Raw genomic sequence first — 63,261 nt, 5'->3', positions numbered from 1 at the left:
AAGCACTCGCGTTTGTGTGGCGTTCATTAGGCTTTGAATAATATTGCCTTTGACTATCAGCTGACCATGAGTAAAAAAAAAAGAGTTAAAAAAAAATGACGCAAAAGTAAGAGCCTATGCGAGTGAGTCTATATAAGCAGTCTGTTCAGTTCTTAAAAGAAAAACTGATTCTGCAACATCTGTGATTTGTTTTTATACATTTACGTTTTATACACATGTAACCCCCACCCCCGCCAAAAAAAAGCCTACAAGTACTTTAGCAGTGGTTCTCTGGTAGTCCATAATTTCTAACCTTCTGCTCAAAGGCATGAAACCTAAACCGTTGATCATCATCTGTCACATACTTCCCTCTGATTCCTGATTAGATGTGTACACAGTTTGTGTAAAGCTGTAACACTGAGTGAAATACTGTATATACTGCTTTGTGTTTCTTTTATATATAAACAGCATTACGTAGGACGGTGGGGCCTAAGACTGCATTACTGTTTATTATCAAATAGTTTCTCTTTCTGTCACACACACACATGTAACTAAACATGAAAATCTCTTTAATAATATGATGTTTACAAGAGGAAAAAACCTTAAGTGTATATATATTTTTTTCAACCTTGGACTACATTAGATTTTTTTGGAATCATATTTGCATTAAAGCAAAAATAAATAAATCTACAGTACATGAGGTACTGTAGATTTAAGGTAATAGCAACTAGACTATTTTTTTTATTTGTAGTTGCATAAAATATAACCAGGAACACAAACGTATTATATTGGTTTGTAGCTAGTTGAGACAATATTAAAGTCTGCTTGGTGGTGGAGCATTTTTTTGCTGGAGAGGTATGAAATATGTTAATACATTGATAAAATGATCAGTCTGTTCTACATAAATAAGTGTAGCACAAAGCTGGCACAACATCCAGTCACCTCACTCTATATTTGTATTGTTAGCTATCTAGTTTGCCATACATTGTTCCAGTGCCATTCTTTTACTTATATATATTATGTACTCCTTTACCTTTTCTGTAAACCAGCCGATCAGTAAACCTACTGTATAATGTTATACTGTTTAATGTGCAAAAAATAACTGTATACAAGAGTGTATTTGTAAACATAAACACAATGTTTTTCAAAAACTCTAAGAGCAGCAGTCTAGAGGTGCAAAACAGCATGTAAACAGTATAATATGATTAAATATAAATATAAATTGGTGGTGGAATTAATTGAGATGAGTAATGTGTGTGTGTGTGTGTGTGTGTGTGTGTGTGTGTGTGTGTGTGTGTGTGTGTGTGTGTGTGTGTGTGCGTGTGTGTGCTTAAGGGAAAAAACTGTCGCACAGTCTGGATGTGAAGCCTGAATGCTTCAGAACCTCTTTCCTGATAGTAAGAGGGTGAAAAGTGTGTGTGAGGGGTGTGTGCGGTCGTCCACAATGCATTTGTCTTTGCTGATGCAGCATGTGGCGTAAATGTCTGTGATAGATGGGAGATAGACTCTGATGATCTTCTCCGCTGTCCTCACTATCCTCTGTAGGGTCTTGCAGTCCGAGATGGTGCAGTTCCCAAACCAGTCAGTGATGCAGCTGCTCAAGATGCTCATGTTTGTAGAACATGGTTAGGATGGGGGAGGGAGATGGGCTTTCCCCAGCCTTCTCATTAATTAGAGGTGCTGCTGGGCTTTCTTGGTGATGGAGCTGGTGTTGAGTGACCAGGTGAAGTTCTCTGCCAGATGTACACCAAGGAATTTGGTGCTTTTTACGATCTTCAGGAAGGATTCTTTGATGATCAGTGGAGAATGGCTGCTTTGTGCTTTTCTGAAGTCAACAACCATCTCTTTATTTTTGACAACGTTCAGAGACAGGTTGTTGGCTCTACACCAGGCTAACTGTTTCACCTCCTCTCAATATGCTAACTCTTCGTTCCTGCTGATGAGACCCACCATAGTCATGTCATCAGTGATCTTGATGACGTGATTCAAGCTGCGCATTGCTACACAGTCGTGAGTCAGCAGAGTTACCAGCAGTGAGCTGAGCACACAGCCCTGAGGGGCCCCAGTGCTCAGTGTGGTGGTGCTGGAGATGCTGTTCCTGATCCAGACTGACTGAGGTCTCCCAGTCAGGAAGTCCAGGATCCAGTTGCAGAGGGGAGTGTTCAGGCCCAGTAGCCCCAGCTTCTCAATGAGGTGCTGAGGGATGATTGTGTTGAATGCTGAACGGAAGTCTATGAACAGCATTCATACGTATGTATCCTTATTGTCTAGGTGGGTGTGGGCCAGATGGAGGGTCATAGAGATGGCATCGTCTGTGGAACGGTTTGGACAATACACAAACTGCATGGGTTCCAGTGAGGGTGGTAGCTGGGTCTTGATGTGCCTCATGTCGAGTCTCTTGAAGCCTCGACTTCATTACGAAGGGTGTGACTGCAATGGAACAATAGTCATTGAAGCAGAAGACTGTAGTCTTCTTTGGCAAAAGGATGATGGTTGTTGTCTTGAGGCAACTAGGAACAACGGAGCTGCTCAGCAAGATGTTAAAGATGTCAGTAAAGACATCTGCTAACTGTTCTAGCATACTGCCAGGAACATTGTCTGGTACGTAAGACTTCCATGGGTTGACTCTGCTAAAGTTTTCCTCAATTCAGCCATGGCACCTGATCACTAGGAAGAGGTTGGTCTTCCTTGCCTCTATGTTGTTCTGCATCTTGAACGGTGCGTAGAAGTCCTTTAGTGCATCTGGCAGAGGGGTGTAATGGTTACAAGCAGGTGAAGTTGTCTTATACTTTGTGACTGCCTGGATGCCCTGCCATATGCGCAGGGTGTCTCCGCTGTCCTGTAGGTGGCCTTGGATTCTCTTGGCGTATATGCACTTCGCTACTCTGATGGTTTAGGACAGTTGCTGTTCTTGAGGTCATCTTGTTCCCTGCTCTAAAGGCAAAGTCTCTAGATTTTAGCAGCACATGCAATTTTGCGGTCATCCACTGCTTGAGGTTGGTGCATGTAGTGATGGTTTGGTGACTGATGATGTGTACTCCTTCAAGTTGATGGAAGCGCCATTGGCTGCAGCCTCCCTGAACATGTCTCAGTCAGTGCACTCAAAACAGTCCTGAAGAGCAGAGGTGGCTCCTGCTGGCCAGGTTTTCACCTGTTTCAGAACCGGTTTAGAGCATCAGCCAAGCAGTATTAGCATAACAGAGATGTGGACTGAGTAGCCGAGGTGGGAGCAGGGCTATGCGCAGTACACGCCAGGGATGTTTGTGTAAACAAGATCTAGTATGTTCGCCCTTTCATTGCAAAGTCCACATGCTGATGGAATTTAGGGAGCACAGTCCTGAGATCCGCATGGTTAAAATCTCAGGCGATAATAAAGACTGTCAGAATGAGCATTCTGCAAGGTGCTAATAGAGCCCATAGAGTTTACACAGTAGAGTTCATCCCTTTTGTTGTACCCTTTTCTGAGTGCCATATTTTGAGTTTATTGTGGTTTCCCGAGTTTCTAAGTCCTTGTGTTGTATTTACCTGTGTACCCTGTTCTTGAGTTCCCTCCAGTTTATTTTGTCTCAGTTTTTGGAATTCAGTTTTGTTTCTTTGCTTTGAGATTGGTGCTTTCCCTGTGTTCTCTGTTTCGAGTTTTGTCCCCAGTGGCTCCTGCCCTGTTCCAGAGTTCTTCCCCTAGATGTTTACCCTCATTTTGAGTTGGTGTGTCTCGATCCTCCAGTCTTCCAGAGTTAACACTAGAGCAGGGAAAACTCTGGAAGAATGGAGGATCGAGACACACCAACTTTGAGAAAATTTGAGAACCAAAAATCAACATAGGCAAATTGGGTTATAATAATAATAATAATAATAATAATAATAATAATAATAATAATCATAATCATAATAGTAATAATAATAATAATAATAATAATAATTATTATTATTATTATTATAACCCAATTTGCCTATGTTGATTTTTGGTTCTCAATTTTCGAGTTTGTTTTTGCTTCCTTGGTGGACTTATACCTTCAACAAACAAAGCAATGGATTTGCATGTCTTGAGTGTGTCTCTGCATGTGGGTTCCAATGCTGGAGTGTCTGCTACTTGCTCGAGGTTCAAGACCCGCTCTCGAACCTTACACATACAGCTGGATGTATTTTACTTTTTATGTCAGGTTTGGGAGGTGAGGGCAAATATGTGTGCAAAAATTATTTATTTACTATGGTACAAGTCAAACGAATAGCATGACATTAAGGACAATGAAAATGAATAGAGCACCCAAAATAAAACATCCAAGTGGTTGTTAGGAGTAACACAGAACAGATGTAAGTGAACAGAGGGGCATGTGACATGGTTATGTGAGGTGTTAGGAATGATGGGTAATGTAGCTCAGCAGAGATTTTGGCATAAGCATGGCAACAAACAATCTTGTTATTTGACATAGTTCAATTTTATCTGTGGAAATCAGTAGAAATACTGGTGTTCTCATGCTAGTTTGATTATGAGAGTTATAAGAGTTGGTTTTGAAAATGTATGGTATGCATCCTTTTTTCATTTAAAGTGATTGTTTCTGCATGTTTTGGAATGAATAGAATATTCAGGAAAGCATGTAACGCAAGTGTGTTTACTGTGATCTTATAGGATTTCATGCACTGATTTGTTCTCATAAACACTAAAATGTAAAGTTTGGTTCTACACACTGAACAGTATTGTCTTTGTTTGTTTTCCAGATTTGAAAATCTGAGTCAGGTCTGAAAAATTGGTGTATGCCGTAAGCCTAAATGCTTATAACCATATTCAATCTGATGAGAATGTACAACAATGTGATCAATTGTTTTCTTTGATAGCTTTTATAGTATTTTAGACCATTGAGTTTTCTTAATAAATAATATTATTTATGAAATCTAGTGCTTTCCATGAACTTTGTTGATCAAAGAAGAATTAAAGCTTTAGGAATGCATTAAATTTAGAATGAATTAAAATCAAAATAATAAGGTAAAATGTTTATTAATCAACAGGTCAGTGTGATGCGGCCAAACATGAAGCAGAGATCCTGCATTTAATATAAAACTCTTCATTTTCAAGTCCCAATAGTTTTAGTCTACTTATCACACTGCAGTTTGTCAACAATTCATGCTTTTATTTATTAATTAACAACATCTGTGTTTTACCAGCCTCTTTTTTCTGCCTTGAAGTAATTAAGACAAAAGTCTACTGAGAAATGGGAAATCACATTTCTATTACTTGAAGAATAAGTTAAATAAAGTCTGTTCATTGTTGATTAAACTTTACCATGCAGTAAACAAAGAAAGTAGCAGGTTTTGGAATAACTTTCAATTATTAGCTTTAGATAATAATAATAATAATAATAATAATAATAATAATAATAATAATAATAATAATAATAATCTATAGATTATTAATTCTATAGCGCTTTTCACAACAGACATTGTCTCAAAGCAGCTTTACAGAAATCAACAGTCAAGGTGAATAGTGTGCATTAATTCCTGATGAGCAGCCGTGGCGACTGTGGCAAGGAAAAACTCCCTTGATGTTATGAGGAAGAAACCTTGAGAGGAACCAGACTCAAAAGGAGAACCCATCCTCATTTGGGTGATAATACATTAATGATGATTAGTAGTGTAAGGTGCTACCATAGTCTATTAATCATCACAAATAAGATCACAGCAAAGTAGGGCAAGGTCAGTGATTATAATTATTTGTATATCGTCTGTAAAGACCTTATTCAGATATAAATGTAACTTTCAGTGCAGGCTAAAATTTTTGTACTCACCTCTTACAATCAGAGCTATTTTTGTCAAAATATGATTCATGGCAAGTTGTATTAAGTAGTAATGTTGATGTTTAAAAGATGTTATAATGCAGAGTGTTTCAATGAAGCTGTGCTACTTTAGTTCATCTACTGGAATGTTTTGGGGAGGTGGAAGAACTGTATGTGGACCCAGCAGTGTTTCCAAACTCTGCAGGCATTGGAATTATGAATCAAACTTGGAATCGAACTTGAGGCAGCAATGCTGCCCCTCTGCGCCAGTGTGCCGCCTTTTAATGGAATATAATTGAAGAGAATTATGTTAAATTATACTTACTTTTAGCACAGAAAGTCAAGAACATTTATATACACTTCTGAATGGAACCATGCTTTCATCTCAGAGCATAATTTCAGAATCTATTGATTTTTGGTTCTCAATTTTCGAGTTTGTTTTTGCTTCCTTGGTGGACTTATACCTTCAACAAACAAAGCAATGGATTTGCATGTCTTGAGTGTGTCTCTGCATGTGGATTCCAATGCTGGAGTGTCTGCTACTTGCTAGAGGTTCAAGACCCGCTCTCGAACCTTACACATACTGCTGGATGTGTAAGGCATTGGAATTATGAATCAAACTTGGAATCAAACTTGAGGCAGCAATGCTGCCCCTCTGCGCCAGTGTGCCGCCTTTTAATGGGATATAATTGAAGAGAATTATGTTAAATTATACTTACTTTTAGCACAGGAAGTCAAGAACATTTATATACACTTCTGAAATGGAACCATGCTTTCATCTCAGAGCATAATTTCAGAATCTAGCATCAAACAAACAAACAGCATTTGGACTTGATTACAGTTCTTTACAAATCAGGATCAGTTAGCATTCATTATAGCTTTAAGCGATAGGGTTATGTTCAGTTTGGTCGTTCTTTGGCATCTATATCAATACCTCTGATAGCTTTTTGCCTCTTTTGCAGTAGAATAACAAATGATTAAAAGCCCCACATGTAGACTGATCACTTAATCTTCTAGTCTGAACTCAAATGGTCTCCAAATCATATACAGTACAAGCACGCATATGCAAAGGAGATGAAGGGGAAAGACAAACATTTCGCCAAGTAAATCAAACTGCAGAAGCCCAAGACAGATGTGATAGACATGTCTACAATATGGAACTTAGGGATTCCATTTTATTTATTTACCTTCGAAGAAAAAAAACCCATATCTGTACACACCGCATGCAAGGATCTGTTTTTAAATAAGACATAAATACATGACATATACCAATACAAACTATTCACACATACTTTTTATGTTATCGGCAGATACAATGAAAGTACAGTGTTGAAACGAGCATCAATCTGTTAGTTCAAATCAGTCCGTACGAGTACAAACTTGGCTGAATCAGTGGCTTTAATCCAGTATAAATTCTGAAGAAGATCCCTATAGCTGCAATGGAAAAATACTTAAAATGATTTTCTTACAAGTATTTAAAGACAAGTGTCATACAGATAATTATTTGGTTAGAACATTTATACTGAATGTCCGTAGTTCTTAGTGCATTAATATTACCCGGACACAATACAGACCCGAAAACCTTTACACAACTATGATCTTTTAATCAGAATCAGTCTTTTTCTTCTACACAATACAAATCTCAGATGTGCAGTCACATAGCTGCGTTGGTCTTTTTGACTCTCTGGTATTAACTGATACTTGGAAGCTCCACCTCTTCCTGTGTCACAATCATAGCAACTTGTCTCGAACATGCAGCATCGCTTTCAACGTTAATGGAGGATTTGATTTTATCAATGTGAAATAAGATCTATTAATGTATGCTGGACTTAGCTAACACTAACACTAGCATATAATTAACATCAATTAACAATACTTAGGAATGACAACGACAAATGTCCACTAAATAGTGTAAGTATTTTCAGTCAAAATAGTAGTGATAATGATACATGCCATGTTTTATGATAACCACAAAATGTTTAGCCGCTTATCTGTTTTACTTTAGATGTAGACCATAGAAAATGATATAGCGTATATATGATTTGTTAGCCGGCTACAAATGGATGCAGCCAATTTGAACTTAAGCTGAGCTCAAAATAAACATTTATAGCCTAGTCCTATCCTTGAAAACTGAATAAATGCCATTAATAGCTACAGTGTATAGCCAAAGGTTTGTGGACACATAACCATCAGATTATATGTGCCTTTTAACCAACCAGTTCCACATTTACTTCCCATTTACTGTTATAATAATCTAAACTCTTCTAAAAAAGAGTTTGAGTTAACAGTTTGAAGGTTTTTTTTTGTCCATATAGTGTATAATTTTTTTTGTTTATCAAAAGCTATGGATCTATATTCTGAAATGTTCCCTTTTCTGATGCTGGTCTCTGAATCCGGGTAGATTAGATCAAGAGCAATATTTCCAAAGCAAACAAGTTGTGTGTTTCCAGACTTCTGTTAGTACAAATTCATCACTAAACTGAGCTTTGTGGGGAAGAGTGGGGGATGCAAACCAAACAACTATGCAGACATTGGCACCGTCTTCACTTCTAAAACTAAAAAGAAATTTTAAAAGAAAGCTTTTTTGTATTACATGCATTTAAAATGCAGAGTTGTTACAGTGCCTTTGACACATAATATAATGCCTTGAACAAGAAAAATCAACAGTTAAAATGTGTTGGTGAAACTGCCTAATTTGTTACATCAGAAATATTAACATACAGATAGCATTTTTATTGTTTAAAACCTCCAAATTCTAAATAACTAAGTACCTTTGCACATCCTAGGGCCTCTAATGAAAGTTGACCACCCCAATATTATATATAACATTTGTGTGTTTCAAAAAGCATTTTGTTTCTGAGTGGAGCCACAGTAATAACTAAATAGCAGATCTTATTCTATACCAAAGTGCTGTTGAATCGTGGGCTCTCACATGATACATTTTCTCTTAGTAGGCTTATATTAATGTGCTCATATTGAAGACATGAATTTTTTTCTACCCACAGAGACTTGTATGGTGGCTTCTTCACATAAACCATGTGTAATTGTTAATATCAGTTAACATTTTTGTAAGAAGGTAATATTAGACATGTTTTAGGGAGTCTCCAGTGTTAGTGTTTTAAAACAGTCATTGTAAAGAATTCTTTTTTGCTTTGGGACAAAAAAGGGAGGTTAATAAAGGAAATGGCTCTATAGCAAATCTAATAATGAGAACTAACCTGTTTTGCAGACAATTCACAATGTGAAACACAACTGTAAATGTATATAATGCATGATGTGTCATTCTCTAATAAATACAGCATTGTTACTGTTGGACAATTGCGTGGTTTGACAGGAATTAAACACTACGAGACTACACAGCTCACATCCGCGCACTATACTATTGTTAAACCTGAAGTAACAGCCAAATAAATTAGCAAATTACAGGTTAAAAAAATCTGAGAAGTTAAAAGGTTAAAAAATACATGCAAGCACTTTTAAAATCTAGATGATCATAAAGGTTGTTTGGCTGTACACCAGTATTCTGAAGGTGCTGTTTATGATCACACCCAGATCTATTCAGTACATACAGTAGAAAACTACAGTAAACGTGTGTGTCTGTGGTTGTGTGCATGCACCCACAGAAAGTCTGTTTCTTCTTTTTCTTGTTGATACGGCAACTGTCGTCAAATTATAAAAAAATGACATCACAATAATACGTTAAGAAAACAAATGCAATCTAAAATGTGCTCCACAGTTCTGGAGAAGGTGAACAACCTCCACCTCCTAGTGTGAGATGGGTATAATAACCCTTGTCTCCTAGTCCATGAGTTCATCTCTCAGTGGGTGTGTTTGTTTGGGTGTGTATGTCACTCCACTGCGTGTGTGTCTCGTGGCATACGATTCCGTTCCCCGGCATTCTTACCGACTCTTGTTTTCCGTGCTACGTCTTGCGCTTGTCTGTATTTGTCCATCATGTTCTTGTGTTTCCGCCGCAGTTTCTCGTTGCACCAGACGCGCTCGCAGTATTGTTCTACTTGAGGAAGATTTGATGGACCAATCAGCTGCAAAACGTCTTTAAACCAACCCCTGGATGGCGTTCGGTTAGCAAAGCCTGTATTGGAAGGACACGGAGACCAAACCTTGTGTTTACTGTCTTGTGATAGTAAGTCAGCAAGGGTGTCAGCTTTCAACACATCCAACCACACACGCGAGAGCGTCTGAGAAAATCCATGCTCGCGAGAGCGGCACACGTAGACGCCTTCGTCGTGGCGTAACACTCGCCTGAAGAGCAAACCTTCATCTGTTTTTACCACTCGCTCGTCCAGCTCCACCTGCAGAAAAGCACATATTTGTTTGTTTGTTTATTTATTTGCATATTATTATTATTATTATTATTATTATTATTATTATTATTATTATTATTATTATTTTTATCTACAAAATATAGTAAAAATACAAATTAAATCACTTTTAGTATACACCAACAAGAGATTTATTACAACTTTATCTATTTCATAGCTCTTTGTTTTTTTTTTTTTATGTACAATGCAACCTCGATACTTGCGTGGGTTACGTTCTATGACTGGGGAATTGTAGATTACTTTACTGTAAACCTAACAAAAAATGTGAATTTCTTGTCATAAACGTTTTATTTACTACTTTCAATAAATAATACAATAATAAAATAAATTGTCAAACATTTTTATGTAATTTATTAGTACAAATTAAGGTTTTTCAGATTTTTTTCAGATCAGATTTTTTGTGATTTATTTATTTATTTATTTTTTAACAATGTACAAAGATTATTCCAGTATTGTAAACCTTACTATAGGGACAAAAGTTTGTGGACACATGACCATACGTATGTGATTTTTGAGCATCCACATTCCACATTGATTTCCCATTTGCCTTTAAAAATATCTTTCACACTTTTGGGAAGATGTCCTACTACTTCTTTGTGCTTCTAAAGATTTGTGCTCATTCAGCCACAAGCATCTGAAGTCAGGTACTGATGTGGGCTGAGGAATCCTGGGGTGCAGTCAGCATTCCAGTTCATTCCAAATGTATTCAATAGGGCTGAGGTCAACGATCTATAGAAGGCCACTTAATATCCTCCACTCCAAGCCATATTAACCATATCTTCATGGAGTTTGTTTTGTGCACAGGGGCATTGCCATGCTAGAACAGGATTGGGTCTCTTAAAGGGAAAATTTAATTCTACCACATCCTAAGATTTCCTAATGCGATTTAGGCTCCAACTTTGTGGTTTTCAGAAGAACCACATATAACTGAAAAAGTCAGGTGTCCCAATACTTGTCCATATAGAGTTCTAAACTACTACTACTACCATTATTAAAAAAATACTAAAAACTTTTATCTGATTTATTTTCCACATATCTTTCATTTTGTAAATATTTTCTTTTGTTTACATATAGATGTAATAAAATTTTCAAGTGAAAAGAAGAAAGACATTTTTTTTTATTTTATTGAAGACCACATTACATAGGACACTGAAAGAAAAATTATAAAAAAAAGTAGAAAAACTATGAAACCTTAAACTGTTAACTAAATAATGAAGTTAATCAGTTAACAGAGTTATTTTTTGTACAAATACGTTATTGTACTATGAAAATATAAAATTAACAGATTATTAATCAACATAATTAAACAGCTATTTTTCATCATTGCTTTACAAAGACCAACAATTATTGTCCTGAAGCTAACCCAATCCCTCCTGATATATTTGCCCTAAAAATACAAATGTCTAAAAAAAACTAGAGTAGTGTTTTTAAAAAGTGATGTACAGAGAGCTAGATGAAGCAGACCATTCTACCTCTATCCATCTTACAGTGACAGGATTGCTTCTGTGATGAATGAAATGGTCTGGGAGCTTCGGGGAGTTTTCCCTTATGTCTGGGATTTTGAATGTAAACAATAAACGGAAAGAGTCAAATGTTTATATAAAATTTTAAAACTGTTTTGTCCCATTTACCTCCTCCAGATGTTCGTCCCGCTGGATGTGCCAGGTGACGGTGGCTTGTGGGGATCGAGGGACACACTCCAGAAAGGTGCTGTTGTTCTCTGTGCCATACACAATGCGCACTTCAACCGTGTCCACATCTTCCACTGCAGACAAAACAAAATGCGTGCACACACAAAGACGCAGATGCTTATTTAAACTGTTATAGTCTAGAGGACAGTGTTTAGTTTTGCACCAAAGAGCCAACTGAAGGCAGATGACACTAGGTGTGTGTGTGTGTGGTTGTGAATGTATACACAGTCAAGCTTTAAAAAGTGACTAACTTACGATGTGGTTCATACAGAGGTCAAGTTACAGTGATGCAGATAGGTGTGTGTGTGTGTGTGTGTGTGTGTGTGTGTGTGTGTGTGTGTGTGTGTCTGCATGGATACAGAGTGAAAAAGTTCAGCTCGGTTCATTTAGCAGGTAAAGCTTTGGTTTCCAAATGCAGGTGTGTGTGTGCGTGTGTGTGCGTGTCTTATTTTTTCCCCTTCTGTCTTTTGTTTCATTTTTTGTAACTCTCTAAAGTGATGAGAGATGAGTCTGGAAGCGGTGATAAATTGAAAAGTTCATGAAGTTCAACAAATTCTGATGCTTTTCTAGCACATTCCATATCTATCAAGCTATATATGTGTCTGAGAGTGTAGTGTGTGAGTGCTAGTTGCTGTAAGTTTAATACACAGCTAGTGTTGTAATATAGATAATGCAGTGAAAATACTTTAATTTTCAGTTAATTATTTTATTTGAATTTTTGTTTTATCTTTTCGGAAAACCCAGCTTTTTTATGGGGGTTTTAAGGTTTTACACACAAATATTATACAATATTTTACAGATATATACGCATAAATATGCAAACCATATTATATGGGTTCAATCATTTTAAGCTCATAAATTCCTTCGAATGCAAACCTCCTTTCTGAGACAGACATGTGCATTAACCAATCAGCAACAAGCATGTCATTTACTAATGGCCAAGACCATTTTGTCTTTTTGTTTTTAAATTTGCTGTTATGCTTTTGGTTTCGTCGTGGTTTACTGAATTCAGTGTTTATTATCGGTTGTTTTTCGCTGTGGGGACAAAACTTTGGAGGAGACAAAAAAATAAACTAGAAAAAACATATATAAACATACAGAGAAAGTACAAAACTGTGCACAAATGAAAACTTCAAAAAGTACCAACGTGACCAAAAAAAAGACCAACGTGGCCATTTTTTTGTCAATTTTTATTGTTGTGTTTACCAATTTGTTGTTGTGTTCTAGTTTTTTACATCCCACCTTATAATAATCTTTTTTGCATTAAAAAGAATGTAAATCTGGTTGCTTGGACCGAACATCTCTACCACACTCCCCCGTTTCTTTCTTACCGCTCTGGTTCTGGTCTCTGCATTGCAGTGCAGGGTTTGCGTGTCTGATGTCCTGTCTGCGGTAGCGTCGTTTGGAACTGGGAACATAGCGTGTGCAGGTTTTTCCGTCCCAGGCGCAGTAGGGATCTCGTGCCAGGCAGCACTCAGCACACGCTTTACCGTACATGTTGCAGCGATGCAGAGGAACCTGTGCTACACCAGCACTCGAGCCTATAAACAGTGATTGCTATTGGGAAAGAAGGGAGGAACAGAACTTAAACAATAAAAAACTTAGGGTTCATATGCAGCATGTAAGTTTTTTTTAATTTCAGTTTCTTCCTTACCATTGTAACATATTTTGTATTGAATACCAAGATGAAAAGTATAAAAATAAAACATGATAATGATCTAAGTGATCCATTTTAACCTACGGAAAGACGATGTTTGGAAGTGAACCAAAGTTATTAAAATGAATGAGTCTTTTAATTCATCCCAGCTGTCCTGTGGCAGTCCTGTGGGATCCCAGTGAGTTCCTGATACTCACCTCTTCCTGACAAAATAAAGTTTATCAGGAAAGTAGCCAATCATAATTGGACCCAGACATTGTTTATTATAATTCACAGGTATCTGTGTTGAAATGTCTGTTTCTAAAGTGATTGTAAGTTTAGGGTGAGATCTGCACCTTTTATGTGCCCCTACCAAATTTCAACACACACCACCTGAGTGGCTGTACAAATGTTACATAACACATTTACCTTAAGTCTGGACAAAACAGAGTAGAGAATGCTGCATTTGTTGGATTCCATTTATATTCCAAAATATTCATTTTACAATCATTTGCTTTCTGTTCTCATAATAACCCGTTTTTGCTTGAGTATCACTTTCTAAAGTGTGTGTGTGTGTGTGTGCCAGTACTTTTATTTTTTCCATTTGTATTAGTATTTGGAAGAAATTACAATATACATCAACTCACCCGTTTCACTGAGATCTCCATAGAAGTGATGGGAGTGGAAACCTGTTAAAGAGAAATAACAAAAAATGAGAAGAAGAAGATTGAAAAAAATAAAAAATGTACATTTAAATATGACAACACATAAACTCACGTTGAAAACCTGCAGCTCCTCCAGTGTGATCTCCTCACTAGTGACTGAGCTGCCATTGCGCAGTGCGATGACTTTTAGGACGGTGCCAACATCTGAATGGGTCAAGGGTCAGTAATATTTAATTGTACCACACCAACCAGACCGGTGTGTTTAAGTATAGACTGCATAAGCAAACGCCACTGGACCTCACCTGTGCCAATGAACATGACGTCGTAAGGGCCGTCCTCGGCCAGTGTGCGGTCCACGGTGATGTGTGTGAGTCTGTAGGGTGTGGAGGTGCGTAAGAGCAGGGGCTGCCGATGAGTTGGGTACACGACACGCCACATGAGAGGGTGAGAGCGAGCAAACTGCAGCACAGTGTCTGGGAACTCCAGAGTGCTGCCAAACGTGTGGCCGGGCTGAGCAGTGATCTTACTGGGGCACTGAGATAAAAAAAAATTTTAAATAAGAAAGACAGAGACAGTGAAAGCATTAGCACTATTGAAAGAAACTAACTAATCATAATACTAATCATAATATTAATATAAAGAAAAAATTATTTAAAGTATTTAACTAAAGCATTGATTGTAAATACTAATCATTGTGACCGATCAGAATGGCTCATTCGAAAGCACACATCAGCCATTTTATTAGGACTGTACTCCTGAAATTATCCTGCAATTAATTACAACATGAAAATACAGATCAAGAGCCAATAGATTTAATATGACTGTAATATGGGTGCTGATGCCTGACATGCTGTTCTTTTCTTGAATTTCTATGCACGAATGTCTCTAGAGCATGTGTGGGCAGAACCACCTTGATCCTAAGAAAAGTCTGAGGAGATTTGCTTGACTGGCTATAGTAAGCCTATGGCAGCTCAAATAACCACTCTTTTGTGGTGTGATGAGTGGAAAAAGCTTTTTGGATATTTTGATTCTCACCACTCCAGGTCTGGGATATGGAACGCGTCCTTCGTAAGGTCCCCACTGAAAATCCGGTCTCTCCTTATGAGCAAAGGGCCCATTAAACACCTCACGGATATCAGCCATGCTATACACACATACAGCATAGCCCTGGAACACGTTGCTGCAGGACAACACACACATATGAATTAATGCGAAAAGAACTACAATAAGTAACCTGATTATGAAAAATATACATAAACCATAAAAGAATTTAAAACCTTCCACCTTTAAGGAGTATGATTCATTTATAATAAACTTGTTTATATCATGAAAGAAACTACTGTACTCAATACCGTGGAGGTACCTGATAGTGCTGAAGATTGCATAAACCTCTGGATTTTTTTCGTCCTTAGTCCTCAGAAGAAAAACGTCCTCTGTGAACACATATTTATACTCATATATACAGTATATTTAATAATTAATGCATATTTCCGTCTGTTGTGTGCATGTCTGTGTTTGTGCGTGTGTTTCTCACCCAGGTGGTCAAAATGTGTATTAATGCCGTGAGGCCCAGGAACAGAACACACCAATCGAGCTTTAATAAATGTACTCCATTTATTCACCAGTACTCTCTTTCCTCCAACATCATCCTGGAACACAAACATAGACACATACAATTATTGACACCTGACTTTTTCAGCCATATGTAGCTCCCCAAACTGTTATCACAAATTTGGATGCACACAACTGTATAAGATATCTTTGGCTGTGGTAGCATTTATCGTTCCCTTTACTTGAACTAGGAGACCCAAACCTGTTCCAGCATGACAACACCCCTGTGTACAATGCCAACTTTAGAAAGATATGGTTTACATGGCTGGGAGTGGAAGAACTTGAGTGGCCTGCTGTAGAGCCCTGACCTCAACCCTATCAAACATCTTTGTCATGAAGTTTGTGGACACGTGGCCATGATTTGTATGTGCCCTTTGAACATTTAGTTCCTGTTTGCTGTTATAATAAATTTCACTCTTCTGGGAAAATGGTTCACTTAATTTTGGAGTTTGGTTGTGGAGATTTGTGCTCATTTAGCCACAAGCTGTTAATAAAGTCAGGTATTGATGTACTGTAGGATGAGGAGGCCTGGGGTAAAGTCAGTGTTTCAATTAATCACCAAAGGGTAGGTTTCAGTAGGGTTGAGGTCAGAGCTCTATAGCAGGCCACTGAAGATCTTCTACTCCAAACCATGTAAACCATATCTTCATATAGCTCACACTGTGCACAGGAGCAATGTCATGCTGGAACAGGTTTGGGTCATCTAGTTGAATTGAAGGAAATAAAATGTATTCCACCACATCCAAAGACGTCCTATAAAATTGTGTGCCTCCGACTTTGTATTAGCAGTTTGTGGAAGAAGCACATCTGGCTAAAAAGTCAGGTGTCCCAATTCTTTTGTCCATATATTGTATCATTGTACGCATTCAGATAATATGTGTAATGCTGAAATAGTTGGATTTAGTTTGTGAAATAAATCTGTTCTGAGAGGATCGGAGGAATCTTGGCTACAGAAAGCTTTAATGGAATTTTACTATAATGCAGAAAGAGCAATGTATCAAGGCTGTGACTGATTGAAGCCAAATGTGTGTGTGTGTGTGTGTGTGTGTGTGTGTGTGTGTGTGTGTGTGTGTGTGTGTGTGTGTTCATAAGTCAGTTACGGCATGTATACTTATGTATAAAGTTTTCCCACTGTTCCTGTAAGAAAATACTCATTTTAATATTCCATAATAATTCCAAACACTAACACTAACAAAGAGTGTTAAACTATAAAGCATAATACCTCAGTAAATAAACTGACACACACTCACACTTGCACAGAAACACAAAAGTGTGTGTTGTAACACACTTGAGGGATGATCAATGGTGTGTGTATATAGAACATGTGCTGATAATCCAGTGTCTTTTTAACAATTTTGTGTGTCTGTAATTGATAATAACCATAATCAGGCTTAACTGGCCCTGAAGGACAATGTCGGGGTGAGCATGTGTGCATGTGTGTGTCTGTGTGTGTAGTTACACGTGTGTGTTTGAATCCTGGGGACAGTAAATTGTAGAGAAGTCTGTGGCGTGAGTCACCCTTAACCTTTTTCACCTTAACCTCTAGGTTATGGTCCGTGGAGAGACATTTACCTTCTTGCGAAAATCCATATGCATATGTGCTTGATGTGAGTGTGTGTGTGAACAAACATGTGCGGGGCTGAGTGTGTGGTGTGTGCTAGATTTAGAAGTATGCCAAACATTCTGCAGCTGTGTGTACAGGGAGGGAAAAAACATACCAATTGTTCTGGTATGTTTGTTTCTCTTCGAGTGTGTGTGTGTGTGTGCGAGAGCATGTGTGCATGTATGGGAAAGCTTACCGCACACACTCGACCAATGCGTGTGTGTATTGCTGCCTCTCCCTCACGGTCCCCAGTCTCACTTGCTCTTTCGGTGAAAAAAAAGTAGACTTTATCATCGTCCTTATCTGCGCTGTCTGGAATGAGGTGTGCGGCCACAAACCTGGGCTCTGATCACACACACACATACACACACATACAAAGAAAAAAGTTTGATAAAATAGAGACCCATGACAGTTGAATAAATTGTTATATGTGGCCAAGAAACCTTTCTTTAACTCTTAATAAATCATTGCTTTATCTGCCCACATCATCTGAACATTTTTAAGAAGATCAGAATCAAATTTGGGATGTGAATTAATACAGCTGGGGTCTGTGTGTGTGTATGTTTGAATTACCATGTAATATTTTCTGGTCCATTTCAGTCCTCATAGTAGATCGATGCCCAAAACTCCTCGAAATGACAGAGTCACGTCCCAGGAAATCAGCCGTCAGACCTGTGTACAGCTCCCCAGCTGTAAACGAAATAAGAAAAGAGTAAAAAGGTTTCATAACTGCTGCTGAAATCAAATCCGTTTTGACACATTTGGAGCACAATACAGTATGTATACACACACACACACACACACACACACACACACACACACACATACACACACACATTCACATTTGCTCATATTCCAAGTGATGACTTCTGTCTACAGCACATCATATACTAAACACAATCTGACAAGTTCAGATATACACCCTTAACTGAACGAGCCAACACACAAACACACAAAGTGCATACACTATCAGTTCCACTTCTGGCAAATAATCAGCACAAACCTGCATGATGTAAGTGATCACGTTTTGCTTGAGTGAATATTTGTGTGCTTTCTTCGCCTTATCCCGTGCAAAACGCACAACCTTAGTGAATCCCCGAGGAAATAGTTTACGCATGACTTTACATTAGAACATAATCCGCTAAATTACCCATGATCTCATAATATATATATAAAAAAACTGTATTGAAATGATAGTATCCTAAACCTAATCTGACTCGTTCGTTCCTCACTTGGAAAATGATGCAATATTTAATTGTCTTGTGCTACTAGCAGTGGTAACATTGGTTTCAAATGATGTTTGGGGGCTATGGACTGTGAAACTAATATTGTACTGTACTCAAAGAGAGTTTATACAACATAGCCAAGGGGTCTGCATTATTGAAATTTTCTTACAATGCTGAAAATCACAACATATCTTTATCAACCCCCACCCTCCCTTTTTTTCTAGTTCACTCCCATTAGTCAGCCTTCTCCCATCAGCTACTAGACAGGTACCAGCCAGGGAGAAGAAACCTAACACAAAACATGTAAAGCAAACCAACAGTATCTTTTTGAGTTGCTGATAACAAATGACCCTTGTCTACATTCTTCAGCTTAGCAATGGTTACATTTGGCTGCTGTCATAATGGTTGACACCAGTGAGTGAGTATAATGTCCCATAGATCCAGAAAGCATGAGCATAGCAATAAGCATACATAAAATCTGTGTTCCTCTCTCCCTCTGGCTCTCGATTCTTTGCTCTCTTTCTGTTGAGCTACACATGCTCCTGAGATAGCAGAGATCCTGTCTCCTTCTGCTCTTTAAACCTGCCCGATCATCCCGATGCCCTTATGTTAGTTCTTTTCATTTTGAAACCATATGCTGATGCTAAGGATGGCTCTATATTGGCAGCCAAAAAACTCTGAAATTGCAATGAAGAGCCTATAATAAATTGATATTCGAATATAATGCATGGATATTCCCAAATGAGGTTCTCATCTCAAAGATTTTTCCTCATATCATCTTATTTATTTATTTATTTATTTTTGCTAAAGTCAAATCTGGCTTGAATAAATTAAATGAATCTGTTGCATCATCTGGATTTTAATACAGTTTCAGGGATCCCAGTTTAATACACTATCTATGATAAATTGTCCTGCATGATGTGTGTGTGTGTGTGTGTGTGTGTGTGTGTGTGTGTGTGTGTGTACAGAGTGAACTAAGATGCATGTTGAATTCCAATCTTATGCCCAGTTTTCCTAGATTTATCTCCAGGTCCACTGCAACGCCAAACCAGGATAAAGATGAATAAATAAATGTATTTAAAACAAATTTTCAGTTTATTGAAAAAGTTTGCCATTGACTACTGAAAACCAAGTTATAGCAACATTAAAGGCAAGTAAATGCAAACATTCTGTTTAGTGCTCTTTAGTTCTTATTTTTATTATTGCATTTAATACTTTTTTTAAACACCCAGGACTACATGAGGAATACAACAATGTGCAACTTTTTGAAACATTTCCAAAGGCACAATATACCCATACACAGACCCTATGTATTACACCATACACACACACACACACACACACACACACACACACACACAGATTATCTCTAAGTGGAACTTACCAGTAAAGGTGCTGGCAAACGGGAGTCTGGGGTCATAAGGGCATCGTCCTCTCCCATTTTCAACACTGGAATGCTCCAGTGAGAACGCATGCTGTCATCCATAAAAAAATATAGAATTATTTTTTAGCAGGAGCGAACAATAAACCTCAAATTTACAGTTCATAAACCTTAAATCCCTAAACTGTGCTAAATGAATGACACAGTGGATAAATAGTAGAGTTGAGAGAAGTAAACCAATCCTTATATGCACTTTCATTCCTAGATTTATACACTTTTATTTCTAAAACGTCAGCCGTAACAGACAGATCTTACATATTACAAACATATTAAAGTTATAACATTTTTTATGAGTTATGCATGTCCAATAAACAGATTTATATGTCTAATAATATTTTATTACTGTTTATTTAATTGTAAATGATGTGTGTGAGTGCAATTTGCCAGAAAGATCTTTTTATTTTATGGACTGATATCTTCATTAATCCATTAATTGATAGATAATTTGTGTGTGTGTGTGTGTGTGTGTGTGTGTGTGTGTGTGTGTGTGTGTGTGTGTGTTCAGTATGTCTGCTAATTTAACAATGTGTTTTTGACAACACAGTGTGTGTGTATAGTTTGTGTCTGTGCGTAGCAAGTGTAAGTATGTGTACAGTAAATGCATGTGTACAATATGTGTGTGTATGTAGGTGTGTATAGTATGCAGTATGTATGTGTATACAGTTACTGTGTGTATGTGTGTGTACAGTAAGTGTATGTATATAATGTGTGTATACAGTGACTGTGTGTTTGTATGTATGTGTGTGTTGTGTGTGTGCAGTCAGTATGTCTTCTTCTTGAATAGTGTGTTTTGCATAATGTGTGTACAGTGTGTTTGTAGTTTGTGTCTGTGTGTACGGTAAGTGTATATGTGTGTACAGTAAGTGTATGAGTACAACAAGTGTGTGGTGGTTTGTAACAGTATGTGTGTATCCAGTAGCTTTGTGTGTACGTACCATGTGCAATAATTGTGTACATGTTGGGGTGTATGGTGTATAGTATGTGTGAATACACTAAGTGTGTGTGTTGTGTGTTTATGTGCAGCAAATGTATGTGTACAGTAACTGCAGTGTGTGTGTATTTCTGGTATGTACAGTGTTTCTGTGTATAGTTTGTGTATGTGTGTACAGTTCACAGGTTAGTCTTTGTGTACAGTGTCTTTGCGTGCGCATAACTTCACATATAGACAGACCTGCTCTTTCACACCTTTGTTAAACTCGCCAGATGTTAACTTCACACACACACACACACACACACACACACACACACACACACACACACACACACACACTATATCTACTATTTCCATTCCTAAAACACCAGAGGAAATATTAAAAGTTAAATCCCCTCTTGGTCTCCCAGGAACTTTCAACATCTCTTTTCCTTTATCTCTCCTGTTAAAATCGTTTCTCACATCCCTCCTTCCCTCTCGTCTTTCTCAAATTATTTGCCTCTCTGTCTCGCCCTGGGAGCTTTTCTCCGCCCTCCGTTCTTCCACTCTTGCTTTGTTTCTTTGCACTGTGCTCTTTTTTCATCATCCATTCTCACATTGCTCTGAAACGTTCCTGACGTTTTTATTTGGCAGTGTGTTCTGCTTTCCTCAGGACCTCATCCTCACCTCCACTTTCATCCTTTCTTCCACTCACTCTCACTTTGTCTGTCTCAATCTCCTGCATGCTACATCACACACATCCATCTCTCTTGCTCACACACACACACACACACACACACACACACACACACACACACACACACACACACACACAGTCTGGGCTGCTTATTTGCTCTATCTGATGCAGGGTGTTTTAAAGTGTTCTGCTTTTCACTCTGCTGTAGATTATATCATCCAGCTGTTCTGCACACAAAACATCTGCAGTTAAATCAATAAAAAAAGCGGCCATGTGCGGCCATGAGGTGAAAATAAACCTGAATTGGACTGGAAGGCAATCTGCCAAGTGTGTGTATGCGTTTGTGCATATGCATGTGTATGTGTTTATATAAATGTCACAACCAGACAGCAAGTTTGTATGATCAATCAGTGTGTTTGCTTTTTTCTCCTCTCACAATCAGGTCATGACCTTGAGGGTAACTTTGTGGGTGGGATGACCATTACCCTCACACAGTTTCAACTTTGATCTGTTAAACAAGCTTGGTCACTCAGAGCTGTGCAATCGGGCATTGTCTTTTGCAATGGCAGACTGTATCCTACTTGTCCTGGTTTCCTAGTTCCATTTGTGCAACATGAATATAACCCAATTTATAACACACTTACACAGTGGCATAAATGAACAAAGATTTCATTAAAATAGATGTGCATCTTTACCTCTCCACGGTGTCCTACATACACAAGAGCAGACACGGGTGAGAAAGCTCCAGTTCCACATGCCAGGAGGTGAGTCCGGTTATAGGGGTGTAGAAGACGCACGAAATTAGCGCATTCGGTCTGAAACAATAAACGCAGATAGATAGATAAATATCTGCACTTACAGTACATTTACCTTTACCATACAATTGTCTGAGAAGTTAAAGGTTGTGGCTTTGCTCAAAGACAGAAATAGCTTGGTGGTGCTGGGATTTAAACTCACAACCTATAAATAAGAAATACAACATTTTAACCACTGATCTTCCACTGTTAAACATATAAATGAAAATGCATATATTTACATTGCGCTCTAATAGATTTTTTTTTGCGAAAATATTTCAGTGGCATCTGTATCGAAAGCTTCAACCATTCCCTATTCACTTTTTCCACAGTGTCGTTACAACACAAATGATTTCTGCAATTGAAAATATGTACCAGAAAATAAGGTGAGGTTTGTTCTTTATAGCGTAATCTGCACTGCTGTCGGCTCATGAGGCTCTCACTAGCCAGGCAGAAACAAAGCAAGGTTTCAGTTTAACAAAAGGCCAAGGTCAAAGTCATTAGATTACAGCATATTCCCTGAACTCTCCACCCAATTAGTTCAGGAAACTGTCACAATGCCCTTATGCACACACACACACACACACACACACACACACGAAACACACACGTCCACCACTACTATGACTACAGCACTACCACTACTTTATGTATAGCAGAGTCCCAGTGTCTGAGATCACATAGAATATCTGGGGCATTTTTCTCATGTACAAAGGATTTTGAGATGTTCAAAAATATTTATATATATATATATATATATATATATATATATATATATATATATATATATGTGTGTAGTCTTAGCTGTATATTACATAGTATAGCTAAATGACCAGCCTTAAGTAACACATTCATTTACAGTCCCTTTAGGATATGAAAGCAACCAGTTTATAAGTCATTAAATACAAAATGCAACACAAAAACCATTTATGTACTTGGTTACCATTTATGCTAATTAAGATAGCGAATTATAGATTTTTATTCTCTGTATAAAGTGTTAAAAAATATTTGTAATGTAATTATGCTAAAAAAAAATTTTTATTTAAAAATTATGCTAAATGTAATTACAAAAAAATAGCCCTTTGGCTAGGGTGTGTGTCAAATTTCCCCACATCAAAACATTGTGTCAGGTAGAGCCACTGAACAGGACAAGCTAAACACTAACAGACGTAATGTGTATGACAAAATCGGCTTGGTTGATGATTTTTTTTGTTTCAAGAACGAAAAAGAGGAAAAAGCAGGATACATGAGAGTTAAGGCCTAAAGAGCAGTGGTGTCTTTGGGGCATTTTCGAAAAAGCCAGAGTAGCTCATTATACTTAATGAGGCCTGTGAGCTTCACTGAGTTCATGGAAATGTGAATAAGTTAAGTCAACATCGTGCACAGCTTCATTTCTTAATGTGAATGCAAATTTTGCATATCTGCACAAGGCATAAGGTGCAACCTACCCTATTGAATTCCAACTTGGGAAGTAAGAAATTTTTAACACTGTTTAATATAAGAATTAATTTAGAGCTTAATACTTTCTGGCCATGATTTAAACACTAAACTGTTTGGAAAATGTGTCCATTTGGAGCAGCACTCATCTGTATCAGGATCAAACATTCACCAAAGGAGAAAAGTTTACAGGCAATGGGCCAGGACTCGGGTCAAATTAGGAAATTAAATTAGGAAAACGAGACATAAACATCTTCCGCTCACCTCTGGGTCCTTTCCTTTTAGAATACAGTCCTCTCTGTTCCCAGGCAATGGCCAGTGGATCTGGAATAAAGAAATGGTATAATGAGATTTATGGATGGATACATGACTGAATGGGTGAATAGATAGATGGATGGATCTGATTTAGTGATCTTATTACAAATCCCATAAACTTTATGCAGAATACAATGTTTTTCCAACACACAAATAAAATCGCATTAGGAATTCTGGGAAAATGCTGCAATGACTAAACTGTATAAGTAATATAAGACAAAAATATTTAATCTATGTTTTACTCAATAGGTGGCCCTATCACAAAATAAATTGCTGTGGAATATGAAATGTGTTTTGGCTGTGATATTATACACCACTGGAAAAAGCTTTACTTTCTCAGATGTGCACTATATGAGCCACAGAATGCGAAAGCTTGACCATAACCCTGAATATATGGGCCTTCCCCTAAATTCACCACATTTGGAATCACATATGCCTAGAATGTCTTTCAATGCTTTACAATTTCCTTTCACTTCAGCTAAGGGACTAAGACCCATTGACCTAAGACCATGACAATGCCATTGTGCACACAGCGAGCTCCATAAAGACATGGTTTGCCAAATTTAGAGTGGAAGAACTCGATTGCCCTGCACAGTGCTATCATTTAGATCCCTAAAAAACTTTTTTTTTTACACAAGAACCGTGTACTGGTTGGTGCTAGACTGATCAACCTATTGCTCTATTTTTGGTGTCTCACTTTATTCACATACAGTATATGTGCTTTATGTGTAGGTCTGCATAGCCTTAGTTATTTCTTTGTGGTCTCTTAAGTTCTGAGTAGCACCTTGGTCCTGGAAGAACATTGTTTCACTGTACCATTTGAACTGTACCATCTGTATATGGTTGAAATGACAATAAAAGCCACTTGATTTGACTTGAAACCTTTAGGATGACCAGGGACACAGATTGCACCCCAGATTGGCTTCATGTTCTGAAATCTAGTTAAAAACCTTCTCAGGAGAATGGAGGCTAAATCTTTCATCAACAGCATTGCTCTAAGAACCCCTTATAGTGTATTTATTTCCAAGGGATTACATCAACAAATCTTTTAGTCATATGAACCCCACCTTTTTTTTGCGGATTAAGTAGTTTTCGTTTATATTTCCGAACAAAATCAGGTCACTTCTGTAACATATGGAACTGTATTTCTGTTACTAGATCATCGTGTAATTGGTCCAATATTAATGTTTCCATGAGCCTGCTGGAGTTTTAGGCCAAGTGGTGCTAATTCTGCAGCTGTGAGCATTACCGCAGGCTAGAGAGATCAGACTCTTTATAATAAAATCAAATCATTGATGTGCCATGTTCCTTTACCAAATTTTCTCACTTTAAATCTAAAACTACACAAATCAGCAAAACTGACATGATTTACTGAAGCTATTACAGTTAGCTTCTTTAGCATTGCATAGCCTTGAGTAATACCAACAGCACAAGCTAAAACTTCAGTCAGTGGCTGAAAGTTTTCACTCATTTTAGCATGTGTTTAGCATTCTTTATAAATCAGCACTAGTGATTTGAGGAGCCGTTTGGAAATTATCCAGCTATTGTGTAATTTCCCCTTAGATTTCTTTACGAATACAAAAGTTCACACACCAAAACTAGGAATATGACGGTGAACATCTGAAGTCCCACCCTTTATGTGGTTTAGTCATCACTGAGTCACTCCTGTTTATACACTCTTATATGCTGCTACATTGTCTAAGTCCGGATGCTGCAATCAACTACATTACCCAGCATCCTTCCTCAACCTAGACATTTCCTGTCTTCTTGATCAAGCTTTTTAAGTGTGTATCTAATCTAACTTAAGACCTGTTTACTGGGGTTAGTCTGTCATCATACCATGTCAGCTGTTTTTGACTTTGTGTCTCTTGAGGAAAAAATAGCATTGCCCCAAATATCTGAGGATGTGATGCATGGTTTACACAAAGAAGCACAGTGAGTCAGTGCTTTAGTTCCTGTGTAGCTGCCCAGCTGTTATTTAACAAAAACAATAATTTATGGAATGGGTTTCCTGTGGCATCCAGTTTTATAGTAACATAGCATGCTGCAGGATTAAATGTGACTATAAGTGGTAAAAATATAACCTGTAGATCATTAATTAATTTAAAATATTGCAGAAATTAGCACATTGCCTTGGTACAGGAAGAAGAATACACTTTGGGATGCTGTTATTGAAAATTAATAAATTGGTTTTAGGCGGCATGATACCACCCCATCGCTGACTATTTTCCTATAACAACAAACTTACTGTCGTTACTGCTTTATAGTTAACTGGCCATATGTATATATCTATGTTCATTTGACACTAGTAAATGTTTTTATTAGGATTATCAATTACTAATACAAGAGTCTTTTCTTCTTTAGGAGTTACAGGTTTGTCCTCGAAGTGTACCTGCCTTCGTTATTACTTTCCTTTACTGTCAGCATTTAATAGTTTAATTCTGTTTAATTTATATAGCATTTTAAACAATGGCATTTTTAACAGTAACATTACATATGAATTTATTGCTAGATTTACCCTTAGCCCTATAATTAATAAGTTTCAGTAACCCCATTCAACTGTAATCTTAGTCATTTTTTATCAAATCCAGATGTTTAAAACATTGAAGAAGTTAGCTGATACAGAGATACTAAAGAAAAATATTATTGTGCTGTTGTATAGCTTGGTGGTTTTAAGTCCACGAAATTAGAAGGTAAACTGGCGATGAAATAGCGGCTGCATCTGGGGTCAAATGTCATGACCTGGGGCGTGGCAGTAGCTCTTGCGTGTCCCTTATCACAACACTATTCTTTGCTTTTCCTATTAGGATCATCTGACCAGCCCACACACACTGACTTGGATTTAGGACACCATTAAAAAAACAATTACCATGAAATTATAAAATTTTCAAAAACCATTAAATTATTAGCTGTAATAACTCGAGTTACTCTATTCTATATTTTATTTAATTTTTTTTTTTTGCATTTTTGGTACTAAATCCATTGCTACACAACCTGAAGGATGGTGAGAAGCTGCATCCCAAAAATGTTGCTCTAATGAATGAATGATCCTCAGACCTATTACACACAGCCATAAAAATTAAAACCTTTCTATATAGTCTATGACATCGTGTTTATGACCAATGTGAACCACAGACACTACGCATAATCTCCTCTCGTAAACAAACCTCTTAAACCCCACTTTAATATAAAACCTGACATGTATTAATTAGTGGTGGGAATGTTAGTGTTTATAATTCTAAACACTCTAAATGTGTTTTCACAGATGTGTGGGTGTTTTTAAAAGTTATACATGTGTACAGGGTTCGTTTGTGTGTGTTGGATGTGTTTGTTGTGTTTTTGGCCCTGCCAGTCTTTTAATTAAGCCTCCTGAGAAGGCTGACATGGTACCCGAGAAAACAAACAATATGGTTAACGGTGTGTGAACATGTTTGTGTGTGTGTGTGTGTGTGTGTGTGTGTGTGTGTGTGTGTGAGAGAGAGAGAGAGAGAGAGAGAGAGAGAGAGAGAGAGAGAGAGAGTAGGGGAGCAAAATATATAAGATGTGAGACTTAGGTAAGATTTAAGTGAGAAAATTATGGTCCAGGGATTGCCTTTTTACCGGTGTGTGTGTGTGTGTGTGTGTGTATACAGTACAGTATATGTATATTAGTGTGTGTTAATCCTTTCTTTTACCATAGTCAAACACACACTGGCATGGACTTCTCGGCATCCTTATCACAGTTTAATACATAATCACATTATAATAACATTATAAAAGTTAGGTATGAGCGATGAGGCTGATGTACAGGATGTCTATCTCACAGAAAATCTTAAATGAATCTAAATTAATTATTATTACCACAAATAAAATTTTTACAGTTTATAATTTTATGTTCTAAACAAGCCATTTAAGATAGATAGATCTGGATTACATTTACATGAATGTAACACAAATTATTTGATCTCAGTATTATAAGAATCTATCTGGCATCAGAGACATGGCTACAGGACAGACACGGCAGGTCTAGAACCCTGAGGGTTAAATCAATATATCGTTAGGGCAGAACTCCCTCAAGCGTCCCAGGCAGAATTTGACAATTAGTTTAAAAGGCATTAATAGATTGATCAACACATCAACACTATTAAAAATATGTTTTGTTGAAACACATAAACACAATCAATGGCCATTCCTCTCTTGTTAATTACATATACAGTACAGTGGTCCCCCAGAACGTCGGAAGTTCAGAAAATCCGCAAATTTTGGACATACCCCCGCAGCCCCAACGGTACCTTTGTGAATTCATAAACATAATAGTGTACAGTATGTGACCAAATACATAGTTTAAAATGTTATTCCTAAAGTTTCTGAACATTCAGTCCCACTGCAGATTCTTGCTGTTAGTTAGGTTACAAGTGAGAACCCGCAATTATCGGGGGTTGACTGCATAGCAAAGATTTTTTGGTAAAAATCTAGTTTACAGATTTTTCTTACTTTCTTGACAGACAGACAGACAGACACACACAGAGAGCTAGCATAATTTGCTAAATGATTTCTAGAAATCAGAGATTATATGTGTGCAAGCAATACCTCTTTAGCATCATGGTGTGTGTGGTCCAGTCTAAGAGAGTAGAGAACATCCTTCCCTCCCAGAAAGAGCCTGTCATGGTACTCATCCAAAAACATAGCCGACAGCTGCAGGTCCTCACGCAGGCCCGAGAAGATGGCGGTGCGATTAGTGGCCACCAGGTCTGATCAACAAAAGCAGAAAAACACAAGTCGAAGAGAATTAGTTAACAATGAACATAAATTGATTGACTGAAACACAGATGACGAAGACTTCACTGTTAAAAATCCATTTCACTTTTTATCTTTAAAATCAATTAAATCTCTAACAATGCAGGCAAGGTCAACTCAAGGTTTTCTTGTTATTACCCTTGATGTGTACCATCAATAAAACTTCTTGATGTCTTCTTGAATTCTGATATTGCCTGTTGTTTAATTCAAACATGAGTTTGAATTTAATGATTTAGTTTCTCAGCGAAGGGAACAAAAAACAACCCTAAGCATTGCACAAATATTTTCTTTTATTACAATTCATTGTTACTCTTGTTTTCAAATTTAATGAAACACAAAAGCAACACGTTCCACTCAAATGAATACACTATTGGCCAAATATGAGGGCAGAAAGAAATAAAAAAATGTGGAAATCCCATGCATGATTACAATAACCTAACAGCCTGGTACTTTAGACAAGAGAAATTTATGGCCACCAGGACTGTTCTCTATTTCTCAGACACCATTCCACAATGGCTAATTAACTACCCTTCATTTATGCCTTTATCCAGAGCAGCTTACGTTGATCTCTTTTAAAGGGTTAGGGGCCTTGCTCAAGGGCTCAAAGGCTCAGGCAGTCCAAGGTCTTAGGGAAAGAGCTACAGTACTGCTGCCCCATGTGGGGTATGTAATATCTAGGGCTGAAATGATTCTTTGAGTAACCTCGAGTAATTCATTTAGTCCATTAAACTACACACGGAGCACTGTGTTTTCCCACAGACCATTATTATTGAGAGCCACCCACTAAACTCTGGAGCGCTCTGGACAGGTAACACAAAAGATGCTGCAAAATGAAAAACGGAAGAACGGGGAGAAAACAGTGAAGGGTAAGGAGAAGACTCAGGCCAAAGAAAATGGCAGAAAGTTTCCAAATTTTGGCATGATTTCAAAGTAAAACATGAAGATGGCAGCTGCCATTTTGAAAGTAATTATAATAGATTTTTTTTAATAGATTTTTTTAATCGGTAGAATACTCTATCGTTAGTATGTTAGTCATATCGAGTAAAACACTAAAATGTGCAGAATATGGGGTTCTCCAGAACCAGAAACTTATTTCATTGCTCACTTGCTTCACTTCAAGTTCATGTTTTTTTCCCTTTCATCCTATCACCCAGTAACTCATAGTCCTGCTTCTCTTTTCTGTTCTTTAATAATTCCCACAAGTCATAACACACAAGCACTAAACTTTTACATCTCCGGATCATCGTTTAGTGAACAACCACCCCCACCCCAAACCATCCCACAACCGCCCTTTCACTCCCTCAAGGAAATAAGATTTTCATGCAGCATGTAATTCCTTATTGAACTTTAATGAGCAAAAAAAGTAAAAAGAAATCTGAAATGGATGAACAATGAAATAAGAACTAAATTAGAAAAGCGATGACCTCCAACAAACCAAAGCCTGTCAAGCCAGACAGCACACACACACACACACACACACACACACACATATACTTAGAAACTTTACTTGTATCCAGACATCCACATACAAACACGACATGCTACAAAAAATAATAATATTCATATTTGAAAACCAAGGCAATAAAGTTTGCATAAAAATACTCCTTTGATATACACAGAAACACACAAATACACACACAGCTTTCTGGCAAAGTTACATTCAAGCAACTACGATCTACGGCGCAGCTAAATTAAATCGTAACAGTAAATCGAAAAAATATCATGCAGTGCTCTGGTTGGGGTGGTGCCATGATGTGTACGCCTGTGGGTGTTTATTTGCGATGAACTGAACCTTTTCTGTTTGTGTGTCTATGTGAGAGCGACATGCAGTGTGTGAACCCCCAGCATAGTCCTGTTTTTTATTTTGACTCTATTCATGTAAGCAGACACACTGAGCTTGGCTTCATGTGTGTGTTGAAATTGTACTCCATGGATAATATTGATCCATAAGCAGCAAGTTGGTCTTTAAGGAATCACCACAGAGAGCGCACGATAAGAACAAAATAATCTTAACATAATCATCTTGAAAAGTGTTGTAATTATTATGTCCTTGCCAAATTATATATATATATATATATATATATATATATATATATATATATATATATATATATATATATATATATATTATGTTTTCTGTGTATATATTTTTCTGAAAAAATGTTTCTTTTGCTTGTCTCTCTACCAGAGCTCTAAAGTTCAAGTGTTTTAAAAACTAATATTTTTACAAACTGATTTATCAGGATCTTACAGTGTGTACTTTCTTCGTATTAAAACAAAGATTTTTCTTCTTCTTACACCTTATCAGTCAAACAATTCAATCAAAATATGACAATATGAAGAATTCACACTAAACTATAAAGGTATTTGATACATTATACAGTTTGTGGACACCTGACCATAAGATTCATAAGTGATTTTTGAGCATCGCATACACATTTAGTCCACATTTACTGTTACAGTATACTCTTCTTTTCTGGAAAGGTGTTCCACAAGATTTTAGATCTTCATCTAGCTCATTTGTTGCATAGGGCCATTGTCATACAAGAACAGGTTTGGGTCTCCTAGTTCATTTAAAGGGAAAATGTAATTGTATGCTATCTAAAGCCATTCTTTACATATGTGCCGTTAACTTTGTGGTAAGTGTTTGGGGTGGAACCACATATTGCTGGAAATGACAGATGCCCCACTACTTTTGTCTCTTTAGTGTATCTTCAGCCAGACTGAACAGATGAAGACATGGTTGCCAACTTTGTTGCAGAAAAACTCAAGTGGCCTCCACAGAGCCTTGACCTCAACCTCACAACTTTGGGATGAAATGGAACAATAAATGCTTCCTAGACCTCTTCACTGAACATCATCACCTGACTTGAATAATAGTCTTGTAAACACAAATCCATACACTGCAGAATATCTCTTGTAGAAAGATAGATAGATAGATGGACACAATTGGTTATATAATTTTGTCTGTTCAGCGTATGCGATAGAGATATAGCCAAATGTCAGCCACAATGACATCAAACAGACACACAAATCAGTAAATCTTTGTTTTACGAGAAATGTGGTACTATAATCAGAATTCTTTGACACTTCTTGAAATAAGTGAATGCAGCAATTCAGAACATCTGATATTTATCGAAAAATCATCAATATGCTGATAGTGCACACATTCTAAGTATTTTTTTTTTTCATGGTTTGGACATAAATGCAACAAACAAAAGTGTGAATATGGGTGCAACCCGAGATGAGTTGGGATCAAAGCAAAAGAGGAAAATGAAAGCAGTGAACAATGTTTAATCTGGTTACAGCTTTTCTCAAGCTGTAGGACAGACATGTGGACATCTGAAGACAATTAAGCGCAACATTAGATTACAGCCTTCACCACTCTGTCTCTCTCTTTGTCCTGTTTTAATTTACTGACATTCCCACACACACACACACACACACACACACACACACACACACACACACACACACACACACACACACACCACAGTGCTGGCCCTTGCCTCTCTCTCACTGCTGTATAAATAATCTGTTCTTTTAAAACAACACAGTCTTCCCTATAATCAGTAATTAACCTTAAGTAAACCAGAGACATCACTTCACCCAGATATTCCTCAGGTGTTTGTGTTGGCTGGGGCACACACACACACACACACACACACACACACACATATACACACAGACACACAAAAGTAATCAACCTTACTGGTGGTCGTTAGTGAAATGAGTATCTCTTTCCGCAAAATGACGAAAGATGAAATGTTAAATGAATAATGGCTGAAAGAGAAACAGAGATCTGGGGTGCAGGTTAAGTCAAGAAAGATGTTCATGGGTGTGCAATGGTTCTGGAAATGAGTATTGAAGTAAAAACCCACTGCCATTCATTTCTGTGTGTGTGTGTCTTTGTGAGCATCGGAAAATATTGCAACGCCAGACTTCAATGAACCACTACAGAAACACAGACTCCAGTAACAGGAAAATGAGAGAAAAACTGGCAGATCATTTGAAAGTCTGTCATTGAACCACTGCCCACTAAAACGGCAGCCATTTTTGTGGAAATACCCAAAATAGGGGCTTATAGTATTCATTTTGTAAGTATAAAGTATACTTGTTTAAGAGTGAACGGTGAGTAAATAAAAAGCATTTCTGGCATTTCTATATATAAAAAAGCAATTGTATGTTTGAACTGTAATCAGTGGAGTGGAGAGTGTACGCCTTCCTTCCTCTCCTTTGCTAATCAAGTAGAGTTATAATGCTCAGATCATGAGGGAATTACAATAATTACAAGATGACTACTTGGAGCTGTTCATCTTTTTGGACTTGGCAGAGAAAGAAGTCCGTTCTAGGAAAACGCACATACACACAAAAAAACTAATCACGTCTGAAATATAGTAATAAAATGTTTTATATGATACTATCTTCTGTTTTTATTTGTGTTTGTTACACACCACCAAATATGGAACTTCAGACAAGACATAAATCTTGCATGCCATGAATACAGCAGCTGTGAAAAAAGTACAAGTGCTTCCATTTTATGAGCTGTTTTATTATTTAAAAATTCCATTAGTTACGCATCAATAGTGTGTAAGTAAACCATAACCCTTAGTTTAATTCTATTTAAAATATTGTAGACAATAGACTATGGATCTTCAAATTAATAAAGCACAGAATATCCTTTCATTTCTATGATCTACTCTATAGTGTTATTTAATGTAAACAGTGCGGTTTGATTTTCTGTATTCCTCTATTCTGCTACTAGTAGAAGGACAATATGGACCAAGTTTATTTATTCTTAACAAGAGATTGTAATTTGTGAATGGGCAAGAGACAGTGGCAGAGCAGGTATAGTAGGTCCCAGGTCTAGGTCTAGGTCCCAAGTCCAATTCTGAGCTTATGTTACACTCTTTCTGGAGCCTCACATGTTTTCCTTATGTTTCTATAGGATTTCCTTTAAAGCATTCCAAATTTTTCATACAATGATGTCCTTTTCGGGGTGTCTCCCCGCTCACACCCAGTGGTCCTGGAATAAATTCCCGATCCATTGCAATGCAGTTTAGTGTAAAGTAGCTACTGAAAATGAACGAACATATAAATGAACTAATTTACAAAAAGCCAATAAGAAAATTAGCTACTGTTTGTGCAGCACTTTTGTAATTGGAATATTAACAGGAAAATAATTTGTCACAAAGAATAAACAAAAATAGAGCCAATGTGGCTCTGTGTTCCAATATAATGAAGTGCAATTCAGATTATTCAGGTTGTTTGTAATCCTTTAAAGATCCTTTCTTGTATGTTTTCTTGAACCTTTTTAAAGTTTTCCTTTAAGATCCAGTCATAAACATGAAAAAAAATGTCCAGACCTTGTTGTCTTTCCAAACACACATCTCATTATAGAGATCATGTATTTACATCTGGTGTTTCCATACAGCATTTTCATGCAATTTCTCAAGATTCAATTTAAATGACATGGATAAAAATATAGCTACTGTTGGGTCCGTGTGCAAGAAATGTTCCCCTCAGCAACTGCCCATGAATCTTGTTTCAGTAGTAAGTCACTCTGGATTATATGTCAAATGAACTTGTTATAAATACATGTTCTGGTGCACATATCTAGGCCACATGGAAACTGTGGTCTTGGTCTTCGTGTACAGTGTGTGAAAACGATCCACTCCTGGGCCAGGCTTCGAAGAATGTGATTGGTTGAACCTGACGTGTTACGTTCTGTTTCATAATGGCATATTAAACTCGAGAGATGACATGAACATGTTTAAAAGATTTTTTCACTTTTCTTTCCGTTAACTGCAGCTTTAACTGAACAGTTTGTTCATTTCATTTATTCCTCATCAGTAATATATTCAAATCTCCAGTAATTTATATATAATCTTTTGTAATCTCCAGTTATTTAATTATTTACGCAGTGGTAACATTTGATCAAGAGCAAATCTGAGAACACTGAGCATGAGGCAGGAGTGCCAATACAACACAGACCTTAGTGCATTCACAGAATAACATACATATTCAAACCTTGGGGCACTGTAGAATGCTAATGCACATGTAGGTAAGAGGAAACTGAAGAACCTGGAGGAACTCACACAAACACACTGAGAGAATGTGATATTCCACACAGACTATATCCTGAATTCAGGATTGAATTGGAGCCCCTAAAGCTGTGAAGTTGCAAGAGTACCCTTTACTCAAACTCTTAATACATAAATTGTATGACTGTATCTTTTATCTTACACTTATGCACAGCAGGGGTAACAGATAAAATTGTGCAATTTGTCTATTGTTTAGAAAGATTTAACTCATCCTATGATGAAAAATCGATCCCTGAGTTTTTGAGCCAAGCCAGAAAGCACGCTAGACCCCTGACACACCACCCTACTAAATAGGCAGTGTAATACGCTTGTTAAGATCCTGGTTTGATGTTTGTATCTCAGTGTTTATATCTAAATCCAGAAGATCTGGAATGGATTATACCTTCCCAGTGTGCGATCAGAGATCGAGTTCTTGCCGTGTTGTAGCTCTTGGCTGTTCCTGTCAGCAGCTGGAGTGTGGAACTAATCGATGGCTGGCAATGCACTTTGCATCATGAGGGAATGATTACAGTGTTGCATGTTATTTAATGCGTGATGAAGTGCCGTCCCCCTGGCACTGGAGTGGGCTCTGTGTGCCCTGTGCCTCCTCCTAGGATCTGACTCTTTCTCTTCTCACGTGTTAACACGGACTGCATTCACAATCAATTCACAATCACATTCTGAATCAAATCTTTCATTTACTTTGACATTAAGAATGATTTTTAGAGAATGTTTATACCCTAATATAGTGACGCAATTAAGAAATACAGCCATAAACCCCAAGAATACACATCACAGACCCCAATTTGAGCTTCATAGGTCTGTGAAGTATATCCTTGGGGTTTTGAGACTGTACTGTTTTTGATCACATTACTTTATTATTATTTCATTTAATGAATTAAAGATCCTTATTCCCTTATTATGAATAAATCACTGTTGCATGTCTAAATAGCTGCTTGCTGAAAGGAAATGGGTCAAACTAAATTCAACTAAAGAGTGATTATAAATAATGTTAACTTGAATCTAACTGCAATTTTGAAATGAAACCGAGGACATGAAAGTAATGAGAAGCATGTTTAAAATTTTCATGTGTAAATGAATAAATGGAAAATCTCTAATGACTTGAAAGGAAACATATAAGTCTGTTGTTGAAATCTGAGCTGTAAATAAACCAAGGGTCCCTGTGAAATTCTTTTACTGTGAAAGGGTAAACCCCTGCTCTACAGAACCATTATTACAATTTCTTCCATTTCTCTCACACAGCCAATGTTTTGGTCTTCAGTCTACATGAAAACTGCACCTTGGGTCACTGAATCATGCGCAATGCAAAATCATTGGGTCATTGCAAAATGTGTTATAAATGTGTTAGGACTCTATTTTCATGGCTGTTGACCAGACTATAATTACTTATTTGATCAAATGTTTTGCTGTAAACTCAGATTTTGGAGAAATCCCGGGTGAACATTAAGCTATAGTTTGACCTCGTTGTCAGTCCACGCATATGGAAGGATGTTTGTTGTTTTGTTTTTTTATTTTGTTTTAAAAACCTTTGGCCGTGTTGGTGTTTTTCCACATTTCCACTCAAAAGTCATGCTCTTAATGTAGGACTTGCATCATTTAAGATTACAGAACATGACATACTAATACTAAGCTGGAAAGTTCATGTGAGTTTGTAAAAAAAAATTTTGTTTTTGATAAGACTGTTCAAAAGACTAATAGACAAAAAAGACAAAAAATATCAGTATACCCATGTGGGCAGGCCTTGAATAAATTGTTGTGTCTCAGTTTCCTACTGCTTTCAATCCCTTCAGTAAAAACTACTACTGTAATTTTTTGCAATAGGCTGAATTTTTGTTTGCTTGCTGATTTGGTGTTTTGTATCGAGTACATTTATTTAAGAATAAATAAATATACATCTATTTAATCAACTTATTTATGCCCCAATCTTGTACCAAACTAACAGGAAAGCTTTGGTTTTCATATCCTTTTTCATTTTTGCCTATAAAGTCCAGGCCATTGTATATAAACAGAGGCTAAAGGAGTTCAAAGACATCTCAGTTTATCACTTCTTTTATATTTTCTCGTTTTTATAGCTAGAAGGTAAGCAGTGTGTTGTTATGAAGACAGAGAGTCCTCACATATATAGAGACTGTCACAGCTGGTAATCTGACAGCTAGTAAATGCACTTCTTTTGGCTCTATGTCTGTTCACTTTGAATTTCACTTTGAATTATACCGTGACATATTCACCTTCATTCATCTTTTCAACTCTTTGCCCACGTCCTTTCTATAAACAACAAAACCCCTTTTTTCCCCTATAATTTTTTTGTGAAAAAGCTTTTACAGCAGGGGCTCTCAACCTTTTTTTGGCCAGTGACCCCATTAAAAAAAGGGAGCTGGTACTAGGATGTGGCATTGCCTCTTTGGTCTCATGTGAAATTTTTTGGAGCTTAAAGAATAAAGCTGCTTAAAGTAAAATTTTATTTTTATGTACTTCATTATTAATAAATATTCATTAAATAAATTTTATATGAAAGGAACGACATTACAATAATGGATACTTTATTGTGGTCTCTATAGAGATATAAACCAATAATTTACTATGAGAAAACATTTTTTTTTAAATATATTTTTTTCCGCTTTCTTCGTTTCTAAGCTTTGAAAAATCTTACTTCCATTTATCAGCCACTTGTGTATATGTGGAAGTGTATATGTTTTTCTACATGTAATCCCAATCTAGTCACATGGCCACTCTAAGCATTCAGGTTAAATAAATCACACAATAGCTTTACTAGCAGGCTGCTCTGGTCTTTCTCAGCATGTGTAAGTATACACCATTTTTAAATGCTGGAATTAGCTTTTTACTCTGCAGAGCCACATAATACATGGCCAAACTAAACAGCAGGCAGGGATACAGTTTGAAGACTCAGTATTAAGCCCTATTTAAGACTGGACCAGTTTGAAATGGGACGTGAGGAATTTTTTTGCCGTATCTCTGGGATTGTAACCCCATCTTGTAATAGTCAGTCTTTTTTCTTTTTCTTTTTTTTCATGGACTGTGCATGCACACATCTGGAAAGATTACCTTCTGTAATCTGAACAGTGGAAATAATGCCATGTAATGTACCGTATATACTGGTTGAATTGACATGCTGTTAAAGATTCCACTATATCCTGGGGAAAAGACATTTCATGCTATTTATTTGTCAGAATAAAGACTTTCACGGAAATACTTGCTCTTTTCAATCATTTCTTGAGGAATCCATTATGAAAGAAAGTTTTGGCTGAGCTTAAGATGCCGAACAAGGGTTTTAGATGCATTCCCAAGGGTTTTTAAGTAAGTTGCTGAGCATGCATAAAGGGTGCATGTAAGTTATGGTCACGTGGCCTGCTAATGATCAAGAACAACAAGGTCAAAATATTTTTGTAATGCTTGTATTTTTATGAGGATACATAATGAAGACACTTAAATCTCTGTCATTTATATATATATCATCATTTTCCAGTGATCTGTATGTTCAGAAAGTCATATCCAGTTTAAATAATACTTTGGTACAAATATTTGATCAATGTGTTTCAGAACAAACAGATGAAGCTCTTTTGGAACTATGACTAAGATCAGAATGAAATCTTAATACTGATATAGAATTTCGAAACCATGAATAAATCAGTACAGTCAAAATCAAACTTTAATTGGAATCTTACAAGATCACACTCATGCAAACATGTAACATTTAAGTGAAGGTTAGGGTTGTAGTGCACCAGCATCGTTAGTATAGGTTTATTTTTTTTATGAAATAATCTATCTACAACAAGCTCATGTGTTTAAATCTGTCAGGCCTTTGACAAGATGAGCTTATGCAATTAGGTTATCTCTGATCCTGTTTCATTTTCTTGGAACAAAAATTTCTACTTTCCCTTTTCATTCCCCTCAAACTATCGAAAATATTCTCAAGCTGATTTTTATGTCTCGTTCATTATTTATAACCTCATCTCTCACAGACTTTACATTTTGTTTCCAGTTATCGTCTTTTAATCATTCTTCTATATATAGAAATAGAATTAAGAAGGGTCAAAATACAGTAATCAACCTTCTAGAAACAAATAAAGTGGACTGTCACAATTCTGAAAGTTAAAAGAAAATTAATCCTGATTCCAGGTATTATGTAGATTGGTATAACTAGGGAATTACACATGTTATGGAATTTAAAGCTACTATCCCCTCTTGGATTGCTGTCCCATGCTGAGTGTGCTCCAGCCTCGAACCAGGTCACTTACTATGCACAAGGAAATGGTTCTGAGATCAGTGTTTTTATAATTGACTACCGGAATTAGGCTATGAATGTGAAATTGTTTACATCCTGCCAGTAAACAGCTGGTTGGCCAGTTGTCACCCTTTGAGAATGGTTTCCATTGGTTTGTGTGTTTGTGTGTGTGTGTGTGTGTGTGTGTGTGTGTGTGTGTGTGTGTGTGTGTGTGTGATAAAATCCAGAGCTGGAGATAGCAGGCAACAGAAACTCTGGAGGAAGTTTCTGTTGCCTGCCAGTCAGCACATGGATCAGAAACCGAGGAACAAGCCCTCTCTCGGTTCTCAGTCAACCGAAGCTTACTGCTGTATGTGTGTTGATTAAGTGTCATGGGGGACATACAGTAAGTCTCCATTATGTCCAGTTTCTACAGTAAATGTATGCCAGTTTCCATTGTGTGCATGCACAGGTGTGTGTGTGTGTGTGTGTGTGTGTGTGTGTGTGTGTGTGTGTGTGTGTGTGTGCCCTGCCAAACCAAAGCCATGACGAATGTGCAATGCATCTAGTATAGGCGTATTGGGAATTGGGGCCTTATGGACAGACATTTCATTTCCTAACACACTTGTCAAAGAGTTGAAACTAACCCAGTAAGTATTTTAGAGTGAAACTTAATCATGCACAAGCACAACAGTGTTGTTGAATTCCCAATTCTGATTGGTCAGAAAGTGTTGATTCATTTGCTATAATAGAGGCTCTGACGGTAGTGCCAGATTAAAGGCAATATTCATATACAGATTGGGGTCATATTCGCAAGTGGATCTTGAATGTAGCCAAATCAGTCTAGTATTTCTAATTACCAGATGCAATCCAATGAATTTTATTAATCCATGTTAATCCAATTACAATAAACCCAATATAAGTTTTTTTTTAAACAATTTAATGTTATTTTTACCCATTATAAGCTTAAAATAGTCTTGTTTTATTGGCAGATCATTCCAAGCATTTATTTATTGGAAGAAAACGACGAGCTTTGATTGAGTAACCATGTCCAGAAATAGAACTGCTGGTCTGAGATTTTGTTTACTGTAATCTTATAATAAGAAATACTAGAGAAATTTGAGACCACTATTTCTGTGGTGGAAAATTCACATAAATGGATTAATGATATGGTGACAGTTTCTATTAGATGTTTAGCTTTTCTGGAACAAGCCACAACTTTTTTACAAGGAGCTTTGTAAAAGCTTTTTTTCCAACATAAAGAAGTTTCCAGCCGGTAGGCCTTTAGGATTCTTAGTTACATGACAAGCTGCATTTTTTTCATACAGAAAGAAAAAGCAGCTAGTGAGGGAATGACTATTTAAAGCTGCTGTAACGTACAATAAGTCAGTATGGAATTATTGCAAGTTCCCAAGGCCAACGTCAGCCATTTGGTTGGGTAAATTTTTGTCCCTTGAGTTTGGATTAGTAATTGTTTATGAATCACTGCACTAACTCAAATTACACAATTTGATAAGCTAAAGTTTCTTCTTACTAATTCACGAATATATGAGAGCAATGTTTTTCTAATGATATTTTTGACAGTTTTATGCTTTTCTCATTGGCACTGTGGCTTTACCATTTTAGGCTACATTTCATGACTGGATCTTGTACTTATTTTTTGCATATTATTACTGAAAACCATACTGTAAATTGTAAATGCAGAAAACAGTTCAAGTAAAACATGTTTGCAATTAGTGTGATGGCCATCAATACTTACATAACAAGAATATTATCTGTCTAGAAGAAATACAAGTTGCGTTTGAACATAATGCACACTACAATCTCTAAAAAGTTTCAACTGTATAATTTCGCAAAACTGCCTAAATGTCCCTTACCCCTACCAAATCTGTTTCCTGCCTTTTTGTATTTTAAGATGTTTTAAAATATCTGGGAACATTAATAAACATAATTTGAGGGAGAGAAAGGGAAAAACAGATGTGTGGATGGTGTGGATGGACATTTCTTGACCATATGGGTGACTTTATTCCTTCATGTAAACTCCAACATTCAGAATACCCTACCCTATGTGTGTGTGATGAAAAGGCCGCCATTTCACAACACATAAAAGCATACAGTACAACTTATGCATATAGCAGAAGTCAAAATTAACCTACTAGAAATTACTTTTCACACACACACACACACACACACACACACACACACACACACACACACACTCACACAAAAGAGGGAGTTTAACTAAAACAGACACACAAATAAGTGAGTGTATTTAGGAACTACCACAGATTATTACAGGTACCACAAGAGATTAGCTTATCGAATAACATATTTAAGTTTGTGCCCTTTACTTTGAGAAATTCCGTTTGCGAGTAAAAGAGTGGGAGAGCATTTCTATCTCTTATCAGTAAGCAGGCAGGTCAGGGTGTAGGTCAACTCTTAGCTCAACACTTTCAGATACGATGGCAAAGGAATGACTTTTCAAGAAGCAAAAATATTTAGCTGGACTAGAGGGAAATCCCTGGAGATTTACTTTATCACACCCACTTACACAGGAAAGACTGCTAATTCATCATTTAGCAAGCGAGGCACTAGACACCCACCCACACCCGTGTATGTATACATATATATATATATATATATATATATATATATATATATATATATATATATATATATATATATATATATAAAGGGTGTAACGGTACACAAAATTCACAGTTCGGTACGTAAATATTGAATTTTCTAAAGATGTGTTCTACTTAACTGTTTTAATTACTTCAGCATTCTTTAACAGATGTCTTCATTCTTTTCATCCTTCATTCATTCACTTGCTCAATATGTGGAATTGTCAGGATTATCTCCTTTTAAAATAAATTCTTGTAGCTAGAAGTAAAAAGCTAAGAATCCATAGCGCAGTGTTATATACATATTAAAGCTGTCAATCGATTTAAATGCTTCATCACATTTTATCGTATGATTGTCACAAGTTAACTCGTAATTCATTGCAACTTAATTGCACATTATTGTCTGTTCTAAATTTACCTTAAATTAATACTTTTGAAGTTTAAAATTATTAAATCATCATGGGCATTGACAAAATATTAATGCATTACGCAAATGTATGTTTATAATTAGTGAAACCAGACTCAACATAACACCAAATAGTGGTTTTAATTGCCGGATGTGTGCATTAGGGCAGATTTAGCTGCTTGATTTGACACTTGGCGCATCAGTAAAACAAACTCCAGCTGAGGTTTTTATATCTGAGTTATTTTGTATAATTTTCTTATCTTTATTTTATACTATTTATATTACTTTAATAGCGTTAAATACATATATATATATATATATATATACCCTGGATGGGAAACCAGTCCACTGCAGGGCACAACACACACATCTTCAGACTAGGGTTAATTTTGTATAGCCGAACCACCTATTGGAATGTTTAAACAGTTGGAGAAAAAAACCTACATGGATATGTGAGAACATTGTAAATGGCACACAAGCAGTAACCTAAGATCAGTCCCAAACTAAAAATCCTGAAGATCTGAGTTGGCAGTCTGCTGCAGTGCTGCTTCTGATTACATGTGAATACACAATGATACACACACAAAATATCAGATTTGAATTTATTCAGACATCTTTACCAAGGAAAATTTCTCAGCTGTCTCTCATCCATAGCTCCACCTACATGGTTCCCACAGTTCAAGGCACACATGTCCATGAACACAAGCTGTGACATTTACACCCTTAGCACTAAAGCCCTTATTTTTCAATAAACCCTTTGTTAAGAGTACAGAAACAAAGTTACTTCAGCTGTCTGGGAAATCAAATATCTGGCTACAGAACACCCTATTTTAGCACAGCAAATCAAATGTTACAATACGGAAGTGTGAAGTGTTTTATTGTCTGCCATTTTTCACTTTGACAAGGAAATTGCCTCAAATATCAGCGGTTTCATGAAAAATCCGCTCCTAAAGCGTGTTAACTCAATGCCTTTGGTATTCAAGGACTTACATAGTGAACCGAATATGGGCTGAAATGGTACTAATATGACTATTGAGTTGCAACTAGGGAAAAGTAGATTAAATCACCATGGACGTGTTATCAGCCAAGTGGAGTAATGAGCCAGAGGGAATCTCAATGTGCAACATAATTCTTTATCCCACCACAAGGACTCAAAGTTTTAGAGTTAATGCTCAAATCAGATTATTTTATTCAGGTGATTAGTATAAATCAGATCCCACTCCTGACTTGAGCCACATATACAAAACTAACAACAGGCCACCAGGCACAACCAATAATACATTTCAGCCTGCTGTAAATGTACTTGCAAGGTCACAAATTTCACACAATTGTATAGGATAGGTCTTTTCATGCTGGAGTAATAAAATTTTCCTTTAATTTAACTACAGGGCCCAAACCTGTTCCAGTATGACAACACCCCCTATGCATAAAACAAGCTCCATAAAGACATGATTAGCCAAGGATGGAGTGGAAAATCATGGGTGGCCTGCACAGAGCCTTAAACTCAACATTACTGAACACCTCTGGAAAGAATCCTCACTAATGCTCATGTGGCTGACTGAGCACAAATCCTCACAACTGCTTTCTTTCCAAAATCTAGCAGAAAGCTTTTCCTGAAGAGTGGAGATTATTATAACAGCAGATAGGGGACTACATCGGGAATGGGATGTTCAAAAAACACATATGGTCACGATTGGCAGGTGTCCACAAACCTTTGGATTCGTTGTGTATATAAATGAAAAAAGTCACAGAAATGTGATCATAATTTAGCTTAGCTCAAGCAGTGATGAGTTGTAATGTAAAGGGCTGTTGCATGTGATATGTTGTTTGATCTGTGGAAGGAAATATCCTCCCCAAAGACAAATTTCTATCTGGTTTAGATATTTTTTAATGACTCACAATTTGTAGAGAACAATGGAAATGTTACAGAGAAAACTGTGTAGCCAAGCCTGTCAAATATCCACCTGTATATAATTCCAGGTAAAATGAACCATTCATATTTTTGGCCTTTGGTATTGTTTCACAGTAAATTTAATATGTATTGTACACTGATTAGCCACCACATTAAAACCACATATTATGATATTGGGCTCAGCAGGTACCCCATGCTCCACCAAAACAGCCATGACCCATTGATCCATGGACTCCACAAGACCTCTCTGAAGGTATGCTTATGGTATCTGTCACCACAATATTAACAGCAGATGCTTTAGCTCCTGTAAGGTGTTAGGTGGGGCCCCCATGGATTCCATTTGTTTGTTCAGCACATCCTGTAGATGCTTGATCAGATTTAGATCTGCGGAATTTGGAGGCCAAGTCAACACCTTGAACTCTCTTTCATGTTTCTCAAAGCCTTTCTAAACAATTTTGGCAATTTATCCAGCATTAAGAAGCCACAGCCTTTAGGGAATGGTGTTGCCATGAACCACTTGTTCAGAAACAATATTTAGGTAGATGGTATGTGTCAAATTAACATCATCTTGAGTGCTAGGACCCAAGGTTTCCAAGCCGAATACTGGCCAGAACATCATAGTGTCTCTGCCTACTTGCCTTGACATCCAATGATGCACACACCCAGCTAAACTGATGTAAAAGAAAATGATTAGAACAGGCCATCTTCTTCCTTTGCCCTATGGTCCAGTTGTGATGCTCGAATGCCTGTTGTAGGTGTGTTTGGCAATGGAAACAAAAGTGGTCAGCATGGGCACACTGAATGGTCTGTTTGAATTGCAGCAGCATACACAGCAATATGGGATGCACTGTGTGTAATTACACCTTTCTTTCAGCCAACATAATTTCAGCAATTTGTACTACAATAACTGCCAGGTGAGACCAGACTGTCTAGCCTTTACTCCCCATGGGATTCATTAAATCAATGGTCTCTTTTTCACTGGTTGTTCTTCCTTTGACCACTCATGGCAGGCAATATCCATCAGAAACTCCCAAATGAGACATGCTTTTTTGGAAGTGCTCTGACCCAGTAGTCTCTCAAAGTTGCTCAGACTCTTTCATCTGCCCGTTTTTGCATTTGGCTCCAAACTTATCAGATGTTAATTAGTTAGTATTCACTGAAATGTATAGCCATATACATGCATTAAAATCTAACCATTGTGTTATCTCAATTATAAAAAATGGGTCATCAAATGCTCATTGATAGGTTTTCTATGGAAATGTGCTTCTTTTGAACTAATCACTCAGTTCGTTCATTAATAGTCTTTCATCCATTATTCATTCATTAACATTGAAATAAGAAATGCTGCAACAAAGCAATATCGGGTTCCATTAACCAATTCATTCATTAGAACTTTGCAACGACCTACAATTATACCCTGGTAATTAACTTCTTTGTGCTCTTCGAATCTGGATTTAGTTTTTTGTTCTTTTTATCACTGGGAAAAAATAACCGAGCACGCGCTTTTGCATTGCACTTGATGCGTCATACACAAGGCACCCGAGACGAGACACGGATCAGGGCTGAATGAGAAAGTGTGTGGAGACAGTGCATGCAAACCGCAAACAAACAAACAAACAAACAAACAAACACCATGCTCCACCATGCCTGTTTAGGGAAAATGATCACTTATAACCTTGTAGTATTTGGTTTCGGTGGAGTGACAGAAAAATTACAAAATACAAGTGTGTGTGTGTATGTATATATAGATAGATAGATAGATAGATATATATATATATATATATAAAATCATTATCATTATAAGTAATGTATATGCAATAGAATGATTGTATGCTTTCCTGTCTAATGCATTACATACCACTTGATTAATGCGGATGGATTTCTCTGTCTCTCCAATAATGAAAAACTTTCTAATCTCTAAAAAGTAAAAAAAAAAAAAAATTGATTTTTTTGTTACCTTTGTATGAGAGGCGAAGACGTGGGACGTTTAGTTTGTTGGCAAAAGCCGTCGTAAAAGCGACAGCAGTTAAAAAGAAACACGTTGATAAAACGGATAGTTCCATTATTCTGCGCTCCGGTACAGCGCGCGCGACCAGGCGGCTCCTGTTCAAAGTGCGAGACTCTTTTTCCTCCTGCACGCGCGCTGCTCTGCGCTCCTGCCCACAGTCCGAATAGCGCACCCGCCCCTCACAGCGCGCGCAGCAACGCGCTATACACAGTGCGGAAAGAAAGCTAGAATGAGACGAGAGGAAAATACACGTCCAGTATGGCTTACTACCGAATTAGACGTCCACAGAAGCACGCCTCCTAGTGAACTACTTTGATACATTAGAACAGTACGGTGCGGGTTGGGACAGTTTTGAAAACGCATCTGCACAACACTACACACTGGTTATCTATATGTGGTGTGATACAATGGCAGAAATGGTTTGGTCTACTTCATATGTTCATTCGCAAAAAACTTCTAAAAAAAAAAAAAAACTTCTAAAAAAACTTCCAATCTTCTAAAAACATTGGGTCTCTATACCTAGCTAAGTGATTCTGATTGTTTTAGTTCGCTTGAAGGAAGAAATGGTTTTGTTGTTGCGGTTACACAGATGTTCAGTAAGTGTCTGACCATTCCACTCTCTCTCTCTCTCTCTCTCTCTCTCTCTCTCTCTCTCTCTCTCTCTCTCTGTGTCTTCCTAGTCATATCCAGGAATAATAACTCGATGTAAAAAACATTTCCAAATAATAAGGAAATAAGGAGATAGTTGAACATATATAAAACTAATAACAAAAGGTGAAGCAGATGAATTAATGTTTGTCCACGTTTTGTTAAGAAGATGTCAGGGTATGCTTGGGGGTGAGGGGGTTCAGGAGGTGAAGTACACAAGTATATAATTGTGGTAGATTTTAATATTTTAGAGACTAAACTCCAGGATTACATTTTGTGGATTAGGTGTGAACGCTTTTTTATGCTTTTTGCACAGCGAAAGAAGAAGGTCCCCGTCTTCGCTCACTTTAATTAAGTCAACGAGGAGTGAGCTGCTTCTCAGCAGGTCCATGCAGGGTCAAGCACTTAGCAGCACTGGGAGGGAACAAGAGTCTTTTGAGGTCTCCATATTTGTTAGCGAGTTGGGAGCCTCTCCAACACAAAGGCCTGTCAAAGAAGAGCTGCTGTTCCTGCTGCATGACATCAGCATTCCTTATCCCATGCAGCTCAGTCATAGCGACGGATAATTGGAAAGGATCATGGACACAGGAAAAGTCAGGAACTTTATTCCGTGCCCTTATAAATAACCTAGAACTTTTTTGAAGCTAGCTGTCCAAGATTTTCAGCCTGTAAGTAATTATGCGACTATGACCATTTAACAGACAAGACCCTTTAACAGACACTGTTACAGTTATCAACTTAAATTATGCTGACGTGGTGGGAGTGAGATAAGTGACCTGTGGGAAGTTTTGGAGTAGGAAGCAGGAATGATTTCAGAGAGTAAGAGGTGAGGGAATGTTGGCAGATTAGCTTAAATGTTTCCAGCCCAATCACAATGTAAAACTCCAATTTTCTTAGAACCCCAAGTAATTTTCACAAATGAATGGAGCTTAAACAATTTTTGAATATAAGTCTAATCAATCAGTGAAAATGATGTGTTAGAACACATTTTTTAGATTAGAGTGAGAGCCTAATTGGGCTGGAAACCACCCAATACAGCGACACTGCCTAAGGGATAAGATGTAATTAGGAGTCAGGATGTGTGTGTGTTTGTGTGTGTGTGTGTCCAGACAAACCTGCTACCCACCTGCTGGCATGCACATTGGCAATGCAAACTCAATGTCCCAAAGCCCCTTTGGGGTTTGACCTTCAACCTTATAATAAAGGTGGGGTTTAGGCTGAGAGACTTCTGGTTGCTCTTTGACCTCTGAAATGACCACAGTGAGCAGACACACATGTCTCTCTCTCTCTCTCTCTCTCTCTCTCTCTCTCTCTCTCTCTCTCCTCTCTCTCTCTCTCTCTCTCTCTCTCTCTCTCTCTCTCTCTCTCGCTTTCCTTTTCTCTCATTCAAGCATGTATTAACACAAACCATCAGACTTTCTATTAATGTCATCCTTTTCTTTTCTTCCCTTAGCTGCTTTGCACATGCAGAATTCCAACATTAAATGAAAACTGTTTTCACTGAAAATAAAGATTCCTTTTTTATCGATTCCAAACTCAGTTCTTTGTAGTTATTTAATAAATTAAAAAATGTTGTTGCCGTTTTAAAAAACATATTTGAAAAAAAAATCATGAGCCTTCACAATTAAGTGAAATAAAAACACACTAGCTCAGTATGATGCTTTGACTCTACTTGCAAAACTGATCCAACTTGACATTATAATTTACCTGAAATTACACAAATATGAATATTATTTAAAGACTGACATATTATACTTTCTTACATGCCAGATTCAAATTAATTGAGTTTTCTAAATAAAAAAGACTTACTAAATTAGTTTTAGCTAAAATAAAAATGGGCTAAGTACTGTCAAAACAGTAAGACACCATTTATTAGCACCATTTATTATATGAACTATTATATTGAGCTAATTGTGCCATTGGCTTAACAAATCTTATTTTTTCTGCTACCAAGCTAGTAACTCTATAAATATAATATGATAAGATAAGATAATATAAGATAAGATAAGATAAGATAAGATAAGATAAGATAAGATAAGATAAGATAAGATAAGATAAGATAAGATGCAAATATATAAAAAGAATATACACATACTATAATATACAGTATATACACAGTACAATGTATAAATACAATAAGGGAAGAAAAAAGTATGCATTGCAGGTAGTATTTCACATAGAATAGAATAGAATAGAATAGAATAGAATAGAATAGAATAGAATATATGTATAAATTCTATAGAGTATGTACAGTATAAGTTGCCTCAAAAAGTGTTTGCAGTGTTTATCTAGATCATTTACACCAGTATTTTGTAAAACACTGTGGTGAAATTCATCGAATATGATTTGAGTTTAGACTCAAGGCATCTTAAACTAGCAGTGCTAAAAAAAAATCACATTTTTATGCTCGTGCTTTTTGGGTTTCTTTAAAGTAATTTCAAATGAATGATTTGACAGGTAATATGCTGCAAAGGGTGGTTTTGTCAGTGATTAACTTTAATAATGTGTCTTTAAGCCCATGCTTTCAAAGTAGGCATTGATATTTTAGCCTTGGTTGTGCCAAAAATAAAACCAGCTTTTCCCAGGTGCCAAACTGCCCGAGCTGTCTCATAGCCAGTAAGTACAGTTAACCTTGATGATTTAAAAAGAGCATTTGGGGGAAAAAACATCAAACATAAGTAATTCATTACATAATGATATTTCAGACCTTTATGAACCACGCCAGTCAATTTAACACATAATACATTTGAGGCAGCACAAAGCAATAAGGGTATATCATTTTATTATGTTTTCCACCACCTTCAATCTTTTTTTTAATGCTTTTTAAAAACCTTTCCATCCAGATTTTGTTGTTGAGCCTCAGGGGAGAACGTGTCCTTTGAACCCCATGCTCCCCCTCCTCAGACTGATGTAAGGGTAGGAGGCTTGAGCTTCAGCCATGCTGCTCCACTTGAACTCCACTGTCCAAATGAACAAAATCTACCATAAATCTTTAAAACACACACACACACACACACACACACACACACACACACACACACACACACACACACACACACAGATGTTCAAACATTTTCAAATGCCCATGCACTGCAGTGTCCACAGCTTCCACAAATGTCTGACAGAGCAGATATATTAGTCACACAGAGCGTGACAGAGGAAAGGGACAGCAGTGTTGCATATGTTTGCATTGACAGTATTTACCAGTTATCTCTATTTGTCTCATTCTCACTTGCTGTTCTTCTTTTTATCAAAGATTGAATTCATAAGTTCACCAGCTTGTTTCATAACATTTTTTTTCACTTTTTTCTTTTTTAAAGCCTGAACTATACATCGGTAAATGTGTGAGACCCATAAAGCATGCCATAAATATAATAAAAGCCATGAAGAATATAAGTTTGTTTCTGTATTTGAGAACATAATTTACCAAAGCTATCAAAAGTTTTACACAGTGCTGAGATATTATCACACACAAGGCAGGATGAGAGATGTTTTAGGGACTGCTGGTTTATTGTTGCTGCATAAATCTTTATTTTTTTTAAGAAAAGTTTTTTTTTCTGTATTACAAACTGCTGTAATGAACCACATGTAATTTTATTACAGTATTTAAGGACATGGTCTTGTTTTAAGTACAAATGGTCCCCAAGTTACGATGGTTAGACTTACGATTTTTCAAAAACAAAATAAACAAAAACAAAACTGTATAAATATTAAAAATTTCATGCAACAGGCAGCAGCATACGATGTACGATACACTGGGATGAGCGTATCTCTCCCCCTGTGTTGTCTCTTGCTAGCGGTCAATGGAATAATGTTGTCTCAGTGTGTATATTTTTCGGTTTTAAACAATTTTAGTGATAAAAGCATGTCTTCCAAGCATCCAAGTATGTCTCCTGCTGCTAGTGAAGAAAAAAAAGCATGCAAACTGCAAACATGTACATTATCTAGTTTAATGAGCTAGATTAGCTAGCTAGTATGTTTTTTATTGCTTTACAGTCTATAGTTATAACTAGCTAGCTACTGTAGCTAACGATTAACAAAAACTCACCCAGCAATGTACTGAAACCCTGAAGTTTGCTTACCAGCTAATCTTACCTTATATATACAAAATATATATTAAAAGCAACTACTCAGACAGCATTTTCTCCAAATGGAATTTCCATTTATTAGCATAATTAACATGTCATTAAATTTACTTTTGTTAAACTCATTAAGTCTACAGTAGCATTATACTTTTATTTGTCAGTGTGATTGTAATCTTTTCAACCCCCAAGACACTCCAATTTCTGGGTGGAGTGCGTTATTGCTGTCAACTTGGACCTTTCAGAACAGCCCGACTGATAATTACGAGTTCAGCTCTTACAAATCAGAGGCTTATAATTACTGTAATTCTGTCAAGATGTGAACACATTATAAATACCAGGATTTGCAAAGACCGTTGTCATAGCAATGAAATTACAGTCAATTCCTGACATCACCAGTTCTATATTTGCAGACCGGCAGCATGTTTGCTAACTGAGAACTGCAGGACTGATCACAAATTAAACACTAATACGAAGTGTATTAGTAATGTGTTGTCAAAGCCAAAAAAGTTAAAATAAAAAATACAGCATCAATGTGCCTTGGCAAGGATTCTACAAGGTTAAAATTTGTACAAAATGTATAGAAGTAGATAGATAGAAGTATTTTATCATAGGATAAAGGTGATTAGTCAGTACTGATCTGCAGTTACATTTTAATATATTTAACTGCATTTATGGAGGGACAATACAAAAAAAAAAAAAACAACAAAAAAGGTTTTCAACATAAAGAGAAAAACAGGCAGAATAAGCCAATTGTATAATGTTAGGTACATTTATTTTATTTTTTTTACAAATTAGTAGACATCTATTAAACCAAGGGCTGCTTTTTTTTGTTACTGCAGATATTTTCAAACAAAAGTTAAGCTATCTCCATAGAAACTCTAGTGTGTGTATGTACATTGTATGTAGGGATTTGAAGTAACTACTAGTGCTTGAGGCAACTTGAACTTATATAATTTATAATCCATACCCCCCCTCCCCCTCTCTCTCTTTTCATTACTAACAAGTGTCCCAAGATCTAACTTCCAATCAAGAAGTCAGCAGTCAAGCCATACCAACATAAACTTACAATTAAAACCGCATGCAGACAAGAGAATGATATTGTGCAGTGATTGGCTTGGCACGCTGCAATTGCAACTCTAGTTCAATCATAGTGGCACCATTATTGACCGTGACTCCTGGCCTCTGACCCTTAGAACGTAGAGTGCATTTATTTATTTAGTCCCTTGACCCAAGAAGCATTAATCATCATTGTCATACCTGTGTAGGTGTGTGTCCGTCTGTGTGTGTTTCTGCTCATTGTCTTTATGTGCGTTTAATGAGCGTAAAAAAAAAAAAATGTGTGTTTAAGCATTTGCAGTCTGACTGCATGCATCTTGACAGAACTGTGATGGGCGTCTATATTTCAGCAAAGGTGAAACAAAAGGTCCTTGGGTGGTCTTGTGTCTGTCTGTGAGTAAAAGTCAGCAATGAATGTATCTGTATTTGTGAGAAATGAGATAATAAATCAGAGATTCCAACTTGCCTGCAGCTGCTGTACAGAACCATTCCAGCTGGACATGCAATTATGGTCACCTCCACACACATACAAATTATATAAACATGATCTCACAACACTGTTCCACCAGCAATACATCAGAAAAGTCTATCAGCTTGGTGACAGGACAGGGCTACTACAAACCATCTACTACTTCTGAGAAAATCTACATAGTTTACTCCAACCTCAAATCAGCAGAATAAACAGAAACATACACCCTAGTCAAAGGAGTAGGGAGTTCCCCATTAGCCACACACAGTGTATACTGGTCGGCATTCAGTGCTATAAACATTCAGAACAGCATCAAGTGCCCCAGCTGAAGCCACCTGTCTCACTCCCAGCCTGTACATGACCTTGTTAAAAACAAGGAGATTTCGTACAAATCCAACTAATCCAACTAACCAACTAATAACACAAGGAAATCAGACATTGCTTAAACCTGAAAGTAGCTGGAACTGTCTCATGCTTTCAACAACAAAAAGAGCCAGCTCTATGCCAGCAAAATGGGACCTGTAATACTCTTTATAGAAATAGATATTGGGACTCCTGATTTTCCAACTGTATGTGGTTATTCCCCATACTACTAACACAAAGATAAGGTCACACAGTTGTATAAGATGTCTTTGGATGCAGTAGTATTACATTTTTCCTTCACTTGAACTAGCCGATTTAAACCTATTCCAACATAACAGTGCCCATGTACACAATGCCAGCTTCATCAATATATGTTAGATCTTAAGAGGCACATTTAGGGGGAACTGGAATACAGTAAAACCCTATTGTACGAGCAACTAATAGTACGAGCAAACGAAGATATGAGCGACCTTGCTCGCAAGATTTTACCCTATTTTGCGAACAAATTTCAAAGGCACAAGCAAACCCACCCTGCCGGTTCCCTGCTTTTGGCCGAGGGCAGTCGCTTAGTTGACCTCATGTCGCACGGTCGCTCTCGTTGTTCAGTGCAGCAAAACTTAACTTTTTTGTTTTATATTTTTATTTGACTAGAAATCTTGAAAATTTTTTCCAAGAAAATCAGTGATGGTGCTGGGAAAAAGAAAGTAAATAAAATTATCATTGAAACCAAGAAGGAGATAGTTCAAAAGTATGAGCGTGGAGTGCGTACTCGTGACCTATGTCAGCAGTATGGGGTGTCTAGCTCTACCGTAAGCACCATAGTGAAGAATAAAGAGAAGATCAAGAGAAGGAGATTCTCCTTCCAAAACTAACTTTCTTCTTCTCTCAACATCCACCACCATCTCACACTCACAATCAACCACTGCCACATGGGTAAGTATTAAATTATGTTTACTGTACAGTACTGTATTTTTATTAATTTATCTTTATTTTTATTATAGTATTTCATTATCTTATTAATAATAATGTATTTATTTATGTCAATACAGTAATTTGTGGTGTATTTGTTAAAATAGGCTACAAATACTTTTTAAGTGCAGAAATAAGCGATCGAAGGAGGTCTCGGAATGGATTAAATCGCTTTTACATTAATTTTTATGGGGAATATTAGTTGAAACGTACAAGCAAATGGACCTACAAGCAATTTCCACGAACGAATTATGCTCGTCCAATGGGGTTTTACTGTACTGACTACATCCCAGGCCTCCTCACCCTATATCAGTACCTGAAAAATCTCTATAAGCACACTATAAAATCTAGTAAAACACCTTCCCAGAACAGTGTAGCTTTTTATAACAGCAAATGGAGACTAAATGTATGAAGGAATGTTAACAAATCACACAAAACTCATGGTCAGGTGTTCCCAAACCTTTCTCATTCTAGTACTCTGTGACCCTTTTTTTGGCCAAACTTTCAAGATCTGAAATGTGACTATCAGACCCTTGATGATTTGTTTGAAAACATTATTGGTGTGTAAATATGGCTGTCCATATTTAGCAGCACTTTTTTAGCAAAATGTATCTTTATTTACAAAACACTGAACACCCACAGAGCTCATGTTGGCACCAAATTTGGGAGTATGTGTACTTTGTCATGTGTGGGATGTGTTTGCCAAATTTTCTGGTAGAGTCCATTGCAACCATTGCTACAGCTTATTGGCAATGAGAATGATTTCAGTATAAAATATATTCCTGGAAAATGTGTGACAATTTTGTTTCATCATTCCCATATCAAAAATGTTGGCAATGCTGTTTAGTTTTTAAAGAAACATTTGCTAAGGAAAGTCTCAGAGGAAACACTTGCTTTTTAATGAAAGCAAATCTCAGGACTTGTACTGTTCCTCCAATCCAGAACTCATACATTGGCATCTGTGTTCATGCTAATGTTTGTTCCTTACACAAGGATCAACTGGGGGGAACCTGAGATATTTTCCAGCTACAGGAAAGCTAAACATTACAAGGAATAAGCACTATCAAGGGTGCTGTCACACTACATCCTGTTATGCAGCCCAGATATTGAACACTGAACATTGATAGCGAACATGATACACAATACAGATGTGGTTACGTTTATATAAAGTATTACAGAACCATTATACGTAAAATAAATATTTGCTCATGGCTGTTTGTTTGGAGGACTTTAGTAGGAAAAAGCTGCCTGGCACTACTCCATTTAATCTTAAATGTTTTGCTTTTAACCTTTTCTGCCCTGTATTATTTCAGGTAAAAGTTTTTAGGAGTTTTTTTTTGCTTATTGCAGGTAATTCCTAATCTTTGAGGAATCTGAAATCTATCTATCCAATGATTTATTATATTGAATTTCAATTTATGATACTGATAAACATTGCTATTTAATATTTTAGATGTCAAAGATTTCTCATCCCGTCTGCTTGTTATGATAATTTCATCAATCATTGCTTTTACACAAAGCAGAAACTATTGACTGATTTCTGACCTTGTCCATGTACCTCCTTGTTCACACATCACTATTTATGTGTCTGTGTAAGCTCAAGAAACAAAACTTTGAAGTTTCACTCCCCCTTTCCACCATCGATCCTTGGTTTCCTTCTCCGTCAGAGTCTGGGACCTCCTCAATCCTCAAGAATCCAAAATCTACAGATAAAAGGATTAAGACTTTTTTATTTCCCCTTCTACTCTTACTTTCATGCCCATATCACTTCCACAGCTGCTTCTTTTCCTTAATCCGCATTCGCTATGCTTTCCATTTCTCTCTTTCAGACACTCTCTCTAGCATATTGTGCATAAAGATACGCTTTATAGACAGAGACATTTTCATCCCCATAGAGATTTTAAAATTTAGGATATGTTTAATGGGGTCACTGCTATTTTAGACTTTTTGTGCCAAAAATTCTGGCCTAAAACCTTGCCCTTGTTGCACTGGGATGTGGGAAGTCACACTGCTAAGTACGAGAAAACAACATGGGCAGCTCCATGTTTACTTTTTGTTAGCAAAAAAATTAATCAAACTGCTACAAGGGATGTACTAAGAATTTAACTTTTTAAAACAATGAATATCCGCTTTACGTGAAAAAAAAGTAAAATAAAATAGTTAAGTAATAAAATATTTAAATACAGTAAATATTTAAATACAGTAATTCATAATTTATAATCACCATCATATAAATAAATTAATTGCATCAACCGAATTGTACTCAACACTAAAGCCTGATGTAACAACTTCTTGTAACGTGAAATATTTCAGGAATGGACACTGATTCTAGAAGCATGCTAAGTTAGTTACTGACTTTTTTTATATACTCTCTGAAACTCAATTTCTGTCATGGCTTACAGTTGGTAGGGTCAGCATTCATCACCATTAGCATGAATCCATGGATCTAACCTGCCTTTGTTAATGTACGGCTAGTGAAGGTGGTGTAATGATATGCGAAATGTTTTCTTGTCACACTTTGATACTGTTAATATCAATCAATTTATGCTTGAATGCCACATTTTGTTTGATTATTGTTGCTGACTTTCTGCCCCTTCATGGCTATAGTTTCCCACCTTCTTAAGGCTACTTCTCGAAAATATTATGTATCCAGCAACATAAGTGCATTCATACCAGTACAGTGGTGCAGCAGTATTAGTGAGTCATAGATTTAGAGTCCAGGGTTTGAGTTCCATCCCTGTAAAATTGTGCATGTGTGTGTGTGTGTATAATGCTCTGTGCTAGCATGATTTCCTCTCTAATGTGTGTCTTCTTAGAATAAGCTCCAGATCCACCACAATACTAACCAGGATGCATGAAACGGCTACTGAAAGGAAATTAAACAATGTATGGGTTTGGCAGTTTTTTCATCTCTCCTCCTCCATACTTTGTACACATCCCACACACATACACTTTCCCAAGCATAGCAGCATGTTATTGTACATATTAAATGGGTCATAAACTCATATTTACAGTTTACTCACATTACATAAACACATAAAACGGTAGCATATAAACTAAGCACACAAATATAACCCTAAGGTGAAAGCAAGTGGGTTGGAAAGGAAACCCAAAATGACTTGATTTTATCGATTTTGTCTGCAAAAAAAGAAAAAGATCGCTCTATCTCTCATCTCTTTCTATTTCCTCACTCGCTCTCTTTATGTGTACTTTTGTCACCAATTTTCTGTAAATGCTTTATACATTATAACAGTATTAGTGGGTTATACGTCACCCCATGTGTGTGAAACTGCGCATAGAATAGTTCAAAATAGTAGATATACAAGTGCTATTCTGATATTAACTGTGGTGATAAAGGGCACGGTATGGTAGGAGTATGCAACAAGTATGCTGTGTATCTCTACGTGTGTGTTCAGTTTTCCGGTGAATGCTCCATTTCAGTAGACATACATGATGGTAATGCTAAAGGTCGTATGTATTGTGTGGGGTATGGAAAATGCATGGGCTGAACAATATTCCACTGTATGAAAGTGTGATAATTCACAGATTTTTCGTCAGTCAGTTGACGGTTAGAGGGGTCTATGGTTTACACTAGACAGAAGCTCTTTGTTTTGCTGGGCTCTCTCACTTATTCCTTCATTGTGTGTCTGTGTGTGGTTTGAATTCAAAGGGGTTGACTCACCAAATAGCTTAAAATATCATTCAAGACCTTTTCATCGCAGGTTTCGCCTACCAGGTATATGTGCACAAGTGTGTATATGTGTGTTAACAGGATTATCCATCCTTTGCGTTCCACTCAGATTCTGATTTAGACCAGATCTCACCATAATCCTTATTTTATTTTAGACAAATAACGTCTGCATGCTTTCCTGCTTTTTCTCACACCTCTTGTGCTTGTAGACATACCATCTAACCCTTAATGGCTGATTAATTTTTTTTAGAGTAAAACACTATGAATATTTGCCCCTTAGATCCAACCAATCCCCCAAGTCTTTACCTCCACGACCTCTTCCAGATGTGACCATTTTCCTTCCCAATCAACCACTAAATCTCCCCGAAGCTTCGTACGACCCCAAATCTCAAATGGCAAACTTCCAAAGTTTCCTAATAACCCCTACTGAGTCCTCAATAACACCTAGACTCCACACTGCAGCCAGATGTGCACTCAGGTGAGCAAATCAAACAGCACAATGCAATACAAAATACAAATAAAAATTTAAAATTTAAATATGCATCACTGTGATTACAAGTCGCACATTTATTTATTTTTTTATTTTGGTAAATGATTCACACGCATACAGTATTACACACTTTATTAATATTCAATAATTCATCCTGTTTCTGCTACTGTTCTCTGTATTATATACATATTTATATTATTTATATTTATATTAACATATTTTTTATATTTAATATTTGCTATTTTGCAATCTTTCTAGGTGTTTAAATATTTTCTAATGTATTTAGGTATGCCAATTCCAAAATTCTGATGCAAATTCTAATTTAATTCTATATTTTTAAATATATATATTTTTCTTTGTATATCAGATTCCACATATATTGTTTCCTATTTTTATTTCATACATGTGATAAAAGCATTGCAATGCATGGTTTACTTTATATGGCTGTCTATGTGATCATTTAATCTGAAATAATGCTAAGCCAAGCATTGTGCCAGGAATGTTACACAATATACTTAAGCACCAGAATATTTTTACACACTCATTAAATTTCCAACAAGAACTGTTTTTGGTCAACACAGTCATGTTTCCTTTCAGTCAGGTGTTTGGACACTGCCATGCTGTGTACAATAAAAAAAACCAGCACATCTATAATGTATAGACACCAGGAGTCTTAAAATATATGACAATCACCATATAAATCTCTTCTTTCCCCTGACACACACCTATACTCTTTAGCCAGTCATTAGTCTGCTTCCTGTCAAAAATCTGGGCACACTGCCCCAAACATCTCAATGCAAACACCAGCACACTTAAACTAAAGCCCCCCGGACATGCACACATAATACACACATTACAGCCTGGAGCTAATTTAGCATTTCCATGTGGTGACTGGGCTTAATCGTCCAGCACTGACTCCCGAGAACACACACACACACACACACACACACACACACACACACACACACACACACACACACACACACACACACACATAACATTACACATAGCCACATGTACACATGCAGTTAACCTGCAGGCATGGACATTTACAGATTTGGGCACAGAATTGCTCTTTGTGCTCCCAAACAATTTACCACCTATTTACCACCAATTACCCAGTTACACCAGCCTGTAAATTTACCATTTTATAGCACACATGAACACACACACACTCACACACATCAATGCATATGCAGGAGCGCAACACAGGTGCATTACCACTCAGATGCTGTTTTTGCTGTTTAGGGAGTCACGTATACACACTTGCACACATAGGGGTTATGGAAAGAAGAGAATAAAATGGTGTATAAAATACAGGCTACACACACACACACACACACACACACACACACACACACACACACACACACACACACACACACACACACACACACACACATTTCACCTTTTTTTCATAATCACTTCCAGTGAAACCTGAAAGAAAATAATTTCCCTCTCAACTGTTCATAAAGCATGAAGTGTTTGCTCTATAGGTGGCTGGTATTTCCCAGCATTTCATACAGCCAGTCATTTCGCCGCTAACTAAGTGACCACTAACAAGGGTCATAGAGTCAAAGGTTAAACCCACATACCCACCTCTCAGGGTGTTGCATTACCCACAGAGAAGGAGACAGAGGGATGGAGAGCCTAAGCTAAAAGACACAGTAAAAGAGCTTAGGAGATTTAGGTGATTTAGGTTGCATCATAGCAGAGAGTTAAAACAAACTAACTCTCTTTAAAAATGATGGCTTGCCCTTCGATACGTTTCCTCACATTTTTAATAAATTAATGTGAATATCCAATACAACACAATGCAATACAAATGTTTTTCAGGTCTGAAGGTTTGTATTTGAAAAGCTGGTTAAATACCTTTGTGAAAAATGAAAGTCTATTAAAAACATTTTTACAAGCCTTCACATCTAATGTTTACAAAAATATAATGAATTTTTCGGTTTATTTAGATTAATGTTTTTGTTTTTTGTTTTGGTCATGAATTGCTCAGTTAATATTATAATCACTTATTAAAAATAAAGTTCTTGCTCATAGCTAATTAATAATTAAAATAACAAGAAATAGTACACAGGTTGATATATATATACTTTTTTATGTTAATGAGCTAAAACTGCAATTACCCAATGAAAATGAACTTCATTATCTATATACTTAAGGGACTTATTGTTTGCTATATAACCCCAAAATGTTTAACTTAAAGCATTCTATACGAATTCCATTTCTTTTTGTACAGTAGCAAACAAATTGACATTAACATTAACTATTCATCAGCATATTTGCACAGTGTGGAACCAAGCAACTACAAATGCAACACATTTAGCGAAAATCTAGCGACCTTCTGCCAACCAACCAATGAGCAACAGGATGCTAGAGAAGTGCTTAGCTGTCTTCTTGGAGAACAAACAAAGCCTGTAGTGCAGACCAGACAGAGTTCAAAGATACTAATAAAGAAAAGATTCTAGTATTCCACTGTTAAATATCAGTCACTGTGCAACCTTCAGTCAGCAGCTTGTTCACCATTAGAGGCACAAAAAAAGGTACAAGCAATTGCTTAACACTGGTGGAAATATCATAATGAAGAACTGAAACCCTTGAGGAATGAGATGTCATAAGAGAAACAGATGGGACATATTACATACAAGGAGAAAATCCAGAATGACGAAGTCTATCTACAGCATACAATGATTCTAAATCGTTGTCTGAGTCAAAAATGATCTAAATCATCAGATTTCAACCTAGTTGAACACAGATTTTGAAGAGGAAATTGATGAAAAAATATTTGGGAAAATTATGTTTTTTTCAGTCCCAGTGACTGTACCTGCTCAACTGAATCTGCTCTGGTGGCTTCCAGTTCCAAACAGCACAAACACCAAAAAAAGAGTACATGACATGAGACTTACACTTTTTAATTATGTAAAGCTGCTTATAGCTGCTATAGAAATAAACTTGACTTCACTTCACTTAAACAGGTCAACATAAAGCAAGAAAAATTCATTATTTCTACTATAAAATATTAACTGTGCTGTTAATATTAAATCTTCCACCACTACTATATGTTTAAAATGCTTGAAGAACCAGGTCAAATTGATTAATTTTAAGTTTTTAGTCATAGACTTCATAAAATATGAAATCTGTTTATTAAATGTACTATTAAGCATGTGGAAAGAACAAAGTAACGTATGTGATTCATGATTGTGTTAATGATGTGACATGGTCTCTGGTGTGTGACCTCACAAAGAGAGCACCAAAGCAAAGCCTGTCAGATTCCTCCAAATCCCTACGAGGACGCACAAATCTCACTCTCTGGTGGCTTGCTATTGTAAATGTGTCTTCACTAGGGAGCGATTTAGTAATAGATGTGTCTTAACTTGGCCTTTTAGACTAATCCTACACACACACACACACACACACACACACACACACACACACCTCCTGATTCCAAAGTCTGTGCCCTTTGAACTATGGCCATCAGGCTAGTGGACAACTTAAACTAAATCATCTCTTACACAAAGCAGGCCATTAAAACACATTGAGGCTACAGAGAAGGTAGTCCTTCCCTTGTTTTATGTTACTTTTATCTTTCCATCTGTATCCCTTTGTGAGGACAAATCCATTAGCTGGAGCGTCTATGCAACATAAACACAAGTCGTTCCCAACATCAACTCAAATACTGCCAACACTTTTGCACACCAATAAAAATATTATCTCTGTCCTTTAGCGAGCTCAAGAAAGATTTTTTGATCCATGCAGGGGTCTTAGTAAAGATTCCAACATGATGTGCTGTTATAAGAAAATAGGTTGTATGTTGAGGGGTTATGTTATCACCCTAAAGGTGCTTCTTTACTTTATTCATTTTATACCACAGCACCTTCTTAACATATGCAACAATTATTTATTACTAAATCGCACTTAAAAATGTAAATCAAGTAAAATTATATTTGTCATACACATGCTTTTATGACTGTTCCATAACAAAAGAAAAATAAAGAATATAAAGGATAACACAATATAATTTTATATTATTACAATATAATTTATAGAATATCACACTAGAATAAAATATAATTGAATTGCAGTGAACTACAAATATAGAAACAATTATTTACAATAAAATTAAATAATTGTAAAAGAATAAAAACAGAAGAATTAAAAAAAGACACAAAATATAGTGTAAATAAATTTAGCAGTATTATACATTTTACAATTTTGTGGAGGTAGGATAAGGATATTCCCTACTAAAGTGCAACTGTGCAAGACGTACAATGGAAATGTGTCTGTATATAAATTACACAAGAAGGCATAAAAATAAGTATTAAGCAAAAACTATTCTTACCTCAAATGTTTTCATTCTCTTGAAGTTAATAAGACAAGTTTAATTCAACAAATTTTCAACAAGAAAATGCAAAATGCGTCTTCTGACCTTGTATAACTTACAGACCATTACAAAACATGACACTAGTGACTCCTTCCATAAATATTAAATAAATGTCTCTTTAAAGAAACTTCAAATACCAATTGTATGATTTTCTTGTCATCGTTAAATAACATGTTCTTCCATACAACTCCCTGTGAATGAGCTGTTACTATAGAAACAATAACAACGGGTGCACTGATATTTAGTAAAACTACGGTGTGTATTACCATGGTCAGGCGTGCAGTTACTGAAAATGAATCAACACCAGTCAGAGTTGAAAATTCAAGACCATCGAGGACTTATTGAATTTTATACATCGGTGTGTTCATAACGTAGATAATGACATCTGAACAAATAGAATACCATCTGTATAAGATCAGTGAGCTGTTTTCCTTGTGATGTGTTTGTGTGTATTACCTAAGTGGCTTCGCTCATTTTTCTTCATTGCTTTGATTTATCTTGTACTCATCAATCGTTTGCTTGTAGGAACAGAGAAGTAGGTGAGAGGTCAATGGATAAATGATTGTTTAACACATGCCTGCACCCGGATCCCCAGCACCACCAGCACCACCAGCAATGCCAGATTACCAGTGTAAAAGAACTTAGATATCGTGTGAATTTGCATCTGCAACAAACACACACACACACACACACACACACACACACACGGGCACATGTACTGCCACATGCACTCACATCTTGTGAAATCTAAGATAAGAAACCACTAGTGAGTTTATTCATCAGAGGGGCCAGAGGTTTAATTACTGATCATTATCCTTTCAGCACAGCATCAGCATAACTATGCAAGGCTGCAAGACAGACAGAGAGAGAGTGAATGTATATTTAAGCTAGATGGTGCCCACTTATAATGCTGACTAACCAAAAAACCA

The 63,261-nt window shown here is 36.7% G+C and overlaps 1 protein-coding gene across 1 annotated transcript; it reads right to left on the bottom strand.

Annotated features, from left to right (window-relative positions):
* Positions 1 to 6,895: 6,895 nt before the first annotated feature.
* Positions 6,896 to 46,435, bottom strand: sema3bl (sema domain, immunoglobulin domain (Ig), short basic domain, secreted, (semaphorin) 3bl). Its single transcript, XM_046870594.1, has 16 exons — positions 46,121 to 46,435; positions 28,686 to 28,846; positions 24,066 to 24,125; positions 22,266 to 22,385; positions 19,907 to 19,997; positions 17,870 to 17,986; positions 17,493 to 17,641; positions 15,617 to 15,731; positions 15,446 to 15,515; positions 15,118 to 15,262; positions 14,385 to 14,616; positions 14,195 to 14,286; positions 14,065 to 14,106; positions 13,113 to 13,338; positions 11,722 to 11,855; positions 6,896 to 10,060 (listed from the first exon to the last, which is right to left on the bottom strand). The coding sequence occupies exons 1-16, from the start codon at positions 46,224 to 46,226 to the stop codon at positions 9,596 to 9,598; spliced, it is 2,325 nt and encodes a 774-aa protein (XP_046726550.1). The 5' UTR covers positions 46,227 to 46,435; the 3' UTR covers positions 6,896 to 9,595.
* Positions 46,436 to 63,261: the final 16,826 nt, after the last annotated feature.

This window comes from Silurus meridionalis, chromosome 17, assembly GCF_014805685.1.
Source record: "Silurus meridionalis isolate SWU-2019-XX chromosome 17, ASM1480568v1, whole genome shotgun sequence".
Taxonomy (NCBI): domain Eukaryota; kingdom Metazoa; phylum Chordata; class Actinopteri; order Siluriformes; family Siluridae; genus Silurus; species Silurus meridionalis.
This window is presented reverse-complemented; position numbering and strand designations above follow the sequence as displayed.

Bases quoted from the DNA above. Each gene is read 5' to 3' on its own strand.
- sema3bl (XM_046870594.1), bottom strand. From the start codon at position 46,226: ATGGAACTATCCGTTTTATCAACGTGTTTCTTTTTAACTGCTGTCGCT. The intron at 17,987-19,906 runs GTAAGTTCCACT...TTTCGTTTACAG, and splicing joins GTTTGCCAGCACCTTTACTG to CTGGGGAGCTGTACACAGGT. The intron at 15,516-15,616 runs GTGAGAAACACA...ATGTGTTCACAG, and splicing joins TACACATTTTGACCACCTGG to AGGACGTTTTTCTTCTGAGG.